Source organism: Panthera leo, chromosome B2 (assembly GCF_018350215.1).
Source record: "Panthera leo isolate Ple1 chromosome B2, P.leo_Ple1_pat1.1, whole genome shotgun sequence".
Classification (NCBI taxonomy): Eukaryota; Metazoa; Chordata; class Mammalia; order Carnivora; family Felidae; genus Panthera; species Panthera leo.
In genome coordinates, this window is record NC_056683.1 from 149,250,219 (window position 1) to 149,321,281 (window position 71,063).

Below are 71,063 nucleotides of genomic sequence, written 5' to 3' on the forward strand. Positions count from 1 at the left end.
GGGGCGTGAACTCGCGTGCTGGGTGACACTTTAAGAAGCATCGGGTGCTGCAGAGACGAAATGTGACACTCAAGCTCCTGTCTATATACACACGTAGTGACGTCTCCTCCCAGCCTTCTCTGTGCTCCCTTCTCTTGCCAGCCACCTCTGCACGTGCACGGTAGGCACAGTTGCGGGGGAACAGGCGCTGTTGTTAAAAAAGGGAAAGAAAAAGAAAGGAAGGAAGCAAGGAGAAAAGGAAGAAGTGAGGGAGGAAGACGGAGGGACAAAAGGAAGAAAGAGCTCCCTGCCTCTTAAAACTTATCATTGCAAAGGCATCATGAAGTATTTGGCATTTTTCATTATTTGGAAACAAACAAGTTGGCCAAGGTGTGAAGGCTCCTCACTACAGCAGGTGACTGTCAACACTTCTCAGGGAGAGAAAATGTGTCTGTAAGGCACGTGAGCGCACAGCCAGGAAGGCGGAGAAGATGTTCTTCTGGCCTGAGAAATCAGCACAAGCAACCAAGCGTGCAGTAAAATCCCCGTGTCAGGAGAGAAAACCAGTTCCTGGGGGAGGACGCAGTCTGAGCAAAGCCGTGGAGACGTGGGGGAGCACGTGCGTGCACGCACGCACGCACGTGTGTAGGCGGGGCTGCGAGTGATGGGTGTTGCCCACGTGCGTAACGCTAGATGGAAAGGAGTAGAAAGCGAGGTGGAGAAGAGGGCGAAGGTCAAGCCGCAGGGACGTCGCCCGTCACCCTGGTGGACCGCCACGCTACCGTCAAGGTCAGTGTGAAAACACGGGGTGAGGTCAGGCCCTCTCCGAACTGGGTAAGAGCTACCCACCCCTCCCCTGGAAAGTGCACGTACGCGTGCCCGAGGAATGCCAGGATACGAATGCCGGTGTTCAGACGTCCACAAGTTAACCAGCAGCTCACGAGTTTCACCGGGTGGAGGGCAGTGGGGAGAAGGGCTCATCGAACCTCTCCCTCGAGGGGGAGAGCGGAAGTTGAGCTGGGATGGGAAAATTGGGGGAAGGACCTCACGATGGCCACCCCCCCCCCACGCACAAGCACCGCCGGGACAATGGAGGACGCCTGCCACCCCCCGCCCACCACGCACTCCATGACTTCAGACTACATGAAAGAGGAAAAACAGGAAACAGCCAGCGTTTGAGCTGCAGCTCAGAGGAAACACGAACCGTCCTAAGAAGAATGAGCAGTGTCACCTACACTGTGTCGGAACAGCCAGAAGGGCTGCCCAGAGCAGATAGGAAATAACGTGGAGACTGGGAAAACCAGGCCCACAAACGGGAGAGAAGAAAGCACGGCACAGAAAGCTAGGTTAGCCCCAGGCCTGGAAGACGCAAATCTCAAGGAACAGAAGCAAAATCCCCCCACCCCCGCGTGGGCTTCCTAATTTAAGAGGCTTGGCGGCCATGATGGGGAGAGAGCAGCGAGGCGGAGCCAAGACCGACGGCGGGAAGGAAAGGGATAATGGCAACAGCCCACAGGTCTGGGCCCAGAAGGCAACGGGGCCGCCCGCCGTGGCGGGAGGCTGAACAGCAGCGAAGGGGCCACGGCCACGCGGAAAGGCGGAACTGTCCAGACGGCGACTCTGAGCAGCGACGCACTTATGAAACACCGTGGGGACGTGTGCCGCACAGGGACAAGGACCTGGCGCCCCTCTTCACTCTGTCCCTTTGACCTCAGAGACCTCTCTGGCCACCCACTGCTCGCTTCCTTCCTGAGTCACCTCCCTTTGCCTGTCTATTAAATGTTGGAATTCCTAAAGCTCGTTCCCACTAATCCTTCTGTTCACACCCTGTACCCCCTCCGGGAGAAATCTCGCCTCCAGCCACGCCTCCTGGATGCGCTCAGGACCCGTTCCGGCGAGAGCTGCTCAGTATTTCCACTGGGACCTCACAACTCAAATTCAACCTGCTCAAGACCAAAGTAATACGCTCCACGCCCCCTTACAGTCACCTCCTGGGTTCTCCGTGCTGGTCCGTCATGAGTCAGTTCTACCAGCCACGCCAGGCGGACTCCGAAGCCGCATCACCGGTCCGTGCTCGGCATGTGCTTGGTATCCCCCGGGGGCCCCTGGATTCCCCCGTTTCTCTCCATCTGACTGCCGCCCCTCTTGTCCAAGCTCCTTGCCCATCGTGCCTCCGCCAGGACACTGACCCCCCTCCTGACTGCACATGGCGCTGCTGTCTTCCGAACCACGTGGGGTGCTCCAGCCAGAGTGACGACGGGGCGTCCCTTCCTAACTTTGACCCAGACGCCCAGCCGCGCTCTTGGGGCGGGACGGCCCCAGACACCAAGCTGCAACGGCCACAGGGATTCTTTCAAGGTAGGAACATATCCCAAGACAAACCAATCAAGATTATTTAAACCAAATTCTGAGACTTTTAAAAATCTCTCAAGGAAGCAGATTTTCTTTCCCACTGGCCAAGAAAACAGAGCTGTACCCAGATGGCCATTTTGGAACAAGCCTCCCGCCTCCTGCCTCCATCAGGAAGGGAGAGCCTGTCTGATAACAGAACCCACTCCAGGAACCAGAGCCCGGAGCTGGGGACACAAAGCAGGTCACGGTGTTTCAGCCCGGATCGAGCCTCCCTCAAGTTTATTTGGTGACACGGGCCAGTACTCTCACCCGCTTTGTCTTCCTACCAATTCAGGTTTTCTGTAAAATAAAGCAAAAATGTCCTCACTGTTAGTTACCGTTCCGCTCTTGGCAAGGATTGGCTAGGAGTGACCCGTTAGTTTTTGTTCTTAGGATAAAACACAATTTTAACAGGGTCTCCACGGCCTTGACTGATCTCACCCGTTTACCCTTCCGGTCACATCTCGAACGTCTCCGCACCTTGCTCTCTGCTCTCCGACCACACGGAACGTATTTCAGGTCCCTTATCACACTCCTTCGTGCGGTAACATCTGGTCACCTAATTCTTGGTCTGGGACACTCTCACTCAGCCATCACCCCCCAGGTGCCCCGTCCTTTCCTCCAAGGAGCGGGGCAAAGTCAGACCTCCTGTTACATATGGCACAGAGCTGTGTTCCTTCCCTTCCAAATGCCTTCCACAGCTGATAATTGAGTATTACTACGTGTGACTGTGGGATTGGCTGCCTCCTGCACCAGGTGGCACACCGTGTGGGTCATCGGGGACATCGGCTTCTGTCCACAGGTGCGCCCCAGTACCGACCACAGCTGCACGTAGTAGGTGCTGAAAAGTGCCTGCGGGTGGATAGGTGGGCAGACAGATAGATGAACGAACAGATAGATGGTCAGATGGATGGACGGATGGACAGACGGAGAGTTGAATGGGTGGGTGGATGGATGGATAAACTGTCAATTAACTCTGCAGGTAGGAATCAGAAACAAGAACAGTGAGGTGCCTGGCTTGAATTACTAAGCGGAGATGGAATCGTTAACCGAGAGGAGGAGAAACTGGGCCAGGACGTCGTGTTTACATTATTATTTTAATAGTGGGAGGGAAGGGGCCTCGGGAGGCTCGGTCGGTTAAGCCTGCAACTCTCGATCTTGGCTCAGCTCATGATCTCACAGTTTGTGAGTTCAAGCCCCACATCGGACTCTGTGCTGATGGTGTGGACCCTGCTTGGGATTCTGTCTCTCTTTCTCTCTGCCCCTCCCCCACTTGTGTGTGCCCACACGCGCGCTCGCTCTCTCTCTCGAAATAAATAAATAAATGCTTTGAAAAATAAATAAATAAACAGTGGGAGGGAGGAGCCAGTGACCTTGAAGTTTGCAGACACGGCCCGTGTTCCCCACAACCAGCAAGTAGAAAGTCTTGCATCAGACACAGCCAAGCAAGAAACGTTCAGATACTTTCAACCAGCCACTGTCTTTGTTCCAGAAAGTCCGTCGATACCCTCCTTAGGCATGTCTTCATCCCAAAGCTGCCTTTGCCCCGTGGGCACGGCCCGGCTCCTGTCCGCGTGTCTTCCTTTCTGAACACTCATCCTGCTTCAAAACGTTTGTTCAGTTCTGACCGTCATTGCCGCCACTTTCCTGTGCTCAGAGCAGAAATAATTCTATAAAATGAAGATGGTGTGAAAAGCTAGTAGGTCTGCCAACGAGTAGCTAAAAAGAGTGTTTTTGCTCGAGACTGAGAAGGACCAACTGCGACGCTCGGGCATTCTTAAAGCTGAGCGGGACCCCACGGACCTGGAGATGGACTATGTTGCAGAGTGAAGGCGCAATTCGAAAATAAAACACCAGGGCCTAATTACAGGCAGTGGTGTTTACACTGTAACCTTAATTCAGACGGTTTAATTTCCCTTAGCAATACCTTTGCAGCTGTTGTTTCTGATTATTTAGAAATAAGTGATTACAAGGGGCGCCCGGGTGACCCAGTCGGGGTGAGCGTCCGACTGCGGCTCAGGTCACGATCTCGCGGTCCGTGAGTTCGAGCCCCGCGTCGGGCTCTGGGCTGACGGCTTGGAGCCTGGAGTCTGCTTCGGATTCCGTGTCTCCCTCTCTCTCTGCCCCTCCCCCACTCATGCTCTGTCTCTCTCTCTCTCTCAAAAATAAATAAACAGTAAACAATTTGTAGTAAAAAAAAATATAAGTGATTCCAAGGACAGATTATTTCGAATCTTTCACACAATGAGAAAAATGTTTATTCTATGTGAACTTTTCCATTATTGAAACTTTTTTCTGGTTGGATTTTCATCTTGGTTATGGTTGTTTTTAAATAGGAAATGCAAAATATCATGTGATGCGCCATTATTTTTTCGAATGTTTATTTTGAGAGAGAAAGAGGGAGACACAGAGAATCCCAAGCAGGCTCCACACCGTCTGCCCAGAGCCCAGCATGGGCTTGAACCCACGAACCTTGAGGTCACGACCTGAGCCGAAACCCAGTGTCAGACGCTGAACTGACCGAGCCCCCCAGGGGCCCAGATGCACCACTGGTCTTCACTGCCGTTCGTGCTTATGTTAAACACAGACATAGAAAGTGGGAGTCTTTGACACGTTTTACACAATGGATAAAGGAAAATAGGAGAACAATTCTGCTAAACAATCCAGTCACCTGTAATTAACAGTAATCAGCATAGTTGCATCGGGGTCTCAGATACTGAACCTCCCATCCACCTCAGTAGGTTCCCTTTAGAAACCACACATTTAAACTGGGTTGGGGGGGGACCTCCAGCGAGTGGAAATACATACGGGAAAGTATTTGGGTTGGAGCACGGGGAATGGAAAGTGTGGCCACGGAAGGGCAGGGACATCAGGACCGTGCGCGGGGGCCTCGGGGGAGGGTTGGCCGAGGAACAGGGGAAGGACAGCAGTCAGCCAGGATTTCAGGTCCCCGCCGGGACCCCTTCCTTCCTCAGTAACAGGACCACCCGGTGACAGTGTTTGAGTGGAGCCTGCGGCTCCCTGGGGAGGAAGGCCACCGTCCCAGCTCCCTTGCAGCCGAGGACGGTGGTGTGGATTGTAAGCCGGTGGGAAACATCCTCGGGGCCTCCCTGCAGGGGGGACGCACAACCCCCCACCCTCTTCGTTTCTTCCCCCGGCACGCTGCAGCACTGGCTTCGGCTTGCGTGCTCCTTTAGACCAAGGGATGGAAACTGCTCGCGGGGCCGTCTGCGCCGACGAGAGGTCACCGCCAACACGGCAGCCCCGGGCCGCTTATCTGTCAGTGTGTGTGTGCGCACGTGCGTGCGTGAGCACCAACGGCAGCCACACCCGACCCCAACACACGACTGAGCCCTGGAACATACCCGATTCCTGACCAGCTCGGCCCCCCCGGCTTCCCGTGGGAAAGGGCCCGGGACTCCGAGCAGGGATCCTCTCCTCGCTCCTGGGCGCGAGATTTCCCGGACAGAGCAGCCTGGCAAATGGGCTGAGATGCACGTATGCGTGTGAACACACCCGCGAAGGCACCATACACACGTGCGAACACAAAGGCGCGCGTGTGAGCACATATGTGTGAAGGCGGGGCACACACGTGATCACACGCACGCGAAGCCACATAGATGCGCACGAACACACATACATGTGGACACGCACACACGTGTGTATGTACGTGTGTTGCTCTTTACCCCGAGTCGTCGTGGACCTTAAGCACGAGGGTGACGAGTGCCCACGCGTCGCAAGGGACCAGATTTCGTAACTAACGAATTCTCACTAAGCGTCAGAAGCAAACTGTGGTACCCTGAGACTTCCCAGTTTTAACCAGGACGAAGCGTCTACAGAGAAAGAGAAGGCAGAGGCTTAAAATAACCGTATGCGCTCAGGGCATATTCTAAACTCGTGAAACGGTCTGCTAGTCAGATGAATTTGGGTGGCGTGGAAAGAGAAATATTGAAATTCCTTTCTCATTCTGAGTGCTGTAGGATTTTCTTCGATACAGAAGGATTAGAGCAAATGGGAGACGAGCTGGTTCTGGTAGGAATATTCATTAAAACGGAGAGCAACGTGCTCCCAGGGAGCCCCGTCCCGACGAGATCTCTCTTCTCTGTAAACGGCAAGAACACGAATCTTCTCTTTCACTGAATCACCGAGAGGTAAACGAGACAGGGAACGACAAAGCAAATCTCTTCCTGGTTGTCCCAAGTTTGTCCCCGCATTTCGCGGCCCACCCACACGTGCCCCCCTCAGCTCCCCAAACCAGGGCCAGGGGTGAGCTCGACAGCCTTGATGCGGCGGCAGATTCCCATAAACCCCGAAAATTCTGACGTCGGTAATGTTAGAGCGGAGAGGGGTTTCGCCGTAACCAACGCAGTTTGTGCCACAGGCGAGCCCGAAAAACAATCTGAAAGTAGGCCACGTGTCACCTACGACAGCGACGCGTTTATTGGGCGACGCGAGCCCGGCGGGCAGCTCCGTCTGTCACGTCCTGGGGAAGCCGCACCCCCAGGCTGCCTGCAGACGCCGGAGCCGGGCGGGAGTCACAACGCATCCGGGGGAATCGGTGGCCACGCAGTAAAGGGTACTGGGTGTTTCATGGCTTGTACCTGCGCTTCACATCCCTTCGCCAGGAAGGTTTATCTTACACACGCACACACACACACACACACACAGACACAGGCACACACAGGTGCCCACACAGACACAGGAATGCATACAAAAACAGGCACGCACGCGCACACACAGGCACACACACGTGCACACACACAGGCACGTATCTGAGGGCCAGCTGTTCAACAGCCGCCAGCACGCCCGGCTCCCCCCTCCTCTCACACGCTCTTCCCCATATCTAAAAATACATTTCCTGGTATCAGAGCAGGGAGAAATCCTACCCCAGTTTCGAGGACCTCGGGTGAAGGAGCCATTGTCTGGCCTTGGAAATCTTCCAGAGACAGAAGCACACCTATTGACTTTTTTGCCCAGCGTGCCTGGGCCAGGGCTCCCCGGCTGCTGGCCGCGACGCTTTATTAAAATTTCAGAGAGGAGCGTATTTCTGCGGTCGTGGGTGTGGGGCTGTCCACGGGGACCGCGGCCGTGTTTGTCTAATCAGCTCTCGCACCTTCTACATCCAAGCAAATGCCTTCTTTTCAAATACTCGCCTCAGGGAGTGGCTCATGGGCGCCAGTCATGTTTCCGAAGCTCGAAACACTTTGGAGTCCCCTTTCTGGGCCTGCCTTCAGGGCGGCCGTGAGACACAAGTAACCCAAAAACTTCCGGATTTTCCCCCAAAATTACATAGTCCGGCGTCATCATTCACTTTACCCAAAATGTTCCAAATAACCTCTGCCCGTTTGTAGAAGGAAAATCCATTTTCGGAGTCACAGTGTGGCGGGAGGGTGGCAGGAAAGAAGGAGACTCGTGTCTAGGACACAGTGCCCTGGCCCCACGGCCGAAAGAAGACAAACGCTGGGGGAAATTTCAAAAGAATCTGCAAACGTTTTTGAGCTGAGTCCCGATCATCCCGACGAGTGTGTGGCCTCGCGAGGTGATGGGTGGTTTGGGGGCGGTTCTGAAGCTGCCGCCGCTCTGATCCTCACATGGTGCCTCCCAGCCTGGGGCCCGAGGAGGCCCGGGGGTCCGGCAGGGATGCGGGTCCATCAGGCCCCCTCCCGCAGCGCCCTGCAGGGGAAGGTGAGGGTTCCACAGCTTCCCACGCCCCTTCCCTACTCTCTCCACCTTGACGACCTCGTCTTGGTCACGGGACCTCCCAGGCAAAGGGCTGACTCTCTCCCGCGTCCTCTGCGTGGACCCCGGCGGGGAGCACCCAGGGTCAGGTGCTGACTATAGCAGGGAGCGAGCCCCAGGGGTTGGGGGGGCAACCCCTGGGCGGAGCGCCGGTGGGTGGTGCTGGGAGCAGCGAGGACCAGGAAACACGGACAGGACAGGGTGACCCTCGGCCTGGCCGTGCCACGTCCTCCTTCTCCGCGCGGGGCCCGCCCGCCAGGAGCATCCCAGCCGCCATCTGACAGAGGGCAAAACGCAGTCTTCCCTGGCCCCTTCGGCACCCACGGTGCCCTCTGACCCCGCAGCTGACCTACGATGTCGCTCCGGGCCTGGAGCCCCCACTGACGTCATGCGGGGTCGTAGGCTGAGGTTCTGCGGTTGCTACCCCCGGGGGGACTCGGTCTCAGTGCTGTGAGCTGCTTGTGAGCCCTGATCCCAGAGCCACCCGGCGTGGGGGAGGCTTCTGCCCTTCACCTCCACCTGCTTTTCGGTCTCCCCCCTGCACGGCCGGGGGCCTCCGCGTGCCCGCCTTCCCAGGGCCTGGCCGGAAAAGTGCCAGCTTCCTGATTAACAAAGGGCTTTTTCTAAAACGGTGGCTTGAACACTCCAAATTCCTACCACATTCCCGAAGCATGAGACAACACGGCCCCACTGACAGGCCGGAGCGGCTCAAGTGAAAACGGTTCACGGGGCACCTGCCGGAGCCCACGTCCTTCGGTTCATCTCAGGCCGCACGGGCGTGGCCACGGTGAGCACCCTGGGCCGTGGATGGGCCACCAGGCCCCACCGGGTCCTCAGCCGCGTCAAAGCCATACTGCTTCTTCCGGGAGCCTGATCAGAGACTCGGACCTCCCCTGTCCCACACCCTCCACCTTCTCGAGGCCCCGTCCACGTCATGGCTCCCGTGCCGTCTGCGGGCTGATTTCGTCCCAAACCACCCCTGCGGTCCACACCTCTCTCGTAGCCTCCACGCTGCCTCCCTGACGCGTCTGCAGAAGTTGGACTCCTAACCCCACCCGACAGGCGTGTTTCGCCAGCAGCCAACCCCCCCCCACCCCCCACCCCCCCCCAGTTGTCCTCTTGCTCCTTCTGACTTGGGTTAGAGCCCACGGGCACCCTGCAACCCTTCTGTGGCCCAAGCCTGACCTCCACTCCCGGGTGCCCAGCCCCTCCCCACACCGCGGCCACACCTGAACGTCATCGTCTCCATCGTCTCCTGCTGGACGACCACACTGCCCTGTCGCTGCTCTCCGCGCACAGAATACTCACCGTGCGGCGGCCAGAGACTGGAAATACGGATCGGATGCTGTCATTCCCCTGCTTGACAGCGAGGGTTTCCGATCCCCTCGGGGTAAGCCGCTGCCCTCGCCGGCCCGCTCCCCCGGCCCGGCACCCGGTCCCGCCCCACGCAGCACGTCCACACCACACGTCCTTGCTTGAGCACAACACAGTGTTCCTGCCTCATGCAGCTGTGCCTACGGGTCCCTCCTAAGAGTCTCGTCCCCCGGATTGTCACACCGGCCCCTCAGATCCCTCCTGAGGGTCTCATCCTCTGGACCGTCACACCAGTTCCTGGTCACCACACAGGTCTCGGCTCAAAGGGCTCCTCCTCTCCAGGGCCACTGTCCCCATCGTGCTCTGCTCTTAGATCTTGCCGGTCAGGGAGAAAGCAACGCCAGAGACTGGAGGACCCAGGCTGGTATCCAAATATCATCGCGGGGTGCCTGGGGAGCTCAGTCGGTTAAGCGTCCGACTTCCGCTCAGGTCACGATCTCACGGTCCGTGAGTTCAAGCCCCACGTCGTGCTTTGTGCTCACAGCTCAGAACCTGGAGTCGGCTTCGGATTCTGCGTTTTCCTCTCTCTCTGCCCCTCCCCCTGCTCACGCTCTGTCTCTCTCTCAAAAATAAACAAACATTAAAAAAATTAAAAATTATTTTTTTTTAAATCACCCCTAGGACCATCCACACACTGATATTCTGCAGCCTGAATCTTGAGGACATTGTTCCAGAACAAATAAGCCAGACACAAAGGGACAAATGCTGTCTGACTCCACTCAGATGAAGGACCCAGAGGAGTCAGGGCTGGAGACACAGAAAGAATAGTGTGGGTCAGGGCTGGGGAGGGGGAAGGGGAGTTAGTACTCACGGGTGACAGCGTTTCACTTCGGGAGGAAGGAAACGTTCTGTGGAGGGACAGCTGCACAGCAGCATGAATGGACTCAGGGTCGCCCAGGGGCACATGTGAGAACGTCACAGCGGGAACTCGGTGTCGTGTGCACCTTCCCACAGCAGAGTAACCACAGGCGCCCACGCACGCTGGGCAGGCCCTGGGCCCGCCTACTCCCTCTGTCCAGTCCTGCACGGTCCCTGCCGCCCGTGGAGTGATGGCATTGCTTCCTCCCGTCCACGCCCACCATCTGGGATAACCTCCATCTCTAAGTAAGTTCTGCCTCTCCTGAAGCAGGAGTCTTGCTCTGCTGTCCTGGAACAGGCTCTCGGGGCCCGTGTCTGGCCAGGAGCACGTGTGCATGTTCTAGAACAGGCTTTCAGGGCCTGTGTCTGGCCAGGATCACATGCACATGTCCTGGAACAGGCTCTCGGGGCCCGTGTCTGTCCAGGAGCATGTGTGCTTGTTCTAGAACAGGCTCTCAGAGCCTGTGTCTGGCCAGAATCACGTGCACATGTTCTGGAACAGGCTCTTGGGGCCCGTGTCTGGCCAGGAGCATGTGTGCGTGTTCTAGAACAGGCTCTCAGGGCCTGTGTCTGGCCAGGAGCACGTGTACATGTCCTAGAACAGCCATTGGGGCCCGTTTGTGGCCAGGAGCACGTGTTCATGTCCTGGAACAGCCATCAGGGTTCGTGTCTGTCCAGGAGCAGGTGCGCATATCCTAGAACAGCCATCAGGGACTGTGTCTGGCCAGGACCATGTGCACATGTCCTAGAACAACCATCGGGGCCCTTGTCTGGCCAGGAGCACATGCGCATGTCCTAGAACAGCCATCGGGGCCCATGTCTGGCCAGGATCACGTGAGCATGTTCTAGAACAGGCTCTTGGGGCCGTGTCTGGCCAGGAGCATGTGCGCATGTCCTAGAACAGCCATCGGGGTTCGTGTCTGGCCAGGACCATGTGCACATGTCCTGGAACAGGCTCTCGGGACCCGTGTCTGTCCAGGAGCACGTGTGCATGTTCTAGAACAGGCTCTCAGAGCCTGTGTCTGGCCAGAATCACGTGCACATGTTCTGGAACAGGCTCTTGGGGCCCGTGTCTGGCCAGGAGCACGTGTGCATGTCCTAGAACAGCCATCGGGGCCCGTGTCTGGCCAGGATCACATGCACACGTCCTGGAACAGGCTCTTGGGGCCCGTGTCTGGCCAGGATCACGGGCACATGTCCTGGAACAGGCTCTTGGGACCCGTGTCTGTCCAGGAGCACGTGTGCATGTTCTAGAACAGGCTCTCAGAGCCTGTGTCTGGCCAGAATCACGTGCACATGTCCTGGAACAGGCTCTTGGGGCCCGTGTCTGGCCAGGATCACGGGCACATGTCCTGGAACAGGCTCTCGGGACCCGTGTCTGTCCAGGAGCACGTGTGCATGTTCTAGAACAGGCTCTCAGAGCCTGTGTCTGGCCAGAATCACGTGCACATGTCCTGGAACAGGCTCTTGGGGCCCGTGTCTGGCCAGGATCACGGGCACATGTCCTGGAACAGGCTCTCGGGGCCCGTGTCTGGCAGGAGCATGTGTGCATGTTCTAGAACAGGCTCTCAGAGCCTGTGTCTGGCCAGAATCACGTGCACATGTTCTGGAACAGGCTCTCGGGACCCGTGTCTGTCCAGGAGCATGTGTGCATGTCCTAGAACAGCCATCAGGGTTCATGTCTGGCCAGGACCATGTGCACATGTCCTAGAACAGCCATCAGGGCCCATGTCTGGCCAGGATCACATGCACATGTCCTGGAACAGGCTCTCAGGGCCCGTGTCTGGCCAGGAGCACGTGTGCATGTCCTAGAATAGGGTGTCAGGGCCCATGTCTGGCCAGGAGCATGTGTGCATGTCCTAGAACAGCCATCGGGGCCTGTGTCTGGCCAGGATCACATGCACATGTCCTGGAACAGGCTCTTGGGGCCTGTGTCTGGCCAGGAGCACGTGTGCATGTCCTAGAACAGCCATCAGGGTTCATGTCTGGCCAGGACCATGTGCACATGTCCTAGAACAGCCATCAGGGCCCATGTCTGGCCAGGATCACATGCACATGTCCTGGAACAGGCTCTCAGGGCCCGTGTCTGGCCAGGAGCACGTGTGCATGTCCTAGAATAGGGTGTCAGGGCCCATGTCTGGCCAGGAGCATGTGTGCACGTCCTAGAACAGCCATCGGAGCCCGTGTCTGGCCAGGAGCACGTGTGCATGTTCTAGAACAGGCTCTCGGGGCCCGTGTCTGGCCAGGATCACGTGCGCACGCTGCTGTTTCCATGGCATCCTGGCCCTGGCATTTACTCACTCGCACTGGGCACAGCACCAGAGATACAGAAACTGCAGACGCCGTTGTCCCTCAGGCCTTCCCGACCCCTCCCCAGACCTCCTTGTTGTGACTGGGAGCGGGGGGCGGGGCTTGAGTTTTATGCTCAGTGACTTGATTAACATGCAAACATCTGCTCAGCGGCTGCAAAGGGCACTCCCCGCTGTCCCCGGGCTCGGCTGCCCCTGCCGCGTCCCCTCGCCGGGCCGGATGGAGGAGCCTGAAGCTTGGTCAGACGAGAAGTCGCTCTCCTGGGCACGTTTTTCAAAAATGGCATGTTTTCCAGAGACCGTTTTCAAGAGAATGTGTTGTCATGACAACTGTGAAGGAGGCAGAGTGAGGGCCACAGTCAGATCGTGGACCCCGCAGAGCTACCCTCCCTCTCGGCTGGACGGCACACAGCTTGCTCCCCTGCAGCGGGGTCATCCGGGGGAGGACCCTGGAGGCTCCAGAGAAAGGGCAGGCAGGGACGGGCAGAGCTGGGGACTCACCCTCACTGAGCACAGGCCTGACGGTACAATAGATCAGGAGGCCGGGAGGCCCCCACCCGCTCCGAAGGAGCCAGCACCCGGCCTCGCTAACTGCTGCAAAGGCGTGCTGAGCCCCCTTGCTGGTACCAGCGGGGAGTCCCGTCACTCGGGGTCCAGCGAGCTGTCTGGGTCCCCCCAGCCTGAGACACGTGTGCACCAGGGACTGACCCATGAGGGCTGCCTGGCTAGAAATCCCAGGCCATCTCCCCTTAATCTTGTCTGCCAATGGACATGACCCTCTCTCCCGTGGACGTGGCCCTCTCCCATGGATGTGGTCCTCTCTCCCATGGACGCAGTGACCACAGCCCCAGGTGCAGGAGGCTGATCTCGGCCCTCTCCCAAGGGATGGAGCGAAGACACCAGCCACAGATGCCTTAGGGGCTTAAGGTCCGCAGATCCTGGGGCTGCCTCTGGGATGCCTGAACACCCAGACGTGCTCCACGGGGCCGTGACCATGCACGACTCACTCCCACACCCCGGGATCAGCCGCGAGTCTCCCTGCACCCATGGCCTTCTAATCGTACTGTTAAAAGGCATAGACGAGGAGCCTGCTCTAGAGCCCGGGCTCCTTGGGGACCCCAGCCCTCACCCCACCTTGAGATGGAAGAAACCCTCAGAGTTGCAGCCTCACCTACTGCTGTGGCTCTTCCCCGGGGACAAACCGGGCAGCATGTAGATGGGCAATGGACTTCACCCCGCTGAAACACGTCTCCCCCGCTCTGGGCCCCCCAGCCCTGAGGAATGTCATATCGCCCCGCTCACTGTCCCCAGGGCAGAAACCCACAAGCACAGGTGGCCTGGAGCCATGACCTTTCACCCCAGCCCTGGCTTGGCTGCAGCCTGAAACGTGACCCCAAGCTCTGAAGAGGCCAGGAAGGATCCCCAGGAGGCCCTGGGGGTGAGCTGTTCTCATCCAGAAGAAATGGAGCCACGCAGCAGCCACCAAGGGCACTCCGCACACAAGGGGTGCCATCTGCGGGGCTGAACGCCAGAGACCCCACGCTCGGGATCCCTGTACTTTCTCTCATGTACCCAGATCAGCCAGAACACTGCATCTGGCGCGTCTGGGTCCCACTTCGGGGGCACAGACAGGCCACATCCCAAGAAAGGTTTGTTGTGAGGGACCCTCCCCTCCGATCCAGGCTGCAAGTGCTCATCCTAGAGCCCTCGGGCAAAGCCGGGGGCTGTGAACTGCGCCAGCTGCCTAGACCAGGGAAAAGGGGAAGGCCACCCTCCTGGTCAAGCATCGTCTAAAACTACAAGAACCTTCCAAGTTTTCCATGGAGGCCTGGAAGGATTGGAAACACGAGTCTAATCCAATGAGAGAACTATGCAGAGTTTCTAGTAAACATTTAAGGAGCCCCATGAACGCATCAGACATTCTCTACAGAAACTGTGTGCAACAAAGGGACGTGTGTCCTGTGGTCCCCGTGAGCACACGAACACACTCCATGTCTGAAGTCAGTGACAACGACCCAGAGCCACATGGAGGTGGCTGCAAAAGGACAGGCTGCTCGGCATTTACGATCCCAAGTTGATCAGCCCAGTCATCCACTGCTCTTCAGAGGTATAAAATCCAAGTTGCTGCTCAAAGTCGCAGAAAATCCAGATGTGGGGGATCACGGCAGTCACGGGCCTGCTCAGGTATCCCAGTGCAGGTCAGAACAACCTCACAGACACGTGGCCCGCTGGCCAGAGTTTTAGAGGCTTTCCATCTCCATTCCGTCACGAAACCTAACATAGAGTCCATCTCGCTCGCCATTTAGTGTGGAGTTGTGACGCGCTCTTCAAATTTCAGGCAACGTACTCTGCTGTTGTCATCACCGTCACCACCATCATCATCATCCCTTGAGAAGCGACGTAAGACTTTCCAATGCCCTCTCACTCACCATATCTCATGTTCCCTTCTATGCCATGCAGCCTTCGTACACGAATGAGGCTCTCACGCTGCATCCCTACTTTAAAAAAAAAAAAAAATAGAAGAAGAAGAAGAAAAACAAGCCTCAGCAGATGCAATGTACTGACTCTCACTTCCGAGAGCCTCGAAGCACTCAGTAACTGAAGGGAAGCCCATTCAACAGGCGATATTCAGCATTGACCATTCTTCTGGCAGCATTGACCATTCTTCTGGGGTTAGCGTCCAATGTAACACAGAGAAGCTAATTTACAACTGGCCAGTGAGGGACTAGCCCATTATTGGAAATCAACCATGACATTCATATCAGAGTCTGTTTATACAGCCCTCTGGAAGCCCCAGCATTACGGCGTGTTCTGGCATTACAGACCTAGATCCCAAGGGCAGAGTTACGTTACAGTGAGTGTTCCATCCTGCCTATACTGCAGGTAGTGGAATAAAATTAACAACGAAAATAAATGAATCTGCCCTGTCTCAGATTTTCATGGAGAAGAAAATGCAAGAATCCCGGACACGGAGGTTCCAACTGGACTGGAAAGGGGCCTGGAAAACGGCAAGGCGGTTTCTCTTCTTTTCATCCATCCATCCATCCATCCATCCAACCATTTTTTCCCGCATGTACTCAGAAGCCCTAACGAAACACCTTCCATACATCAGGACCATGGAAACAAGAGGGGCGAGGCAGAGGGCTTGCTCTCCCTACGGGGACAGTCTGAGGGCTCGGGAGGGACAGATGGGCACATAGACATTTGTGATTCTAAATAAAATAGTAGTAAAAGCTTATTGAGCTGTAGAGTTTGCTCCCGGCTCTAACCGAAGGACTTTATTTCGAATACCTCCTTTAATCCTCATAAGGTGGGAGGTATCGCTGAACACCCCACACAGTGCGGAACAAGTACAGCGAGATGCAGTGACTAGACCTCCGTTGCATTTCCAGGGCTCATGGGGCTGAAGTCAACCCCAGGTTGCCCGGATCCAGCACCTGACTTCTTCCCCCACAGCATCCTGTCTACACAGCAGGTACATTTCTCAATAGGATCATTCTTATGAACTTATTGAACTCTGCGTGGTGCAGGGACGCATGAAAGAGCCGTGGTCCCAAACTGGCCTCAGTTTGCTTACAACCGTGGTCTAAAGAACTTCCGGAGACGAGGGCGTGCGTCCTAGAAGAGGACCAAGGTTCCGCCTTCACCAGAACGCCCTCTAACACTGCCTGGGTCACATGCCAAGCCTCCACTTGACTCTGTTGACATTTAGAAGATTTGGGGTTTAGGATAGGCTCCTATCACTCACACTTAGACTTATCAGAGAAAAACAAATACTACATGATTTCCCTCATATGTGGAGTTTAAGAAACAAAACATATAAACACGGCAGAAGGGAAGGGAAAATAAAATAAGAAAAAAACAGCGAGAAAAACCCTAAGAGACTCTTAACGATAGAAAACAAACTGAGGGTTGATAGAGGGAGGTGAGTGGGGGATGGATGGCTGATGGGGCGCCTGGGTGGCTCAGTCGGTTGAGCATCTGACTTCGGCTCAGGTCATGATCTCACGGTTCGTGAGTTCGAGCCCCGAGCTGGGCTCTGTGCTGACAGCTCAGAGCCTGGAGCCTGCTTCATATTCTGGGTCTCCCTCTCTCTCTCTCTGCCCTCTCCCACTCATGCTGTCTCTGTCTCTCAAATATAAATAAACATTAAAAAAATTTTTTTAAATAATAAAAATAAAGTATGCACATTACTTTTAAAGGAGGGCACTTGTGGGATGAGCACTGGGTGTTATACGTGAGTGATGAACCACTAAATTCTACTCCTGAAGCCAAGACTACACTGTATGTTAACTAACTTGAATTTACATAAAACCTTGGAAGAAAGAGAGAGAGAGAAAGAAAACAATTAGAGTTATCCATTTGGGGGCAAATGCGATTGGGAAAAAAATTCATCCTTTCGGTGAAAGTGAAATTTCCGTCTTTCATATGACAACCGCGGAAACCTTTGGAAACGGTTCGGAGATTTCTTACGCACCCTCTCGTTTCTTCTCCATGATCTACATCAGACGTGCCCGCCCCCTTTCTTCTAAGAAGTGGCGTCAGGCTGTTTATCAGCCTGGCCAGCCCCTGAGGATGAACTTGAAGTCAGTGATGTTCCTGTAAAACACGGTTATGAACTTGGTCCATGGCTACTTTGGGGGAGGTGGTGAAGCACCCGTTAAATACCGTGTGCATTTGCCTACGGACCTTTTCTGGGAAAGCCTTACTTAACGAGGTCCGTGGCCTTTGAGAATCACTCCTCGAAAAGGAGGTGAGGATTCCATCTAACGCTCCAGATGTCGCCCGATTGCTGTACAAGGGTTGGCCTTGTACTGACCCTAAAGAAAGGCACGTTTGCGCTAGTGTTAAGCAGTGTTTTTAATGACCCCAGGGCGGGCGGTGGAGTCGTGTTGCCCGAGTTCAAAGCCCCGTGTGTCACCTGCAGCAAATTCCTTATTCTCTCCAAGCCTGAGCTTATTCCTTCAGAAGAATTAAATGAGTTGTGTGTGTCTGTGTGTGTTCGATATATATATATATATATATATGTGTGTGTGTGTGTGTGTGTTTATTGCACATACACACCCACACACACATTTCACGCTTGCGTAAGTGCTCTGTCAACAGTAAACGTTCCACAGACTCTTGCTGTCACTGTTCTCGCACAAGGTCCCTCTGAATCTCCATCAGTTCGGATCCCCAGGTCCTGCTGCTTCACTGTCAGTTGATGTTCTGAACCCCACTGCCCAAACCCGCATTTAATTTCATCTCGTTGGTATCAGCTCGTGGCTTAGTCTTGAACTTCATGTTCTGTCTGGATTGGCCGTTCAAGTATTGGCTCTGCCTGGAAGATACACCTAACCGAAAAGCATGGCTATCCACCTTTATTTAAATATTATATTTCCCTGACGCTTACACGTACTTTTCCACACTGTAATGTTTCAGGGAAAGGGTACAGCGGGCAGAGTGTTCCTCCCTCTGGAAAACGCGTATTAAGTGCTACGTTCTACGTCTCAGGGCATCTTACAGATGAGACAACACAGAGAGTGACAGCACTGAACAGGACGGCAGAAGGTTCTATCCGATGACACTTCTCCACGGCAATGTTCTCAAACGTGGCCGTCCACTGGAACCACCTGATGGTTACCAATAAAAAGCCACTGGTGCTCGGGGCCCACGAGGAGATTCTGATTCATGGGACCTGGACGTTCACAAAGCTGCCGGGTGATGCTGACATGCGGTCAGAGCTGAGACCCTCTGCCGACCGAGCCAGCGCCTCCCCCAGCCCTGCTCCCTTCCTCCGGGGCGCGTCGGGCCGCCCCAGGTACCTGCTCCCAGGATTCACCGACAGCCGGGTCCCTTGTCCGTCGAGGACACTATGTGTTTCCAACACAATCCCTTTTTTGTCCACAGAAAGCACTCGGCGTGCGCTGCCCGGACGGACCCGGGATGTCTTCTGCCCGCTAACCAGCATCCTTGGACTATGTCCTGCTCACCTAAGTCCGCGTCTCCAATGTTCCCGCCGTCCCGATGGCTGCAGGACTGCAGGCTTTGCTCAAGTTTTCACCGTATTTCAGCTAGAAATGGGCAGAGGAGGCGGCCGCGGGACACGGGGAGGAAATGGGGAGCCTGGGGTCTGGCAAGCCAGCTGCCACTGCTGAGTGGGTGACCCCTGCCCTGGGGACCTCACTTGCGAACCTTAAGCAGACAGTCAGGACCCTCTGGCTCCAAATGTGTTTATTACACAAGCTCGGTGCCACGGAGCTGCCGTCCCCCTACGGCTTCACAGTGTGTGCGAGTTTTGCACAAAGGAAGTCATTTAAGATGTGGCACTGTGTCCTAGACGGAGGCTGGGGCCTTGTCCCGAAATGCAGGCGGGGCCCCGGGAGAGCGCCGGGCCACGTCACCCCTTCAGGCCGGCACGCGGCCGAGCGAGGCCCGGCGTCCCGTGTCTTCCCGTTCCTGTCCCCTCCGGTGGCTGACACGCAGCGCCCGAACGCCCCCTGCTCCACGGCGGCAGCGAGGGACAAAGAGCGGCCTGCTCACCGAGGCGGAAACACAAAGGCTTGCCCCCACGTCATCACAGGAGGACCAGCTTTGCCCCAAACCGTCTGCGAATAATTCACGGCAGCGACGTGCGCCGCGAGGTCCCGCGGGACCACATCCAGACCCAGCGACCTGAAAGTCCTCGCCACCTGTGCGCAGGCACCCGCGGCCCTATTTAACCACATCCCTGCCAACTTCGTGGACCGGGGCTGCTCCAGCCCAGCCCTGATTGTTCTGAAACCGAACTTGCGGCTTGTCGCGTGTCGTGACCAGGAGTATAAGGGGCAGCGGGGCCTGGGGATGGCGTGGCCCTGCCCAAGTATGACGGGACCACACCCTCCGCTGACGGACCGACGTGATCACAATGCATCCACCTGTCATTCGTCACGCTGGTAGGAACGTGGCTCAATAAACAAAGAGAATTCTTCTGCGTATCAAAGCTGAGCAAACATGCAAACAATGGGTACAGCGAGGCCCGCGCGCTGGTGACCAGGCTGTGCACCTGCTCCGGGCCGCAATCCCGCCTGTGCGCCCCCACCCTCGCCTCCCAGAACTCTCTCAGTAATTCTCCTTCATGGGCACCTGCCAGAGGTGACTTTTTCGCTATAGTTATTCCCAGACTTTTCCTCGAAGCAAAGATTGCGGAGAAATTCTAATCCTGCTGAGGACATGTTTGATAAATCAGATTATGTTCCCCGTTTATGAACAAGATTCCTGTTACTTAGACTCTCGCACACACACACGCACACACACACACAGAGCACAGCAGTGTCTGTCGGGACTCCCCGCACGTCTCCCCTGCACCCACCGCCCATCACTTTCCACCTGTAAACAGACAGTAAGCTAATTTGACTTGGCCCCGCGCCCAAGCACGGCCTGAATTGGGAAGAGCAGGTAAAGGGCCCTCCTGTCCTGTCCCTCCTGTCCCGTCCTTCGGTGTCTCCAGGAGAAAAGTTGCGAGTTGAAGGCCTACGTCTTCCCTCTCCCCTGCAGGCCGACGCAGAGCCCCTGGTCTGGAGAGCCTGCTGGGGCCCCAGGCAGAGGGGAAGCAACGCCGAGCACCTTCCCGCGCCCCCCACCCCTCTCTGTTCCCACCGAGCCCCTTCCCCCTGGCAGGCGCCCACAGGGCAGCAACAGCAGGTGCCGGCCGGTAAGCGCCTTGCACCTAGTGCGTGTCCCACCTCACGCGTAGACCCACCCACCCTCGTCAACCACAGGGTGAGAGGCATCCTGGGCACAGAGGACACTGAGGCTCCCGCGCGTGGCAGGTTTGGGCGTCAGGACTCTGCCCGGGCCAGCGAACTCCCCGTGTCTGTGTCCACCCGCAGCCCCGCACTGCCCGCCACCGGTCCCTGCCGGGGTCCCTGGACTGAGTGTGGGCGCAGCCTTCTCCCTGCAGGGATGATTTTTAAACAGCTATTCATGCTTGGAGCAGGGCGGCTGAGGCAGCTGCATCGTCTCCTCTCACGCCAATTAAAGCCGGATTCTATGTCCTTAGCATATGAATCAAGGCCTCAGCAGAACAGGCTGGGCCCCACCAGCCGGTCTTGCGCACCCCGTGGTCCCCTGCCCCCAGAGCCCTGAGGCCCAGGCGGCGGGGACTGCTCCTTGCCCCCAGGCCTGGGGATCTCCAGCATCCAGGGTTCTAAGAGGCGGGCCGTGGCCAGGAGGCGACGCAGGATGACCTTCTGTTGGGTCAGGGTCACCGAGGACGGCAATCACACACGATCCACAGGGGGCCCGGGATCCACGCCAGCCAGGAGCAAGATGCTTTTGATGGAATATCCGAAAAATGCAGGGCCTTGCCCCATCCCTGGCACCTCAGTTTCAAAACTAGAGAGGATGCAGGAAAGGACTGGAGATTCATGAGGGTCGCGAGGCTGGAGGAACTTTCTTTTGAACGCAGTGCCCCTGGGGTGTCCCTTTCCTGCTGAAAACCCCATAGCTGGGGCTTCTTGGTGTCATAACTTTGGGAGATTAAGAAAACTCGTCCTTTGCTGTTGCTCTACGAGTACATACGCTGTGGATAATGTTGAATAAAATGACTGAGTGCGTCCTGAAATGAAACAAGAAGGCACCTGCGGGGTAGGAAAGCCTCACGCTACTTGGCAGGAAGCCTGGCCCTCAGGCGGCGTACCAGGATGTACATGAGGAGCAGCGACAGACAAGGCACAGGTGGCTTGTGTGTGCCACCAGATTATTCTCCTGTAAGCTAACCCTTTACCACAGTCTCTAATGGCCTCCTTTGGAAGAAGCACCGAGCAGACAGGACAGAGGCTTTCTGTGGTCGAGTCTGCGGACTGGCAGAGGGTGTCCCAACCACGAATTAGCACCACGGCCCCACCCCGTGGCCTGGTACGTGTACCTCGGACACGAGCAGTGCCCGCCTGCCAGGGACCGATGAAGCGAGCCTCGGCTTCTACGGGCAAGTCGTCACTCCACCGGTAAGTGGGGATCAGAAAGCCCTCTGTGGGAATCTTGAGGTGCCCGGAGTCTAAGCCGAGCCCTCTGTCAGCCTCACACACCGTTCGCTTGGCGGATAACCAGCTTTGCTCTGAGCGGCCCCACAGTGCACCCCGAGTAACCCAGAAATCCTCTCCGGTGACCTAAACGCCTCCTGTCTGTCCAAGGAGAGCCGACACCACAGGGATGCTGCTGCTGAGGTCTGGCACCTTCTTCTGCAGGAGGACAGGGGGTCGGCCAGTGTAGCCGGAGGCCGGGGCCCCTCCTCTCCTCTTTCTGAGGGCTACAGTCTCCGAATGGGGGGGACCGCTCCACTCGGGTGTCTCGCAGTCCCTGCCCCTGCTGTATCCTACGCTGACCCACAGCGCCCTTCGGACGCCGGAGCCGGTGTTTCCAGCTGTGTCCACGGAAGCCCAAGAGGCCCGGGTAGATCAGCGAGGCCACCGCGGTGAGCCCCGCACCAGCTCTGGAGACGGTGTCCACGACCGGGGCAGAAAGTCCCCAGGCAGAAGCAGAGGAATCAGAAGTACCGGGCCGGGGACCCCGTCTGAACGACTTGGGCGAAGCTAACGCAGACTGAGAGGCGAAGTCTCGGTGACGACTCGGCCAGCGTCCTAGGGGACACCGCCTTCCACACGGCGGGGAAGAGAGACGCATCGGGACGTCAGCTTTCCTTTCCCCTGGCCCTGAGGCGCTGATGCGTGACCTCGTAAGGAGCGGGTGGTCTTCTTGGCCCCCGCCGGGAAAGTCCTAGTGAACTGGAGCAGGTTAGAAATGGGACCACCAAGCCTGGCGGCCAGGCCAGGTGCCAGGGGTCCACGGAGCAACCTGTGCTGGGTGAGGTCAGGGTCAGGGTCACGGTCTCCGGGAGGAGGGAGGGCCCCGGGGGGCTGCCTGTTGGTTTGACGTCACAGCGACCGAAGCCCGCACGGCGGGAACGTCAGGAGAGCAAGGTCGTCGCTCGGTCAGGGCCGCTGACCAGAGAGACTCAGGATGTGAGAAAGTCCTGAAGGGAAGCCGTGACCTCGGCATTCAGCTGTCTGCGTGCTTCTGCGGCGAACTCGAGGAACGCGGCACCTTCAGTCGGGACGCAGCTGTGGGTCATGCACACGAGCGGGCAGGCCGGCCCAGGAGGAGCGTCCCTTCAGAGACCAGCCCCGTGTGCTCCGTGCGAGAACGCCGGACCCCGTCCCCCAGCGGCTTCCGGGGAGACTGAGTCAGCAGCCCCCAACGGGGACCGGGCAGAGGCGTGGAGAGGGGGTGACCCCAGGGGCAGGAGTGCGGGAGCGGGGGAGGGGCCGGGAAGAAAAGAGGAGGCAGCAAATGGAAGCGGGTCCGGCTCCTCACAGAGCACCTGCTGCAGGTGTAGCCCCGCCCTGGGGGTGCCCTGGGGGTGCCCTGGGGGGACAAGGAAACAGATGTCGCCTGTGGAGCCCACGGGCCCAGGTTCCCAGGACCGAGAAGCCAAGAGGCTGGAGGTCGCTCAGGAAGCATCTACAACACAAGCCTATTGCCTCCCCCACCCCCACCCCAGCCCCCTTTAAACACACAAATCCTCAGAAATACTTGCAAGGGCACTAGGGTCCCCACGCAGAGAAGACGGGGCTCAGGCCCAGCTACGGGTTCCCAGGGACAGGGTGAGCCACGGGCTCGGAGGCGTGCGTGCGCGGATTCGGCAGAGCCGTCAGTCGGGGCTGCTCCCTCACCCGTGTCTTTGCGGTGCAGGTGAGTTCTTTCCAGGGGCTTCAGGGGAGCTCGGGAGGGACCCCGGTGGTCGCGAGGGGCCGCGGTGCCCGTCCGCAGCTCGAGCTGGGTGGGAGCAAACTGCTCAGCCCGCGCCCAGAGCGAAGGTAAAGCGCGACGATTTCCTGGCCGTGCTGTGTCAGACTACAGGTGTTCCCGGTGACAAGTTTGCTCGAAATCTGCCAAGGCCCTCCAAAGTTGTCCGGGAAAAGCAAATTCTTAACGATTTTGTTTTATTAGAAACCTGGGTGGATTAACAAGATACTCAGTGATCATCCAGAGCAGTACCTTGGACGGGTACGGAGTCCAGCACCCTCGGCAGCAGCCCCGGGTGGGGAGGCACTCGGGGGTGCAGCCCAGCATTCCGGCTGACCACAGCCAGACGGAAGGTCCTCTCTCCGGGGCCCAGCAGCGGTTTGCACTGGGCAGCAGCAAACTTACAATGGTGTCCACGAGGCCGCCTGGCGGGACTGAGGACAAGAGAGCCTTGTGTCTTGTTTGCCCAGGAGGTCAAGGTCCACCGCGGGGGTTCCCTTCTGGCACAACTCTCCCACGCAAGCTCGTCCAGCGCCCGGCGCGGACCCTCCCTCCAGGCATCGCCGTGGGTGGGGACGTGTGTCCTGCCGTCACCGTGGACGAGCCGCCCTCGGGAGGAGGGGCCTCTGGGCCTCTCCCAGCCCCAGAGACAACCCCCGCGCGGGCCCCGTCTGCAGCCCCCTCGGCGTGTGTCCCCTGCTGGCAGGACGCTTCTGAACGCGGAAAACCAGGCGTGCTTGTCACTGTGCTAAGGGGACACCACCGGCCGCTCTTGCCCGACAAGATACACGCGGAGCACGCACCGTCCCCCCGTCCTGAGAGGGCGTCCACGCACGCTGGCCGCCTGGTCCGTGGCACGTGATACAGTTGGAAACGTTCATGGCTGGCGAGAGCGAGCCCGCGGGGGAAGAGGGGACGGTCACCTCTCTGCTGTGCACGCGGAAAACCCCGGAGTCAGAGACAGCCAGGAGCTGCCAGCCTAACGCCCACACCGCAGGCCACTGCCCTCCTGAGCGAAGATCAGTTCTCACGGCAGGTGGAGAGCAGCCCTGGGTTATAAAGCGCGTGTTGAAGCAAATCCGGGCTAAAACCCAAACCCGAATAACTGCTCTTCCTGTTTGGACTAAACCACGCTGTCACTGCCACCGAGCAATCAGCAGAAGTCACATCTGCGTCTTTGCAGTAAGTGAGTCTTGTCTGGGAACTCGAGAACGCACCTGCCCGTGGGCAGGCGGCTTCTGGGGGACATTAGCCCCACACCCGGAAAAAGTGGAAACACCCGAGAAAATGGGAACTTGAGGTCCTTACGGAGGAAACACAAACCCTTTACCCCACCCTGCAGCGGTGGGCGGGGGCCGGAGGCAGGGGCCGCGCTGGCTCTCACCGAGGGCTCACGCTCGCCAGATAAAAGGGGCGGATGTGATGACCGTGAACGGGGGACCTCGAGGGGCCACGCGGAAACCACTGTGACAGGGCCCCCAGGTGGGGGTGTCCCCCCGGCCTGCTCCTCCCTCCCAACCTGCTTCTGATGCTCAGCACGGCGCCGTCTCCAGGAGGTGGGGAGGGCGTGAGCTCGGGGTGGGCGCCTGGGCCCCCAGAGCCATCCCCGCCCCTGCCCGCCGCCTGCCAGCCCGTCCCGCACAGCCAGCGACCGACCGTGCTCACGCCATGCCTCTGAGAACCTGTCTGCTTCATTACTGGACTTCTCAGTGCTTTACCTCTGGTCCGAGCCTGGACGTCCGGCTTCCTCGGGAGGCCTGGCTTCAAGCCCCTCTCCGCCCTCCCCCTACCGGGCTGGCGTGACAACTTTACGTGTGAATTCCCTGGCTTTCTCCATCCCCACCACCGTTCCCGAAGGTCACCCCTTGCCGCCGATCCACACGGCGCGATTCCCGCTGGCGTTTCTGCCCGGCCACGGCGCTTCCTTGCTTCCCCTTCGCCAGGACGAGGTGGCAAAGAAGGGGTGGGCTTTGTGGCCGGGCCGGGAGCTTCAGAAACAACTTGGTGTTGAGGTCTCGTTCAGCAGAAGCTCTCCGCCATCCAGTCTGGTTGGCGAGAGAGGCTCGCCCCAGTCCCGGCTCTGGAACGTCGCCTTACTGAGGGCAGAAGCCGGATCTTTCAGACGACGGCCAACACCGGGGGAGGGAGGAGTATGTGTGACACCCACCCCTTACCCGGAGCCGGGTGCCGCTGCGGGAGGAGGGAGGCTCACAGGCAGCTCCGTCCCACCCCCGGGCCCGCAAGGACCCACGGCGTTGCACGGGGGCTTCCCGCCTCCCCCCTGCGTCCGTCCCTCGTCACCCCAGTTGCAGGACAGTCAGACCCGAGGGGGAAGGAGGCCTCCAGGCAGCTCCACAGGGTAAGTACTTCCAAGGGCAGGGAAAGTGCAGTCGCTGATCTGGGAAATAACGTGGAGCCGTGAGTGGTGTGTGTGTGTGTGTGTGTGTGTGTGTGCGTGCATTCAGGTGTGTGGGCATGACTGTATATGTGTGAGTGTGCCTGCGTCCACACTTGTCGACATGTGAGTGTGTTCACGTGTGTGCACGTGTGTATGAATGTGAGTGTGCATGCATTCACGCGTGTGGGCATGTGTGCGCGCGTTTGGTTGTGAGGACATGTGAGTGTGGACACGTGCGACTGCACGTGCGTTCAAGTGCGTACGTGAGTGTGTGTCTATAGGTGAGTTTCGTGTGTACACATGGGCGTGTGTATACATGGTGTGCATGTGCGTGTGGACACGTGGATGTGTGTGCGTGGCGTGTGTGTGCGCGCACGAGTGTGTACACGTGAGCGTGCGATCTGGTGGCACAGCTGTCCTTCCTCCGCAGGACGGGAGCAGAGAGCGGCCGCGGGCTTGCTGACCGCCAGAGGAAAAGAGATTAAACCACAGCGGACGTGGAGAGAGTCCGCGTGCCTCTACAGCACGTCCACGCCGCTCACCCACGTAAGCCCCGTGCTAACAGGGCAGTTGGCTCCTCGCGTGGTGACGCCGGCGGATGGGGTCTTTGATGTCAGAGGAGGGGGCGTCTCCGCAGCCCCTGGGATCCACGCCTGGAGTCTGGCTCCCGGGAGACGCTCCTCTCGTGTCGAGGATGAAGATCTCACCCCGGCCAGAGCTCCCTGGCGCCCCTGGCCCATCCGTGAACGACATTCCGTTCCCTCTCTTCCGGGCACCGTGCACTGCGGTGGCTGAGCTTGGAAATGCTCATCTGTTTCACAGGGTCGAGTGTGGACGCTCCGACCCAAGGCCGCCGCTGTTGGGACAGAACCCTGCGAAGAGGAACGTGGCCCCGGGTCGGCACTTGCTGTGATCGAGAGGCACTGAGGCCCCCGGGTGAGCCGGTGGCGGGTCCCGGCAGGTCGAGCAGGACCGCGGGGGCTCCGCCGGGGCAAGGAGCGGGTCGGGGCCATCCACGCCTCCTCCGGCCCACATTCCTGCACCTCGCGTGGAAGACACCGGCCACGTGGCTGCCCACCGAGTGACGGGAGACAAACGGGATGTAGAAGAGAAACGCTAGACTCTTTTCCACTTTCCCGTGGGGCACGGCTTTCTAGCGGACGTGGCTCGGGCCAGTTCCTGGGCACCGAGCCGCCTCTGCAGGCCTTCGTCCCACATCTAACCTCCCTACCATCTGCTTGAGTTCCCTCCCAGCGTGCTTTGCCCTTCCTTCCGGCTCTGATCCCCACCTCCTCCGCATCACGAGTCCTCGTTACAGAGACATGTCCTGTTGGGGAAGAACCTTTCCCCATGAGCCCGGCAGCCCCGAGGAGCCCCTCCGTGTGTCTGAGGCCTCCGCCCCCCGGGGCCCTGATGACCTCCAGCAGGGGCGGGCGGTTCTCACCGGGGCGGCTGGCGTCTCCACAGCATCGGTGGCGGTGCAGGCGCTTCCAGAAGGACAGCAGGCAGTGCCCCGGGCTCTCGAGCGTGTGAAGATTTTATAGGTAACGGGGCCAGGCCTCTACGTCCTGCTTCCACCGGGCTCCAGGGAGACAGCGACGTGACCGAGCCCGAGCTGACCCGACACTCCGCAGAAGGGCAAGACGGCCAGTCTGGGCAAAACCCCACGGGCTCAGGCCAACAGCCCGGGAGCAGGGAGCCGCGTGGAGGGCCCCATGGGGCACAGAAGGCAGGGAGCGTCGCCTTCGGAGTCTCTGGGCAACGTGCACAAGTCTGCTTTCCCGGCCTCCCTCTCTGTGGAAGGGGCACCGGTCTGCAGAGGCCCCGAAGGCGGAGGCGGAGCCCTCTGCCCGACAGCCCCTCGGCCACGTGTCCTCACACGCAGCCCCAACTCCTGACCCCACCGGTCAGAAAACGGGAAAAGCCTTGACCGGGCACCGGAGTGTCCGCCCCATTAGTGGGATCACTTTGCACAAGGACCGCAAGGACGTAGCTACAGACGGGGGGGGGGGGGGGGGGGGGGTCTGCGGACCTCACTCACGGCTGCTGTCACCAGACGCGGGCGGTTTTGCAGACCTGACCTTCATTGATCGCTAAACCACCCACCGGATTTCCTGGGTCAAGGGCGAATGAGGGTCTTTAAACGGAAATCACGTGCTGTGACTTGAAGATCTTTTGTTCAGCGGTGGGGAGGCAGGGGTGGCTGCCTGGAGGGCTCCGTCTCGTGGCTCGCACCCTGACATTTTTTCGTGTCTTGTTAGAGGGTAAATGGCTCGTCTGCTCTGATTCAGGCCTGCTTCCCAGCCTCTGCCGGTGCCTCCTCTCATCCGAACGCACCCTCGGGGGCCCTCCCACTGCGCGCGGCAGTCTGCAACGGTGGAGACCGTCCGCACAACCCAGGAATATATTTCAAGGCCCGAAACAGATTGCCTGCAGTTTGCAGTGTCGTGGCTGAGCCTCCGTCTAGACCAAGCGTCAGATTGGAGCGTCTGTACGTTCTGACGCTGAGTTCACGACCCACATCTCTGAAGGACAAAGGTCAAGTTTAAGCTACCACACTGTCCACGTGGTCTGAGATCGTCTTAACAAAATTAATCCATATTCTTATCCCGGGGCACCTGGGTGGCTCAGTCAGTTAACTGTCCGACTTTGGCTCAGGTCATGATCTCACGGTTTGTGGGTTCAAGCCCTGCGTCGGGCTGGAGCCTGTTTCAGATTCTGTGTCTCCCTCTCTCTCTGTTCCTCCCCTGCTCCCTCTCTCTCTCTCTCACACACAAATAAACACTACAAGGAAGAGAGAAAGAAAGAAAGAAAGAAAGAAAGAAAGAAATAAAGAAAGAAAGAGGACAGAAGAAAAGACATACTACCACCAAAACAAAACAAAACCACACACAATAACATAACTGACAGTTGGACTGACCCCAAACTCTCAGGAAACTGCTGAGCTGAACTCTCGTTCAAGAGCGAGAGGGAAAGACATTTCCAGACCAAGACTGGGAGCTTACCACTCGTAACTGTGGAGAACTTCATCCGGTGCGCAGGAAGTTAGGACCAGAAGGAAAAGTAGGATTTGGTAGGATGATGCACACTGAAACGCGTAAAAATAGCGATAAATGTAAACCAACATTGACGGTAAAGATCGATAATCCTAGTGACGGCACGAACCGCAGTGACAATACGGAGCTAGGCCAGCAACAAGGAGGACGAGTCTCGAAGACACACAGTCAAGTGCTCCCACGTTCTCCGGCTCTCTGAGCTGGGATGGGGATCGGTTACCTCAGGGCCCGCCAGGGCACACAGTGGCCGAGATGTCCTATGTAAGCGCTATGAGAACAGACAGAGAATTGTAACTTGTAGCCTCTGGAGGGAAAGGGGGACAAAGGAAACTCAACCGTTTGAATAAAAGACAGAAAACGAAATCTTAAAAAGGTGAGGAAAACCACGGCAAGCGGAAGTACCGAAACAAGATGGCCGCAGGAAGTCCGGACAGACGAGGCGCACAGGAAATCCACAGAGTGTGCTCGCCTGGGAGATGTCACAGCCACGTCGGAACCCACATGCCCAACGTGGTGCACGGAGGAATCGTCTGGACACAGACATCCAGGCCCTGGCCACAGATCCACTCACGGCACATCAGATTTGCAACCTGGGGAATCCGTGCCTCGGGTTCTAATTCAGACGGTCCAAGTACGGAGCCTTGAGAGACGGGCCAAGACAGGGAAGAAAAGGGGGCACCTTGGGTCTTGCCTTTGCAGGGTCGTCTCGTGCAGGGAAGCTCGCGCTTCACGTAGGGGTGAAGAAGAGCGCTCTTTTCACGGGTCACTTCTCCCCTGCCCTCAGAGTGTGGGCCTGAGAGGGGGCAGGAGCCTCCGCAACGGGGACTGCCGGGACCAAGCAAAGCCGTTGCTCCCTAGGAGACCCCTGAACACTGCTGGCCCCGGCCACCCTCCCCCCGAGGGACAGGGGGCTTGACAAGGACATAATCACTCCTAGAAATGTGCCCAAAGAAAGATTCACCAAAGTCCACAAGGATTTATGTACGAGGATATTCACCGTAGCATTTTTTATAAGGAAAGTTGGGGAAAACCCAAATGTCCATCAACAAGGGTTTGGTGAGTCAATCATGGCTGAACTGTCCAACACAACCAGCAGAAAGAATGATGTAAGGCAAGAGCCAGTGACGTGGAAAGTGTCTAAGACATATTATTAAGTAAAAAGGAGGTAATAGTCACACGTATAACGTGACCCAATTTTCACGAGAATTCATGGAATACAGAGGGCTATCTCTGTATCCACGGGAGCGCAAAACTAGAAGGATGTTGGCCAGGCGCTGATCGTGGTTCTTGGAATGGACGTGGGCAGGACCATGGGTATTATGGAAAATTTTATTTTCCCATTTTCCCCCACTTCTCTATTTTTCAGTTTTTTGACTGGCCTGTATTTATTGTTCAGAGAGAAAAAAGCAAAGAAGTGAGGCTGCTTTTTTCATGTGAAGCTCTCTTTATATGTGAGTTTTAAAATTGCTCATTCTTTTTAATAAGAAAGGATTTGCCCTGGCACCTTGGGCATCGGCGGGTGGTTTATCCACCCAGAAGCTTCGGGATTACCGCCGCCGGCACTCCGTGAAATCGCCAAGCGCTCACTTCCTTTTTTATTTCTCGGTCTTTCTCTGGGGGGAGAGGGGCGTGGGCTGCAAGAGACACGCTGGGCAAAGATTTCTCTTTGTGTTGGGGAAGAATTAGTTCTGAATATTCATATAATAGCACTCGGAAATCCAAAACTGATGGGATTTTTCACGGTATTATGTACAGTTATTGTTACTATGATAGAGAAAACTACTGAGACATTTACCTTCTCCATGCCCGTCGTGACCCTACGGGGCAGACACCTTGGCCTCTAGGGATGTCTGTTTAATGAGCGAACCAGAGGATACCCACTTGGTCGCAAGCAATCCGTAAAAGGGTCCGTGCCATTGGGGGGCCATCCTGCCGTCCCAGGCCACTGTCTGCCGTTTTGCAATGCCACCTGGGTAACTGAGCTGGGTGACGAGCCTCTGTTGTGAGCTGTTACCCCAAGTGTGAACGGACTCACTCCTGCTATAGAGATGTTCTGTTTTCTTTTTTCTTTTTCTTCTTTTAGGATTTAGGCTTAATAGCCATTAATTTCCAGCAAACTCCGGCAACGGGCACCTGGGGGCCTGCTGAGCCCACAGCCCTCTCTACGTGGCCCCTTCCCGTGACCCTGCCCTCCACCTCGAGGGGGAAGAGTACTGCCATGTGCGTCGGGCCCGGAAACGTCTCAGCCACGTCGCAGTCCCTGTCGAGACCGATGCCTTCTGTGCTACCTTAAGATAATGACCATTTTCCCCTCTTTTCCAGGTCACAGAATTGAGGCTACAGAGCTTCCCGAGGTCACGGGGCCAGTCCGCGCAGGGCAGAGGTGTGCACTGAGGCCGTCTGTCTCTGGACCTGGGGTGCGTCCAGAACAGGGTTCTGAGTGGTGAGCAGCCTGGAGGGGACTGGTTAAAACGCGGGCCCTGTGGGACAGTCACCAACTTCCTGGCCTCCCGAGAGTTCGGTGCAAGACCTGCCAGGACATGCCCGGCAGCGGCCGAGAAGGAAGCGAGTGGCAGGAGAGACAGGGAGCCAGTCCAAGGCAGCCAGCGAGGCCAGGCAGGAAGTTGGGGTGCGCTGACAAAGGACACAGACTCCAGGGACCCGCCCAGAACGTCCTCAGGAAATGCCTGAGGTCCAGCGGTGTGGACGCAAACGAGCCCATCCTGTCTCTGCCCCCAGAAGCATTCCCCGTGTAGGTGCTCTGTGCCCTTGTGATGGCCACCAGCAGGTGGAGAGGGTCTCCTGGTGGCTGACACCTGCCGTCACCTGGCCCCCTTCAGTGCCCGGTGCCACTTCCCCTACCTCTCCCAGGTGCAGGAAGGAGCAGGGTGTGGCCAGCATGAGTCTGCCTCCTGCTGCCCCCACCCTGCCTGCCCCACTTCCTCTGTGCCCCCCACCCACCCTTGTTCCCGCTGCACCCCCCACCTGCCCCTGCTACCCCTCCGCCCCCCTCCTTCCCCTCCCCCTTCCCCCCGCACCCCCCCACCTGCCCCTGCTCCCCCTGCACCCCCTCTCCTTCCCCTCCCCCTTCACCCCGCACCCCCTGCCCGTTCCCCCCGCACCCCCCAGCTGCCCCTGCTCCCCCTGTGCCCCCCACCTGCCCGTTCCCCCTGCGCCCCCCCTCCTTCCCCTCCCCCTTCACCCCGCACCCCTGCCCCTTCCCCCCGCACCCCCTCACCTGCCCCTGCTCCCCCTGCGCCCCCCCACCTGCCCCTGCTCCCCCTGTGCCCCCACTGCCTGCCCCTGCTACCCCTGCAGTCATAGGTCTGCGTCAGGGGAGGGCGGCCTGGGCAGCGGGCAGACCCACCTGGACCCTGTTTCCAGGAGTCACAATTTCACAAGCAGCCCTGCAGCCCGTGGGGGGACACTGCGCGACACCCCCGCCCGGGTGCCGTCTGGACTCCCAAATCCTGCTCTCCGTGGTGCCTGCTCTTAGGCTGTGAGGCCCCGACCTGCACGGAACCCACTCTTTGGTCTCCGCTGCTGAGAACATAGAGGGGCTGAGCGAGCCGTCAGCCCCCCCTTCTTCATCCCGGGGCCCCCTTCTTCTGCTGACGGACCTGAGGTTTTGTCCCCATTCTGTCCCCTGCCTCCATAATGTCCCCCTCCCAGATTTCCTTCCCCAGGCCAGGAGGCAGGCCAGGCGGCCCGGGCGGGGGTCTCCGCCTTGGTGGGCACCAAACACGCGGGGACTTTGTGGGCGGGGACTCCGGGCCCGGCCCGGGGTTTGGGGTTCAGGACCGCCCCCCGGCCACCGGGCACTGGCAGGTGCCTCCTCCGGGGACAGCTTGGGCGCTGTGGCAGGACAGCCCTGCACACCTCAGAGGGACCCCCCCCCTCCCCGCGGAGGGTGTGAGGAGACCCAGGCGGCCGCCCTCAGCGTGGGACAGCAGGGGGGACCAGCTGGGAGCGAGCGCGGACCCCAGTTGAGCCACTGATTCATGGCCTCTACGGCCACGCCCACCCTGCCCTTCCCGTTTCCTGTGTGAGGTAATACGTTTCCTTTCTTCTTTTGAAGCCACTTTGAGTCAGAGTTTCTGTTTCCTACTTCTGTTTCCACCACCTATTTCCTTTCATGGCCCAAAGCCACTCAACCGCCGTCCTGGAACCATAAAGTCAAGTCCACAACAGCCAGATTAGCTCTGGGGATGCACGGCCCGACCTTGCCCTGACCTTCAGTGCAGCGGGAACCCAGACGGGGGCTCTTCTCGGCTCTGCGTGACCCACGGACAGAAAACCAGCGGACATCTGCGTAAACCCCAGGGCCTCTGTTTTAAAATCTTTCTGAAGGACCATCGGCCCATTGAAATGTTACTTCTTAGGCCGTTGAAATACTACGCCCATGGTTTTTGTCTCCATGGGTATTGAGATTTCGAGCTCTAAATAAGGAGTTGTGCATAGGAGCACAAATGCATCCTGCTTAACCTTACAAATAACCCCACGCTGGGGTAACAGGAGAGTCAAAACACTGTAAGTCCTCAGAGGAGAAAACAGCTACGTGCAAAGAAGGATTTCTGCAGCACCGCACGCCCGGGTGTAACAAAGCCGCATACGAAGTTTCGTCTGAAGAAGGAAAAACGTGAAGGTCAAACCTCAAAGCCAGGCAAATTTTGATTCCCGTGTAAAGACAGGCTTGTATCTTTGAATCTGATTCTTGTACTTAGAATTCTTTAAAAAGAAGAAGAAGAATTGAGTTAAAAGCAACAGGAATCCTGTCAAATCCACAAGAACTCACAAAGTATATACCTTTCTGGAAAAATTCACTTGAAAATATGTGTCAGTCAATCGAGATTAGAAGAAAAAATCCGCTCAAGAATGTGAAGGTCATACAATGAAGTCACTGGCCAGGATCACTGAGATCAGTTGAAATAAAATTTAAAACTTATTTATTAAAAAAATTATTTAATGTTTGTTTATTTTTGAGAGAGAGAGAGAGAGAGAGAGCGCGCGCGAGTGGGGGAGGGGAAGAGAGAGAGGGAGACACAATGCGGAGCAGGCTCCAGGCTCTGAGCTGTCAGCACAGAGCCTGGCCCGGGGCTCGAACTCACGGACCACGAGATCATGACCTGAGCCAAAGTTGGACACTTAACTGACTGAGCCACCCAGGTGCCCCCAGAATTTAAAACTTTTAAATAGACCAAGTTCTACAAAAAATCTACTAAATAAAAATGTGACAAAAAAGTCAATCAGGAACAGAAATACCAATTAAATGAACAAAGTCAAGGGATTGATTATAAAGGGATGTAGGGTAGGGAGGAGAATAAATGGGTCCCCATAATCTTTCTCCTAAACACACACACACACACACACACACACACACACACCCCAATATCTCACTTTGTGTGTTTTTTCAAAACTGTAAGTTAAGTAATTAGTTTGAAAAACTTAGATATAGTCACCATAATTTAAAATAGGATATGTGTTCTTCCAAAGTGCTGAAAACAATAAAAGCAAAGAAAATCTGGTCCATTTATGCCGGTTATATTGATGCGACAGAACACCAGGGTAAAACACAGTACCGCGGAGGAAACATAAAAGCTATGTGCCTTGAGAAATAGCTCTCCAGTTAGGAAATATGTCGTATCCCTGCTTTACAAGTCTCGAACGTTATTTTTTCCCCATAATTTTGCCATATGTTTTTTTTTTTTACCACATGCAGCATCATTGTCTTATATTTTTCCTTGAAACTGACTTTTTTACTTAAAAACACACTATAGCTTTCTCTTAAGCAAAAATAACTACCAAGTCACGCTTCTACAGTGTTTTCCTTTTCCTACTACACATTAAAATAAATGAGCATCCAAAGTATGAATACACGTGCTCCCTTAAGTTTTTTCCTAAAATGTCAACAATACACACTCCGCGGGGGAAACGCTCATCATCACTAAATACAGAATATTTGATAAATTCATCTTCTTTGTACTCATCACGGGATCAAACAGAACACAGATGTTTTCAGCAATCAGTGGCCTCTGAAATACAGCGTTTTAAAAGCAGAGCCCACGATCCTTCTGAGGGATTCCACGGTACAAATGCACACAACAAACCAGCACGCTCGACCCGCACCGAGACGCCAAGAGCAAGAGCCTCACCAAGACTCTTCCTGTTCCTGGCAGAGCCCATGGCGTGTCCGCGATCAGGCACCCTCCCCACGGCACGCGTGTGGTCCCGGGGTCCCCCCGCGGGGTGCCCGTGGCCCCGGGACACCCCACAGCACGCGTGTGGTCCCAGGGTTCCCCCCACAGGTGCCTGTGGCCGGGCCGCGGCCTCGGGCCCTGGGCGCCCACCCGCCAGCCGCCTCTGTCCTCGGTGAGTGTGCCGGGTGCCCGGTCCCCGCGCGCCCATGCGCTGAGGGTCCGTGCAGCCCCTCAGCCACTGCGAGGCCCTCCCGCACCCGGTCCCACGCGGGGCCTGCTCCGGCCGTGGAAACGCCGGGCTGATCGCGGGTGGAGCGGGGCTCTCCCCTGGTGTCCGGGAAGCATGGGCAGGTGTCCGGCCAGTCGCCTCTGCACGGGGCCGGGAGCCAGGACAAGGCCCGGAGCGCCCAGGTCACCCCGGGGCAGCCCGCGCTTGACGGTGCCCTGGTGGCTCCGAGCCTCCCCGCCAGGTCCCACCGCTGCCCGCCCTCCCTGGACGGGACCCACCGCGGTCAGAATTCCCGGTAGGGCTGCTGACGCTCCGGACCGAGACAGGCACGAACACTCTCTTCCGGCTCTCCAAGCGGACCCCAGGAAACTTCCAGAAGCTCCTCCAAGAGCAAGAAATGTCCTTCTCATCCTTCACTTCGTGGATCAAAAGCACCCCCTTGGCGCCGTCTCTCAGCCCTCCTCCTCATCGTACGTGTAGGACGACTTCCCCGTGTGAGGACCCTACGTTCCCCTGAGCTGGAGGCCTCTGCTCCTGCGGCCTCGCCCCGCCCCCACATGTCCACTCCCCTCCCCGCACCCCCAGCCCCGCCCCCACATACCCACTCCCCCCCCCCCGCACGCACCCCCCCAGCCCCGCCCCCACATGCCCACTCCCCCCCAGCACGCACCCCCCCAGCCCCGCCCCCACATGCCCACTCCCCCCCCCCCGCACGCACCCCCCCAGCCCCGCCCCCACATGCCCGCACCCCCCCAGCACGCACCCCCCCAGCCCCGCCCCCACATGCCCACTCCCCCCCCCCCCGCACGCACCCCCAGCCCCGCCCCCACATGCCCACTCCCCCCCAGCACTCACCCCCCCAGCCCCGCCCCCACATGCCCACTCCCCCCCAGCACGCATCCCCCCAGCCCCGCCCCCACATGCCCACTCCCCCCCCCACGCACCCCCCAGCCCCGCCCCCACATGCCCACTCCCCCCCCAGCACGCACCCCCAGCCCCGCCCCCACATGCCCACTCCCCCCCAGCACGCACCCCCCCAGCCCCGCCCCCACATGCCCACTCCCTCCCCAGCGCGCACCTCCAGCCCCGCCCCCACATGCCCACTTCCCCCCCAGCACGCGCCCCCAGCCCCGCCCCCACATACCCACTCCCCCCCAGCACTCACCCCCCCAGCCCCGCCCCCACATGCCCACTCCCCCCCAGCACGCATCCCCCCAGCCCCGCCCCCACATGCCCACTCCCCCCCCACGCACCCCCCAGCCCCGCCCCCACATGCCCACTCCCCCCCCAGCACGCACCCCCAGCCCCGCCCCCACATGCCCACTCCCCCCCAGCACGCACCCCCCCAGCCCCGCCCCCACATGCCCACTCCCTCCCCAGCGCGCACCTCCAGCCCCGCCCCCACATGCCCACTTCCCCCCCAGCACGCGCCCCCAGCCCCGCCCCCACATACCCACTCCCCCCCAGCACGCACCCCCCCAGCCCCGCCCCCACATGCCCACTCCCCCCCCCCCGCACGCACCCCCCAGCCCCGCCCCCACATGCCCACTCCCCCCCCAGCGCGCACCTCCAGCCCCGCCCCCACATGCCCACTCCCCCCCAGTACGCACCCCCCAGCCCCGCCCCCACATGCCCGCCCACTCCCACTCCCTCCTCCAGGAGGCCCTCTGCTCTCAGCCCCTACTCGCTGGCTGCACCACTGGGCAGCGCCCACCTGAGTCCCAGTGCGTGGCTGACGTGCGACAAGTCCTCGTGACACACGGGGAAATAAAAATGAACCTCGGGGCATGAAAATAAGTCTCTGCGCGGCACCTCCACCGTCCTGGCGCTCACTCAACCTCTTTCAGCAGCTGTGTTTTCTGTATGTGATGAACTTTACATAAAATGCATGTTATAAACTGAAAACATAAAGAAATCAAAGGGACAGAAACGCACGGTCTGCTAAGGGCAGGGCATGAAGAGCAGAAAACTGAAGAAGCTTCCATCCCCTTTCTCACGTGGGGCCAAATATTTACTTAGGAGCTCCCCGGCAGCCAAAGCGAAAAGGACCACAGAACTGCCCAGGGGAATAATTATTAGTTGTGAGAGTTTTGCTTTCACGTTTGCTCTAAATACACTTAGAAAACCTCCCAGCGCCTAGCGGTGCTCATACCAGTGTTCTCTGCGCAACGGGCTTGGGGTGATTTTTTTTCCCACTTTGCACAGGTTGGTTCTTCCAGATACTCTAACGACGAGTGGATCTGTGGGACAGTATTGCCTTCAGGTCGGTTATCTGTTGTCACAGTGACAATTGCAAGAGACGAGACCCCCGAGGTAAATGTGGGTGGTGGCTGGCAAGTTCCAGGACAGGGACCTGGGGGACGCTTACGTGTCTGTCAGCCAGGTCTGCAGGGTGGCCTCTCAGGGCCTCACCCTCGGCTGGAACAAGTGGCCAGCGGGGCTCTGAGGGGAGCACGAGCACACCACAGTCCACGGCCACACAGTCCACGGCCCCCACGGTCCACGGCCACAGCAAGTCAGAGGCCACCTCGACCCGAGGGCTGGGGAAGGAGGTCCCCTCGGTGAGCGGGACCGCGGGACGTGGACACGGCCGGGGTGAGGGCAAGGCCACACTGGCATCCGCGAGCCCCTCGGCACACCAGCGGGAACTCCGCAGGGCTCAGCGTCACGGCCTCCCAACTCAAAAGTGACCGAAAGCTTAAAGCGTCTGCGCAGTCAGCAGTGACGTACGTGGGGGAGCAGCCGCGGAGAATCCCCTGGAAACCTTCCCATCCTCCAGAGGTGATACCTGAATGGCTGCAGCAACTTCCCAGGGCCCCCCCCCCCCCCCCCCCCCGGCTTCTGCCCCGCTGCACCCCAACCCCCGCCCGGGCTCGCACCCCCAGCCCCTGGCTGGCTTTCACCCCGGAAGCACACGGTGCAGCCAGCCACGCCCCAGAGCACCCGCATTTCCTGCAGGTAGCACCTGTCCCCGCTAACACCTTGGCGAGCACACGGCCGAGCTTCCCGTTGAGCTTTCTTGCCTTCCAGCTTGACGACGTCTGCACCTTCTCCGGGCATTCCTTGTGCGGCCCAGCTCGGGGACAGACCAGGCAAGAGAGCACTTTGCACCTGCACGGTGGCTGTGGACAGTCTCTCCTCTCTCTACCAACCCGCAGGGACAGGACGTGCGGGGCGGGGCCTCGACCTCATGTCCAAACCGTCCCAGTCAGTCTGGACTTTGGTGTTAAGGCTTGGGAAGAAAAAGACAAGAGGAAGAAGGGGTTGGGGAGAAAAGCGGTTCTCAGAGAAGTCGAGAAATGCGGCCTAAGTGCTACTGCCTTACGGGATGGGGGCTGGGACTTACGCCAGCGCGTTCTGACCCCAAAGCCAGCGCTCCCCACCTCAGAGGCAGAAATGTGAGTGAGAGAATGGGGCTATTCACGTCACTAGCTCCGATTTTCTGAACTCCCACCTGGAGAAAGTTGTGCAAATGCCCTAAGGCCCAGGAGCGCCCCGTAACTCATTGTCTCACTCACATTCAAGGCCATCGCCGTGCATTCAGTGCCAAAGGGGTGTGACCGGTGCACGATGTCACGCAGCCCCTGGTTTTAAAAGCTCGGGAGCTCACTGAGAGCCTAACGCAGGCATCTATAAAAAGCCCAGGGACAGAAAGCAGGTGCCAAGCAAATGGTACAGATGTGGTGACGATGTTGGCTCATTAAAAACTGGGACACAGGGCCTTTTTCTGATGTGAGAGTTTATTAACATGAAACCTCTTTCAAAGACATACAAATGGCTCATTTGTTTTATGCACGAGAGGACGGAACTTCCTCCAGCACGACGAGGTATGAGAGCAGTGGCCCTGGCGGGAGGGTGTGGGGAGGGGACCTAGAAACCCCAGGAGCAGAGCGGAACATGGCATGGAGGCTGCGGTCAGGGCAGGGGTTTCTGGGAGGGAGTCCCAGTACCATTCTGTCCCCACTCTCCCGGCGGCCAGCATGGCCTCGGGCTCCTGCGTATCTTGGGGAAACGCATTAGCCGTGCGAGGGTGAGCGTGAGTGTGGCACCCTGCCCGGGGAAGAAATGCAAGGACGTGTGCAGTAGACTTAACCCCCCAGCTGGGCCTGTGCAGCATCATCTTCCTTTGCACGTGTGTGCTAACTAAGGCTTCCTCTGGGAACAGTCCTGAAATAGCCTAATAGCGTGGCTCGGAACTCGTAATCACTACGTTTTTACACAAAACACGCTTTATTTTCCAAAAGGGTGTGTCCTTTGGATTAAAGGGAAAGAAACTCTGAACCAGCCTCGAGTTATGCTACAACGTGGCTGGGAGGCCATCAGAACTGAGCTGGGTGGCCAGTTCCCCAGCATGTGGGAAGGCCATTCCTGGGAAACCAGTGGGTCAGGAGGCCATTCCCAGGGAACAGGTGAGTGGGAAGGACATTCCTGGGAACAGATGGGTCGGGAGGCCATTCCCAGGGAAAAGGAGGGTGGGAAGGCCGTTCAAGGAGGAACGGGTAGGTGGGAAGACTACTCCTGGGGGAACAGGTGGGTCAGGAGGCCATTCCTGGGGGCGCAGGTAACCCACAGCAAGCCTGACAGCTGAGACTGTTGAGTGGCTCTGTTGGCCCTCCCGCCGGCAAGGTTTTTGTGCAAGAACAGCTGCCTCCTTGCAGTGTTCCAGAACCTCCTCGGAGGTTCTGTCTGTCCAGCTGGAACAATGGAAATATTTCCTGAAGCTTCCTCCCCGCATAGGCGTTTCACGCCCGCCCAGCTAGGCGCCCCGAAAAGGACAGCATCCCCCAGCCGGCACACCGACACCCACCTGCTTCCCTGCAGGGGCCCTGCCCCAGGGCCTTTGCACCCAAGTGCTTCTAAGGCTGGGCTTTCCTCACAGACTGTGTCACCGTTTGGCACCACCCGTAAGGCAGGCAGCCAGCTGGCAGGGACGATGAGGGGGCTCTTTCCCCGCAGTTCAGTTCGAGGAAAAGCTGTTAAAGGGACATGTCGAGCGCATACAATCCTCACCATTTGGCACTTGCGTAAAACCGAGGAAGAAAAGCAGAATTCTAGAAAGTTGGTTGTGAATTTCAGCATGGCGACAGGTTTCAGGGCCGGGGGTGTTGCTCTGGACTTCCACAATCGTCGGCACGGCGGCCTGACCGGACGCTGGGAAGACCCGTGAGACACAAGTCGCGGAGGACAAGGTGCACGCTGTGCACGAAGTCGTGGTCCCCGACGTGTAGTCGACACTTTCAACGTTACGTCTTTGCGTGCAGCCTAGCCTGCGGCAGTGGGGCGCCCCTGGGGGCTCCCCGGCACGGTCTGCTGGGCGACCCCAGAGGAAGGCGGGAAAGTGAGGCGCGGCCAGCGTCGTCCCCAGTCAGGTAGCTGAGCGCTTGGCTGGAGTTGAGGGTGGCCGTGGCACAGAGCAGACGGGCGCGGGCGGTGGTGCCCCTCCCCCGGGCGGGCTGGGGTGCGGGCACCGCCGTAACTCGCTATGTATGAACCCCCTACGTCCCCCCTACTTGTCCTTATCTCCCCAGCTGGGGTCGCCCCGTCCCGCCTGCAGGGCAGAGGCCGAGAGCACATTTGAAGTTCGGCACGAGGATCGTCCCCATGCCAAGGCCGGTGGACGTGGCTCCCCCCCGGCCTGAGGGGCCAGAGGCTCGGGCCGCAGAGCTGGCACGTGAACGGCAGACGGGGTGGGAACCCAAGCCCCAGTGGAACCGAGCGTATTTCCAGCACAACTCACTACCTGCATTCGTGCGCATGTGTGTTCACGGGAACTCACTACTGTTCACTACGTGCCGTGTCCCCCTGAACAACACGGATCAAACTCCTCCCAGCACAGGGCCTACACTCCAGCGAGAGACACAGACAAGGATTGTCACTCACGCAGAAGGAGACACGGGGGTGGGGGGGAACGTGGGGGGATGGGAGGGTGCAGGGGGATGCTGCGGGGGGGGGCAGGGGACGTGGGGGGATGCGGGGGGACCCTGTGGGGTGACGGGGGGACGTGGCGGGACACGGGGACGCCTCTTCCAGGCAGAGGAAGTAGCAGGTCAGTATGCTGGGGAGGATGAGCAGGGAGGTGAGCGAGGTCAAGGTCATAGCGGTGAGGCCCTGAGGGCAGGCAGAGGGCATTCCCAAAGCACAGGGGGAGGGGGAGGGATCCCGGCCGCTTGGCTGAGAGTGAACTCTGGGGAGGAAAGGCACGAGGCGGAAAGACTGAGGACAGAAGCTCTGTGATGGTTCAGGCCAAGAAACCTCGGTGGCGGGAATTGTGCAGAGAAGGTGGGCAAGTGTCAGGTCCGGGTCTGAACTCTGAAAGCGGAACCAGCAGAATTTGCCCACAGAGCGGACGTGGGTGGAGGGGAAGAGAGACACCGGACACAGGCAGAAGGGACGGCCAGGTGGGGTGGGGGGCGGCGGGGGGGGGGGGCAGAAGACCATGGGCTGGGGCTGCGAGCAGGCCAGGGAGCCGTCCAGGGGAGACGCAGAGGGGTGGGAGGCCACCCCCCCAGGATAGAGGTGGAGGGGGCAAAGTCACACCAGGGAGGGAGGAGTGCCCAGGTCACCTGGGGAGGGGCTCAGGGAGGGAACGACCCAGTGAGCCAGATGCCCCACAGAGGAGGCCTAGGAGGTGATCATTACAGAAATTACCTCTAATTTTACATTATTGAAGAACATTAAGGGGCCTCCCTTAAAGAAACCCAGGCCACAGAACCATCAGCCTGCAAAACCTCAGCGATAAGCAATAAGCAAAAACCTGTTCAAAAACACAATAGTAACATGGAAAAAAGATAAGGCTATCATTTCAGGCCGTTATCTTTTAAAAGCAAAGTGCCAGGGGCGGGAGAGAAAGTATAGAGGCGGACAAACAGCTCCTATCCCCTTAGAAACAAAGTCTCGGAGAAGAAAGTACACGGACAAAAGTCTGAAATGTTTTACGAACAAATCTAAATTAGAAAAGAAACAACCAAAGAACAATTTAGGGAAAATAAATGAAACGCTGTCCCAAAAGTTGCAACCCTCCATCCACGGTACAGAGAGCAGCCTGAGAAAGAGTGGGGGGGGGGGGGGGGTGGATTGGTGGGAGTCCCAGGTGGGGTGTTCCCGAAGCACGCAGGTGTACGGGGCGGGGGCGGTCAGAACACCTGCAGGAACGCAGGGGAGGAGGGGAGGCGGGGAGGCTCTGACGGAGGGGGAGGGAGCCCCCAGGGGTCAGGCTGCGCTAGGAACTTGCAGGCATCTGCCCTGACCCCCAACTCTTGCAAAATGGCACCAAGACAAGAGCAGATTTCAGCTCCACACTCCACCTTTGCCCCCAGGTATACCTTCCAGCAGCCTCCCCTCCCCCCTGCCCAGCGAGTAGGGTACAGAGCCCAACCCCCCAGGTGAACTTCATGTTATGTTCAGGCACAGAGATGATTCTGAGAGAGCTGCTCACAGGAAGGAAGGAGGGAAGGAAGGAAGGAAGGAAGGAAAGAAGGAAGGAAGGAGGAAGGAAGGAAGGAAGAAGAGAGGGAGGAAGTGAGGGAGGCAGAAGGGAGGAGGAAGGAGGGAGGGAAGGACAGAGGGAGGGAAAGAAGGAGGGAGGGAGGGAGGGAGAAGGGAGTCATGTGGACAACTCAGCACACCCCAGCCATAAAGAAAAAGAAGAAGAAGCAGGGAGAGGGAGATCACACACAAAATACAGGTGTCAACGCTACCCCGAAAACATATTCCAAGAAATAGGAAAAAAGGTTTTAATAATAAGTTATTTGCAGCTTAGCCAAAAATAAAGGGAATAAGAAATCACACAGAACAGGATTCAAGGATGAAATGAGATGAGATAAAATGAAACATTGCAGAGGCGGGGAAACAGATTGAGGCCGAGAAGCGATCTCGAGAGAAGGGACGGCCGTGTCCCAAACACGGGGACCGGACGAACGCAGGGGACGCCTGGCTGTGCGGCAGAGAGGCTGAGGCCGAGCTGAGCTAGTCCCGCAGTGAGAACGAACACGAGAGCAACATGGTGAACGCGTGTTCGGCTGGACGTGAGAAAGGGCCACATTTGCGGGTTTAAAAATGCTCAAAAATGGCAGTTGCATGAGGCTCAACGTCATTAGACACAGACGGGAGCCGGACAATTGATGTGTCAGACGCAGGAATGAATACACGAGAAACACGTACACGTAATTGAAAAGATTTTCCTGAAGTAAAGAGAAAGCCAAGTCTGCAGATCAAAAGGACGCTTTCTCTCGTTCCAGGCAACGTTGGTCACAACCGTTGGTCACTGAGTCTGGTCCTGGTGACTTTACCGATTTCAGGGACCAGAGACGCCTGGTCCGAGCGTCCAGGCAGGAGGTAGCGTCCGTGTCGGCTACCCAGGGGGGAAGCAGGTGGGCCTCAGACTCTCCCAGCAGCACTGCTGACAAAAGACGTTCTGGAACCAGCCCCTCGGGACGGGCTCCCCAAGAATCACGCCCACCCACGGGGCTGCTCACCCACGGAACGGAGCGAACGGAGCCTGGTTGAAAGCAATACGGGACGTCAGGAATGGAGCCAGACAGCAGCTGAATCGAAATGTCTTTAAAACCGACGGGTGAAAAGGTTGGGGTAGAAAGCCGCTAGCCTCCCTGAATGCAGAAAGGACCAGAAGGGAATACTGGGGCCCTGACGGGTGCAGAACGAAGTGTAGGCGGCAAGAAATCAGGTCTGCGAACATGGTGTAGACGCTGGCCGTGGCGGCTGGGGCAGAGGCTGGGGGACAGGCCAGCGCGCAAAGGGGAATCCACAGGGTTCTCAAGTTATGACGTTCAAGTTTTTTAATCTAAAAAAGAATGTTGGGTTTTTAAGAAGGAATAATATCACTAATTAGAAAAACACACACGCATCTTAACTTATATTTCCTTTCTTTTCATTTCCTTTGGTTAATTGCAAGTAATACGCAATCTGTTAAGTGACTTATCGTAAAAATCACCGATCTTAATTTTGTAAGATGATTTCCAGCCGTGAGAAAAGCCGTCTGGAGGACGCTCTGAAGCGTTTACCAGACATGCGCAGTACTGAGTTTGAGGTGGTGAAACCCAAGGTGAATTTTTGCTTTTTGGTGCCGACCAACATTCTCCGAAACATAATCGCTCTTCTCGAAAGAGGAGATGGGGGCGGACGTGTGCCCTGGCCCCGGCCTCTCCACCCTGCCGACCAGGGCTTCTGCTTCTGCAAGTATCATTTTACTCATCACCCTGTTGACCGGGGCCATTCCCTGCTTTTAAACATACAGCCTCCTCCTCTCTGTCCACTTAAAATAATCTGAGAAGATAACTCGTAGTCAAAAATACCCTCCGTGAAAGCAAAGCCGGTCATTACCCCGGTGGGACAGCGATCAGCAAAGAGGCGGACAAGCGACATTATAGTGTTTCGAACAAAGCCAAGCCAAGGCAAAAACAGACTGTGGCAAAGTAATTGTTCGCCCACAGCAGCGTGTCCCCGGAGCTTCCTGCGCCCCGTTCCCCCTCTGCCTGCACCCAGGTGATGGGCCTGGCAAGCCTCGCCACGGTGCTTGCGCGGGAGGCCGTGCTGCGCTCTGGTGATGCGGCTGTCCTGTCCACACGGCGCACACGCGCCCCCTCCCCCCCTCCCCCGGGACCTGTGGAGCCCCGGCTCGTGCAAGCGCTGCCTTCAGCACGGGCCACGGTGGAGCCCATGAGACAGCCTGGCTGGGCAGAGGGCCAGACCGTGCAGGTGAACAGGCCCCAGAGTGGAAGCATGGGACACACCCAAGGGCCCTAGCTTCTCCTGTGGGGCCAGTCCAAGAGGGGTCTAGAAGCACAGTGGAAATGGGGTGGGTGCAGAGGAAGGGGACGCCCGGCAGAGGGAGCAAACAAGGAGGGCGGGGGCTTCGTATCTCGCACCAGTCAGGAGCTCACTCCAGGCGCGCACAACCCCGAATCCGACAGCCATCCTTCTCTTCCTGGGAGTCGCAAAACTTCTGATTTATGAGGCCAGCAAAATCGTTATACGAAAAATCTGGTGAGGATACTACAAAAGAGAAAATACAGGCCAATCTCTCCAAAAAGATAGAAGGGAAAAAAGGCAGATCGAATCCCAGGACATAAGAAAAGAAAAATACAGAGCAACCAAACTTCGTTTACACCAGAAACTCCAGATCGTCCTAACGTTTGAAAACCCATCAATGTTTCAGCCTATTAAGAGAATGAAGGAGGGGCCCCTGGGTGGCTCAGTCGGGTGAGCGTCCGACTTCGGCTCGGGTCATGATCTCGCAGTTCACGGGTTCGAGCCCCGCATCTGTCTCTGTGCTGCCGGCTCAGAGCCCGGAGCCTGCTTCAGATTCTGTGTCTCCCTCTCTCTCTGCCCCTCCCCTGCGCTCTCTCCCTCTCTCTCTCTCTGTCTCTCTCAAAAATAAATAAACACTAAAAAAATTAAAGAAGAGGGAATGATGGAAAAAAGACATAGGGTCATCTCAAAAATGCAAGGAAAGAGATTGAATAGAATCCAAACATTTATGGTGTAAAAAGCCTTGGCAACGTAGCAATGAAAGGGGATGCCCATCATCTGATAAAGGCTATGTACCCCAAAGGAAAGAAAAGAAAAATATCAACCCAAATATCACACATCATGGTGAAACACTGAAAACTTTCCCTTGGAGGTTGGAAACGTGACGAACATACTTGCTGTTGTCACGTCCATTCAACGCGGTCCCGGAGAGCCTGGCCTGCTTATTTATAGATGAGATACTTTTGTATTCAGGAAACACAGAAGGAATAGACTAATAAGTGGAAGAACCCTACGCAGAACACTTGGAGATGGTGTGAAGGCCAAGGGACCTCCCTCATTCTGCGGCGTTGGTGGGCGTCTGGCTACAAGGACCACGGAGCAGGGTCCCAGAAAAGAGCCACACGCTCGGGCTCCGCACGGCCGTGAGGAAAGGGGTGTTTCCGTTATGTGTTGCTGTGCAAGACAACTTGGGGCTTGAAACAAAGGAGCGTCAGTCTCACTTCCTGCAGAGGACCGCCCTGGGCGCAGGGCCGCAGTGGCCGGGCCGGGCCACGCAGGGAAAGGGAAGATGATGGCACACCCACACGCTGACATTGACTCCGGCCACCTGCTGCTCGGGACCTCCGCTCTCCTTCAGGCGACTGGGGTCTCTCCCAGCCAGCACGCCACGTGGGGGACAGCGGACACAGCGGGTGGCTCGAGGCACAGCACCACTTTGCTGCTCGAAGCCAGTCGCGACCCTGTGACCTCATCTGCTTGTGTTGTTAGTCCTTCAGGGAGAGCCTAGTGGAAAAGATTGAAGTGCCCAGAATGTTTGGTGGCCATTCATCAGTCTTTCGTTTCTCTGTCTTCTTGGCTCTTGCTCAAGAAGGAGTTTCTACCCGGGGGCCTGGGTGGCTTCGTCGGTCATGACCTCACGGTTTGTGAGTTCGCGCCCCGCATCAGGCTCCGGGCTGGCAGCTCGGGGCCTGGAGCCTGCTTATTCTGTGTCTCCCTCTCTCTCTCTGTCCCTCCCCTGCTTGTGATAAATAAACGTTAACAAACATTTTTTTAATAAAAAAAAAAAGGAGTTTCTACTAATATAACACTGTATGTTAGCTGTCCCAGAATTAAAACAAAATAAAGTAAAATAAAATAATTTTTCTCCCCCCAGAAAACAGAAATAGCATGTCATTTGTTTTCAGGCATGAGTTTTAGAATTTTTTTAATAACATTCAGTTCCTTACCTGAAAATTATTTTTGCAAATACGACGAATTGAGATCTTTCCCCCCAAATAAATCAATGATTGTCCCAATACACTTATTAAATAATCTACAATTTCCCTTACTAATTGATATGAACCTGGGGTCTCCATTCTGTACCGCTAAATTCTGACTTCTGATTCGCCTAACGTCACACTGTGTTTTGACACCTGGTGGGGTGAGTTTCCCCGCCCAGTTTTCCTCCTTGGCAGCTCTTGCAATTACGTGCACCTGGTGACACTCTGGTTCCACTGACCTTAAACTTGTATTCGGCGATCACACGAGCACATTCAGCACATTCAGCACAGAGCCCGACGCGGGGCTTGAACAACCTTGCACCATGGTGACTCGCCTATAATTTACGTGGTTACAAGGAGCAAATGCTGTCAAGCGTTCCAAAATCTGTGGTCTTACTTGACGGTCCTCGAGCAAAGCATCGTCATCATCCCCATTTTTACAAATGCAGGCAGGCCGCATAAAGCGTCTGCGGTCTGACAAATAACACTATCCCGTGGCAGAAGGAAACGACAGCTAGGGGCTCCGGGCGTTGGGCAGCCCGCGGGGGGCAGCCCCACCGGCCCCCACCATCGCCCACCCCCCGACGCCCCGGAAACACAGCTGAGCTCTGCTTCCGCAATCCATGATTTCAGTAACCTGTACTTTATTGAGGGTTCGGCTGTCCGCTGGGTAGGGGTGTCCTCGCACAGAATCGAGGCCCTGAGCGCTCGTCACCATCCGTGTTACCCCGCGAGGAATTGTCCAGGGCCGTGGATCCGGCGGGAGTCTGGCCGCTGGTCGGCCTTCCCCTAGAGCCCGCGAGGCAGAGATGCTCCTGGGCTTTGCCACCCATTCGACAGGGCTGATGAGCTTACGTGGCAGGTTACTGAGCCAAAAGCCGCTCAACCATTTCAAATCTGTCTGTCTCGATAGGAAACGCGGAGAGAAAATTCAGGGTGATTGGCAGAGGAACTTGGAGCCCCGCTTGCCAATTCTCTCCTCATTTGCAAATATATTAGTAAGAAGCGTGAGGCAGTCTGGGCCCGTTTTGTTAATCCACCCTCGTCATAGGACAGAAACGGCAGATTCCAGATTTCGCAGCTGTTTGTTTGGCCAGAATTTACCACGAGTTCAAAAATAAAAGTCAAAGCTGGCTCGGGAATGGCGATTTCACAGGACAACACCTTCCCAATTGTGACAAGACGACATTATTCACCTGATAATATCAAACGCTCAGATATTATTATTTGAGGCTAATACAGAGAGTTTGGCCTAGGGCAGGTCCTTGATAGGGTGGCTGGGAGTGGAAATCTTTTATAAGCCTTTTATAAAATCTTTTATAAGCCTTCTAAGTCTTTAGATCTTTCACATAATGGTAATAACTCCCCCAATACATTTTTTATTTTTTTATTATTTATTATTTCATTATTTTATTATTTATTTATTTATTATTTTTTATTATTTATTTATTTTTATTATTTATTTATTTTTTATTATTTTTTATTATATTATTATTATTATTATTATTATTATTAGTGACCCAGGACTCACTGACACCGTCTGTCAGCACCCACTTGGCCAAACACCGCCAGATGGCACATACACTCTACAGAAGGGGAAACTGAGGCCCGGAGACACGAGTATGTGCACTCGTGTATGTCTGTCACTTTCCGTCTGTCCGGCGTCACTCCCCGCCCGTGTTGACCTCGCGTTCCTGCGGCTTCCCCAGGCAAGACCCCAGTAGGACCCACCGGGAGGGTTTTCTTTTGTCTCTGGTGCCCTGGGTGACCGTCTCCCCCGGGAGGAGCAGGCCTGCCTGGATCAAAGCGAACACAGGGCAGGCGCAGGGGGGAGACACCTTGTCGCCTCGTCCCGAACCAGCGGCTTCTGCCAGGTGCTCAGTTCCAGGGGCCGTAACGTCCTTCCCTCTTGAGCTGCCGGGGTCGACATACGTGACTTGTGTCAGAGGCGCCCCCGCTGAGGCCCCGTGTACGGCCGACGGGGAGCAGAGCTGAGATCTGGGCCCCGGCTCCAAAGTCCACTCTGGGCTACAAGCCCCAGCCCGCCCCGCGGAGGCCGCCCAGCTGCCGGGGACGCTGCTTACGTGGCCCCCAGATCCCGGGCTCCACTACGCGCTTTCCTCCACCAGGCCTCCGGAGATAATTCCGCAGGCGGGTCACTGGCGGGTGCGCCCACAGGCCTCACCCCACGGGCACACTTCCAGCCCACCCGTCCGTACCGGCCCCGGCTCGCCTCAAATCCGACACGGCAGGGTCCCCCACTTCGCCCTCCCGGTCCCCACCCCGCCCCCTCCCACACCGCGACTGGAACCACACCCCCTCTCCCCTCTTCCTCGCACCGTCGGCCTGGATCCTCGTGCTCCCGATACGAAGCCCGGCCACGTCCTCCTCGTTCTCCCACACCCACCTGCCCGAGGACAGCCCTCCGTCTCCGCCGGGCCACCCGGGCCACCTGGCGCCTGTGAGGCCAGCCTCCCCGAAGCCCTCAGTGGGGAGCTGCAGGTGCCCACGGGGACTCGCTCCTGGGGGCAGCTTCAGGGGACACTCCGCCCGTGGCCGAGTCGAGGGCGGGGTGTATGCAGGAGTGTGTGCTTTCCAGTTTCCACGTGAGTCAAACACACCTCCTTCCCGTGATGTAGCGTTCCGCCCCTCGGTATTTACCCAAGAGAAGTGAAAATACGGGTCTATCGAAATCCTCAGTTCGATGTGCAAAACAGCTGAAACGGGAAGCACGCAGAGTTCGGGGGAGCGGAGAAGTGTATCGTGCCACGGCCACACAACGTCACGCTACTCAGTAGCGACAGACACCCCGCGGCAGCACGGATGCGCCACGGAAAAGGCGGCAGCACCAGAGGCCACGTGCCGAGGACCGCCCACCGCGTGACCCGCTTACACGGAGTCCAGGGACCGGCGACGTGAATCCGTAGGGGCGGAAACCGGGCGTTTGGTCGGAAAGGCAAGGAAGGGAACTGTCCAGGGTGACAGAGGGTGTGCTCCCCGTCTTGCGTGCGGTGTTCCGTGGGTGCGTGCAAGTGTGCAAACAGTGAACCGGGCACGGAGGGTCGGTGTTTTATTTGCAGGAAAACCGAGAGAGAAAACGCATTGTGCTTTAGCTCCTGCCAACTGCAGTGCCCCGCCCTCCTCCCGACGATCTTCCTGGGCTAGAGAGACCCCTGGGCCCGGCCTCTGTGACCTACTCGTTCTGGCCCTGCGACCTTGGGCAAGCGTTTGGGGACAGAGTTCCCTCCGTGTGAACTGGGGGAAGACCCACTTTGCGGATCTCGCAGATACAGTTAGACGTGCCGTGGCGGTACACGTGGGTTCAAAAGCGTGTATTGAGCTGGGCCCACGGTCACCAGGATAGGAAGATGTGGTTCCCCTTCTGAGGCAGAGTCTTGACGGAAGGCCAGACACAGTGAAGTCTCTCTCTCTCTCTCTCTCGTTCTACATACATTTTCCTAGTCTTTTTTTTTAAGTGTATTTATTTTGAGAGAGAGAGAGAGAGAGAGAGAGAGGGCTCCCGTGCGCGGGGGAGGGGCAGAGACAGACGGAGAGAGAGAGAATCCCCAGCAGGCTCCTCGCCATCAGCACAGAGCCTGACGTGGGGCTCGAACTCACGATCCGCGAGCCCACAACCTGAGCTAAAGTCGAGAGTCGGGCGCTTCACTGACTGAGCCACCCCGGGCCTCACATTTTCCTAGTGGCACAAAATCATCGTAGAAGAAAACGCACAAAGAAAAACAAACAATTCCGGGAGCTCCTGAACGTGGAGGCAGCACGTGCTGTCACTGCAGGATTTTCAAGCCCGTTTACTAGGCGTGTATTTTCCCCTAAAAATCCCAATTACATTGTCCACACCGTGTCAGAGCCCTTCCGTTTCACATGGCGCATAAATGTCCCACGCGATCGGACGCTATCCTGCAGCCCCAGTTTTGACTGCGGCGTGCAGCCCTTCACGTAAAGGTAGGTGGGAGGGGGCCCGGGGCGGCCGCGGGGAGTGCCCCGCAGGGGCCTCGGTGGACCAGGGAGGCGAGAGGTCCGTGTCGCGCTGAGGGAACAGGGTAGGTGGGAGGGCCACGCCGCGGTGGCTCAGAGCAGGCGCCGCTTGGACGTGAGGGTGCTGGGTGTGCTGCCTGCCGGGGCCAGGGAAACAGAGGCCGGCCCGCCTCTCCGCAATCCTGCTCTGAGGCCACGTGTGCCGGTGTCACCTTCTTCAGGGAGCGTCCGGTGCAGGGACGGGCGAGGGGCAGGTGGCGGGCCACAGGCCGCAGGGAGGAGAGGAGGTCCCGCTGAGTCCCTCCTGCTGCAGAGCTGGGCCCGCCCTGACCGGCCAGCGGCTCTGTCCCGCTGACCGTGTTTCCGCACGGCCAGGCTTGCTGTGCCGCGGGGAGCCGGGCGGGCCTCTCCCTGTTCGCATTGTGTGTGCGGCCCGGCGCCCCCGCCCAGGACGGGAAGCCGCGCTGCAGACCCGTGAGTGCTCTCTGAATAGAATTCCTGAGCCAGCAGTCCGCACGGAAGGCCCGGTGGCGGCGGGGGGGGTCAGGTCGGGGCTGCGGTCAGCCACAGGGCCCTGGGAGGACCGCCAGGCCGGCCACCGTTCCCTGTGGTCAGGAAGGAGCCCTCCGGCTCCACCAAGGCCTCTCCTGACCCTCTGAGCCTCCCTGTCTCCAGACGGTGCTCTGGTCCACCCCGGGCCGTGTGTGCGTGGAGTCGGGGAGGACAGCGGTCCTGAGCCGCCCCTCTGCCCGGGGAGCTCCTGGCCTGGCAGGGGCCCGATTGTACCTCTCTCCACGGCTGACCCGCCCGGGCGTTAGCTCCCCTCCCCTGCAGCTTCTTCGTCAGACTCACACTGGGCCTGGAGAATCCCAGGGAAGCCGGGGCAGGGACGAGGCACAGGAGCCCAGCTCCCCGGCAACCCCTGAGTTTCGCCCGGATCTCACGATCCGGTCAGCTGCATCCACCTTGGGCAGAGAGCTTCCGCCCTCGGAAGCTTCTCGCGAAAGGTCTCAGTAATATTTGCATCACTTGATTGCTGCAAAGAGGCAAAGGCATCATAACGAGCGTCTGGAACATAGTAGGTGCTCAGAAATACCGCTTTCTATTTTTCCCCTTTGCCGAGTGCGCAGTGGTTGGGCACGGAGGCCGTGGGTGTCGGGGTACGGTTTTTCCCTCGAGGCTGGCGGGATCCACAGGGTGGCATTTCCTTCTTTTCATGCCCGTGAAAGTTCTATAAGGTTGTTTGCCGAGAAGAGGTATCTTGGAGAGGGCTTTCTTGTCATTGTCATGAACAAGCTCTTGTAGAAATGCTTTCTCTTTTGCTGAGAAGTTTGGGATTCGGGTCTTTCTACGAAGCACTTTAAGGAGAACCGTGAACTAGGAATGTCTCTTAAAATGACAGGATTAGAGTTTCTGCTGAGGGCCGGGAGGACCAGACTTAAGAACAAATATCTGCTCACCCTCAAGCCCTGGCCGTCCCCCCAGCCCTGACCCCGCCGTATGAATGATCAGTGGTGCTCACTGACTGCGTGGCCTGGTCACCAGGCTTCAGGGTCCCCAGAGCCACATCAGGAGCCGCGTCCTTGCAGCCTGGTCCCTCCGTCGCGTGGCTTCATGATAGAGGAAACTTTCAGGCTCAAGGGAAATGTGTTTCCAAAGGTATGAGCAGACAGATACGGATTCAAGGAATGTGTGTGACGAGGAGAGGAAGAGGAGGAGGGTGTCCCCCAGCGGGCGGGATTGGGGGAGCCTGGGGGGCGCCTAGATCGGAGGGCCCCGGACGACAGGGGACGGCTGCGCTGCCTCGGCGAGGGTCCCATCCAGGCTTCCGGCCGTGTGTGTGAGATGATGACACGGAACGTCTGCCGGCTTCCCCAGGACATGTGTCCCGCAGAGGAGGTGCCTGGTGAACTTAGGGGTGTCACCGCCCCGGGGACCGGCCCTCCTGTGCCCTGGGGACGGCATCTCACCCCCTGCACCACCTGAAGCTCGCTCTCAGTCCCAGCTAGACCAGCGCCACCCCCCTCCCCCACCCGGGGGAACTTTCTCTTACCCACGGGTGTATGCTGGGTACTTAGCAGAGCCTGGTACACAGTAGGCACTTGCTAAAGTAGCCTCAGAAGCCAGACTTCGGGATTGTTAGCAGGCACACACAGCCGCTGCCCACGGGAGGGGTCTGGGCCGGGCGCCGGCTCCTGGGAGGCTGTGCACCCCACCCACCCACTCACGGCCTCTCTCGGGAGGAGGGTGGGATTCTCTGCCCGGGGCCCCTGACCTTGCCCCGGGCACGTGCAGGGCTCGCTGTAGCTCAGGCCCCGGGAGGGCTGCCTTCGTCGTCCTCCAGCCACCGCTGAGCGCTGGCCCCCCGGACTGTGGCCAGGGCACGCCCTTGGCATCCACTCGGTTTACTTCCCCCGGGACCCAGTGCGGCAGGGGGTAGGGCAGCCTCGCAGTCTCGGGCTGATGGGAAGCAGTCTCTGAAAAGGCTGTAATTACGCGCAAATTGCCCAGGGGCCTGGGGAGTTCAGGGGCCGGGCACCCAGAGGTCGGGTTTGTTGTGGCTAATGGTCCTGCCCGGCCCGGAACCTCTGCCTCCAGGACGACGGCACATTCTGGCAGGAAGTGTTTGTTGCACAAGGTCCAGCCCGGGTCCAACCACGCGGTCAAGTTCAGAAAGGCGGAAAACGGTAGGCCGAGCGTCGGTCTCCTAGGAATGAATGTAGGCCATTGTTTAAAATAAACTGTTTGTTCAGAAACCCCACACTTGTCCAAACGCCGAGACAGGGGCGGGGGTCCACAGTGGGAATCAGCACGAGGCGGGTCAGAAACTCCAGGCCGGCGGGCCCCTCCAGCGAGCGGGTCAGGCAGGCTGCGCTGGCGTTCCGTATCTCTAAGATCCTATGGGTTCTCTCTTTTCTTTGGTTAGTGTATTTTCTTTATTGCCAATAAAAATGTATCGTTCTTGTTCTCAAGGTGCCAAGATAAGTTTGGGGAAACTTCTCAAACCTAAAGTGCTTGCCGTATTCTTTAAGGAGAACGGCTAACGCACATCTCCACTGGAGTGGATCATCACCGTGCTGTGGCTTACCCTCTAGCGCTGACTGCATCGTCTTCCAAAGAAAAGCAAATCGAGGCACTGCTAAGGGAAGCTGAAGATCACAGTTTCTCTTCCTTTCACCGTGAGATCTAGGGGTCGGGATATTAGCAGCCGCTCCCTTAAAATGCACTTGACTGTAAGGTCTATGAGGGTAGAAATGGTTGTATTTTCTTCACCGAGGCATCCCCCGCACCTGGGGCCAAGCTAGGCACCTGGTTTTATTCAATAAACGCTTGTTGAGCAAATGAATGAGTGTATGGGTGAATGAGTCAGTGAATAAGTGAATGAAATATTAAGTGAGTGAGATGCAAATCACCCAGTCGGGACACGGGCACATAACTGAGTACATGCGAGTCCCTTATGCACGTGCGGCTGGAAGTAGGAAGACAGCGCTCTTCGTATTGAATCCAGAAGGAGGAAAGCAGACGTCCAAAGGACGCTGGTTACTTTTTTTGCTTTTGGAATGCCCACGTATTTATTATTTTTAGTTAATCCCATCTGTTTCTTGCGTCCAAAAGAGAAGTCCCGACGTGTTTATCTTCATCAACAGCAAGAAAGAGGAAGCTGTCCCGTTTGACGCCCTCGTGACCCGCTGCAAAATGGTTGCTTCCCACCCCACCGTCCTAGGGTCTACCAGTCTAGAGGTCTTAGTTCCAGAGGGCGAAATGCTCCCACCAGGAGACACAACAATGGTTTCATCGATCGGAGGTTTAAACTGCCTCCCGGCCACTTTGAGCCCCTCATGCGTTGACTGGACAGGCACAGAGGGACTTCCAGGCTGGCTTGGGCGAATGGCCCTGGCCACCAAGGGCACACTGAACCACTGCTCCACGGGGGAGGGCTGGGTCTGGAATACAGGATGTGTCTCTGTGCGACCATGTCCTGAAAATCATACGGTGGAAAAACCGCAACTCCATTCAAGGAGGACGCTCGTAGCGGCCGAGATCCTTCAGGACCGAGCCAGGGAAAGAAGCACGGGCAGCTGAGGTGTTTGCTGAGACCAAAGGGTGTACAGAACAGGTGGGCAGAGAAGGCAGCAACAAACACCAGCCACGACTTAGTGACCAGCTACAGAAAGGCCTGTGATCGTCGTGAGTAGTCATTCCTTCTTTTGTTCTGAAAACATCCGTGTATGTACTATCAAGATATTTTTGTTTCTTCCTTTCTTCTTCTGTCATCATCTGACGTAGCTGAACTGAGAGAGAGTAACTTTATGTCACGGTATAAATACAGAATATCCAGACAAGGGTAACCATCACACAAGGACTTCGCCTCGACTTCTGGAGAAGGGGTTTAGTGCATTTTGGGTTGCATCGCGTTAGGCAAAAGTGTTACTTCGTTATTGTCTTTACTTGGAGATCGGCTGCCGGCTAAGGAGACCGGACGGGTCCAAGCTGGCAAAGGATGCACTCGACCAGGCAAGGCTACGGTTGTCAGTGACCCCAGCATTCACGTAAGTGTGGCGGCAAATGTAAATGTGACCGAAGCCCATAAGCTTGTGCGACGTTGTGTACGGGTGTGACCTGAAGTGAGGAAGATCGTCCCGGATAATCTGGGTGGGCCTGACCCAACCCGCTGAAAAGCCGGAAGACAAATGCTGAGGCCTCCCAGAGGAAGAAGAGACCCTCACCCCATAGACGAGGCTTCAGCCGTGCCGCGGCACCAGCTCCCGGGCACCGATGGCCCGCCCTAGACTCACACTTGCCTCCGCCCCACAATGTGGCAGGCCATCTCCTCGCACCAAGTCCCATCGTATGTGTTGCCTACTGATCTGTTTCTCTGGCTGAACCCTGACTGCCGCAGATTTTCTCCACCAGAAGCGTGGAGAAAAGCACGGCTGGTGCAGCTTTTCTCAAATCCTCTAACGAGTCTGTCAAGCCGCTCCCGCCCCCAGAGGAAAAACAAAAAAGTTAAGAACCACTGTTGTTGTTTGTTCTGACGGGGAACATGATTCACACAGTTGAGTCCCCCAGACTTGAAGCTCTCCCGACCGAAATACGGTTACCACTTCAGAACGCCGGAGCTTTCCAGGCACGTTCGGTCGGAACGTCGTGGCCATCGTGCAATCCCGAATTCTGGGCACCCTGACTGTTGTGTTAGAGGGTAGACTTGTTCTGCAAGAAGTCCCCATTCGGGGCAAGACCGTGTTCAACATGGCACCCTTGGGAAGGTGGGGAGTCCACGGGCGCCGCGGCCACGTCATCTCGATGAATCATAACAGACGTGGCTCACGGATAAGAAAATCGAAGGCCACGGAAGTCACATCATCTACATAAGGTCACATGGCAGGCGACGGGTCTGGGATCCGAAAATGGGTCTCTCAGATCCCAGAGACTAGAGAGAGAAGAGTCCAGCCTCCTTGTTTTAGAAATGAGAAAAAGCTGAGGGCCAGAACCGCCTTGCCCAGAGAGACTCACTGATGACCACGGTGGGGCTAACATGACAACCCCCAGGCCAGTGCTTCCTGGACCAGGCCGATGCTCCCCTGCCCCCAGGCTGGTGCTTCCCCACCCAGATCAGTGCTCCTGGCACAGGGCGGTGCTCCCCTGCCCCCAACATAGTGCTCCCCCACCCAGGTCGGCGCTCCCCCCGCCAGGCTGGTGCTCCCTCACCCAGATCAGTGCTCCTGGCACAGGCTAGTGCTCCCCTGCCCCCAACATAGTGCTCCCCCGCCCAGGTCGGTGCTCCCCCAGCCAGGCTGGTGCTCCCCCACCCAGGCCGCCCCCCCCCCACCAACCAAGCAAGGCTGAGCCCTGTGTTAAGACAGGCCACCCTGAGTGAATTCCAGGCATTCTGAGGAATTCTACTGACCCTTCTTATCAGGAGGCTCGTTGAGGTTACCTTATCTCTTTGTTAAGTATCAGTGATAGAAGCCTTCCATCAGCCCTGTTCTTATACCATTTGGACAGAATCCCATGAGCGTCTGGCGATGTCTCCAATGAGAGGGTGAAGGGACCAGAATCTCTGGGGGTCCTGCCTCTCGCACAGGGCCAGCTGTAACGCAATGTAATACAAAGATATTTATACACATGCAAATACATAACGTATATGTACGTGAATATATATCTTTTCATATATTTAAAAATGTACATTTAAATGCCCCTCATATTTGAGTCTTAAAGGCAATGAGCCTTCAGGGCAGTGCTGTGGCTCAGCCGGGGATCGTCAGTTAGCACCCCTCCCCCCCACCAGGGAACGAGTGTCCCCACATGTAGAGAAAATTCAGGGGTGTCCTGGCCCCAGCCTCACCGCTACACGCCCGCGGGCCCCTCGGGATGGTATCTGTTAAATGACGGCTGGGCTCCCGGGGCAAGCTAGGAATCCTATCCCACAGGCCTACTGGCTCGACCATATTTTAAAATTATGATATTTCATTTTAAAGCTTAAATATCTGGCTTCTCTGAAAGAAAGAAAGAAAGAAAGAAAGAAAGAAAGAAAGAAAGGGAGAAAGGAAGGAAGGAAGGAAGGAAGGAAGGAAGGAAGGAAGGAAGGAAGAAAAACGAGCTTTGGCACACAAGTGTTCCCTTCGTGTTCTGTGGCCGGTGGGACCCACTCCCCTACCCCCTCCCCAGCCTCACATTCATACTCCCTGGGCTCCCACAGGCAGCACAGGCCCGGGTCCTCGCCCTGGGTCTCCACGTCCCTGGCCAGAGCGGCTATCTGGAGACCCTGATTCTGAGCCGGACTGCCACCCGCCCCACACAACGTCCCTCCTCGGCCAAAGGAAATGCTCCCTCGGCTTTGGGAGTTAAGAGTCGCTCAGACGCAGCTCAGAGGAGCAACTCCACTTTCGGAGAAAATATGTATCCTATCTTTTCCACAAGGAATTCAGTCATGACAACGTCTGGACGTGCTTAAACCATGGGAACGAAACCAGGAATTTCTCGCACGACACAAGCCAGGAGGCCGTCGAGTAGGGGCTTCGCACTCCTCCGCGCCTCTTTGCTGCGAAACGCTCGTCCCGGTGTCTCCTCGCGGGCTTGTGACGGAGGCAAGAATGTCGGGTGTGCCCCTGCTGGACCAGGCCGCTCCGGCGTCCCGGACGGAGGAGAGTCCTTCAGGGAGGGGGGGTCCTGCCTTGGCCTGCTCTGTGCCAAGGCCCCCTTCACGCGAGGGCCCGTCGGACGGGGTCGGAAAGCTGGCAGAGCGGTTTGCCCCGATGTTGGAAGTGACTCCTGGTTGTTTAGAATATTCTAATGATTGGATTTTACAGGACATGTGCTCAGGGACTTCTTTAGTGAAGAATGATTTTAAGACGACCTTAAAAACGTCTGTATGGAAAGGAAAGAAACAGCTATGTGTCTCCATTTCATTTCCATCTGCTCACGACCCAGTTTGGCTGGTAGACTTTCTCCGATAGCAGAATTCCTGAGAGCACATGATAACAGATTCCCCAGAAAAGATCTTAATCCCTCTTGAGATTGCTCTGCAAGCCTCAAATCCTCAGAGCGGAGTCTTTGGCATTTAGCGGTTACCGCAAACGGGGGGGACACGTGGAGACCCGGGGGGCCACGGACACTGGGGGAGGGGTGCAGGGAGGTGTTGCATGGGTTCCATCCTGCGCTGACCTGCCCTCACTTCTCCGGGCGGGTTCCGGGAGCATATTGATTGCTCCCTGAGAGTAGTGAAAGTGAGTCTGAGTTGGGTTTGGGTGCTTGGCCGAAAGCGAAATAGCGTTCTCCAGCCGCGTGCATTATTGATGGGCATGTTGTAAATTTTTAAACAAAATAAATAATGTATTTTGAACAGTGTCATTTTGTGACTGTTTACCAACGGGGTGGTTTAAAGGTACCAAAAGAAATGAGAAAACATTTTTTTTTGTATGCATTAACACAGCAAAGAGCCCACAAATTTTGACTTTTAAACGCATCTTATTGTGTCGTGTGGCATTGTGTGTCTGGCTAGTGTCCACACTGTGGAAGGAGGAGAGGGGTGGGGGGCAGGGAGGAGCCGTGATCTCGGGTACTGACCTCCTGCGCTCCCACCTGGTGGCGATGTGCGTGCGTGTGCGTGCACGCGCGGGCGTGGGAGGAAGGGGATTGTGGGTGTGAAAGAGACAGCACGTGCTCATGTCCCCCAGGAAAGTACCCCTCTCCATCGGAGGAGGATAGCCCCGCACACGTGCCTGGCTCGGGAAAGACCCAGGTGACCGTCTGCACCCAGGCACCAGAATGGCCCACAGGAGAGCCCTTCCCCCACCTGGAGAGACGGGTCACTTCTGGCTGGGGCAGCAGAGAGGAAGCACTGGGGGAGGCGGGGCTTCGGTCCCGGGGAGGGCGGCCACACGGAAGGCTGAGACAGAGCGGACACGGCCCCACGTTAAGAGAAGGTGACCGTGCGGTCTCGGACAGCTTTCAAGGGGGATTGTCAGCCCCCCGAAATTTTATGCAAAAGTATATGCTTGTGTGTTTGTGTGTGTGTCTCTGGGAAAGAGGTCTGTGGCTTTTCATATTTTCAAAGGGCTTTGCTATCCCACAGTTACAGAGTCTTACATTCTATGCAGCAGAGACCGTTTTAAAAACGTAGAAGATTTATACTCTTCATTCCGAAACCACTTTAGTGGGCGCTTCTCACACCTGTCGGGAGGAAGAATGAGCCCAGCAGACAGCGTCCGGGAAGCAGAGGGTTATTTTTAAAAATTCGTCCCGTCTTCTAAGACTTGGGAGGAAAGAACTCACGTTGAATTTTCTTAAACAGAAGAATCGGCAGCATTAAGGGCCAGGTGGTTTAATTTTTACCCCCTGGGGATACCGAAATCATTGAAAGTTTCTATTTAGACGCAATCCCGTCTTCTAAATCACGGCAGAGCCCCGGTTTCCAGAATCCCACATATGCTTGTAGATAACTCGTGCGTTTCACTGCATTTCAGTGAAACGGCTGTTTGGTGACCTGTAAAGTCCGTCCTAGTACCATTTTTATTAGAGACGCAACGTGACCCACGATATACGGGTCACACGAGCCTGGGCCCCCTCCCTGAGGCCCTGGATGCGTCTGCTCCTGCCCCATGCCACCTGACACAGGGCGCAGGATTGCGGGGTTTTCTCGAGTCTGCTACGTTTGCAACTGTCCCCCGAGTTTCGAGACAGTCCAAGCCGCCAGACAGCCCAACGCTTCCGTCGTGTGCAGGATGGAGTCACAGACTCCCGTGTGTGAGTCGCCCCGGACGAAGAACCAGGCCCCCATGGGCTCCCAGTGTCCCAGCTGGGGAGCCGCTCAGGGCAGGGGAACCGGTCCCGCCCCGCCCCGCCCCGCCAGGGGGAGTGGCGTCTGGGGTGTCCCAACCGACCAGTTCTTCAGGTCACGCCTCCTTGAGTGCATATCGAGCTCACCTGAAGCCTGGAAGGTCGCCTAACCTGTGTGTCCACCTCTGGGGTGTGCCGTGGGGAGGCGGTGACGGAGCTAGTTACATAAGCCCAGGCTGGAGGGAGCTCTGAGGCCTCTCCAAACCCAGATCCCTGCTGGGACCTTGGCCCCCAGCTTCAGGACGGATTTGTGAGTCTTCACGGGAAGGCATGACACAGGCGGTCCTTCCAAAGTGTGTAGACACAGTGCGCGCGAGCGAGGTCCTCCCCACGGGGCAGAACGCCCAGCGGTCACCTGCGCCCTCGATGGCCGCGTCCCCTCCACACCCGAGGTCTTCGCGCACCCCGGGCTGACCGCTCCTGTGGCCAGATCCCCCCTCCCCTCCCGGGCTTCTCCACCAAGAGCCCAGAACAGGTTCGCGCCTCGGTGACCTGAGTCAGCTAGATGGTGCCAGGCTCCGTGTCCATCACGGACACTCCGATTTCAGATCTGAACCGACCCCACTCCGCTCCTTGGTCACTGCTCTGGTGAGAACAGCCCTTCCTCCCGGGAAGGCAGTTCGGAGAGTCGGTTCGGAATCGGAAAGACAGGACGTTCGAAATCGTGTGTTATTTTGACAGTTACTACAGAACTTTGCAAACTTTACAGTTGACGCGAGGACATAGCAAACACAACGAACACAACCATCAAATAACCAGGTCTGGTGGCATCGGTTATTTCTGAAGTAAAAGGTAAAAAAACCAACGTGGATTCAAACACCCAACAGGGCCTCCCGTGAACCCAAAGGTCTGGTGTCCCAGGGAGAATCTGACACACGCTCTTGACTGCAAGACGCGGCCCTTCCCTGCCCCCAGCCTGGGGACAGGCGCTGTGAAGGTCAGGGGTCAGATGGACCACGGGCAACTTGCCTCTGTCCGTCTCAGCCACCCCTTCCTGGAGCCAAAGGGAAGAGAGAAGAGAGAAGACATCCCTTCCTGGTGGGGTTGGTGGCTTCAGCCAGACCGGCGAGCCCTCTCCCAACACTGTACCTGAAGAGGTGAAAGAATGTGGGTGAAGATCTGATTTCTTTCCCTGTGAATTGTTGGATTGAGTCTGGAGGCACCGCTGTGGGATGGTGGGATTTAGAGCTTTCCCGGGGTTGGGTAGACCCCCGGCTCTGGCCTAGAGCCGAGAGCCTTCTCGGCAGGACGCCGGGCAGGTCTGTGGGCCGGGAGAGCCGGCGGTCAGCCCAGCGCCACCAAGGGTCTCCGAGGCCTTGCCACTGGCCCCCGCCTGGTCTTGGAGTCCCAAAGAGTCTGCAGGATCTTCAGGGGACCCTCCTTCCAAGGGCAGAAGCTCCCAGACCCAGGGAGACCTAGTTGCCCCTTCGGTGGCTGAGAAACTTCCGACGGGTGACGCCGGGTTCCCGTGCCTCACCAGTCAGCGTGGGACCACCCTGCCCACGTCCTATTCTCTCCCAAACTGGTGGCCACCAGATGACCGGCCCCGCTGGACGTTATGCTGACCCAACATCCCTCCAGCAGGCCGTCAAATGCCGAGCCCCAGGTCCACCCCAGGATTCACAGCAAACACAGCCCGCCCTTGGCCGGGCCCAGGCACGTGGGGGCAGCCCTGGTCTTTAGCTCTCCTTCCCCAAACGTCTTGTTGCTGAATTAATAATCGAGCTCTCTGACAGTGATTGAGGAAAAGTACGAATAAGATCCAAACCCATCTCAACAAAAGGAGAAAACCAAGTGACCACGGTCCCTTCTCCGGGTGGGGCGTCGGCCACGGTCAGGGCGGAACCACTATGCCCACAGATTAACCGCCCAGCCTGGATCGACCGGCCCCGGCATGTCAAAGGCAGCAGGAACCATAAAGCTGTAAGGCTCAGGAAGAGACCCCAGAACCAGAGACTGTATCGCAGAGCAGCCCCTCTCAGACGTCCCCGGGTCCAGGACCGCCGCGGGGCAGATTCCGAGACCGCGCATTCCCAACCAGCTCCCGGTGATGCCGGCCAGAACAGCAACACCCTGGGGAACAGCGTGGCCTGAGCGTGGGCTGGCGGTTCGCACCCCAGAACGGGAAGGTGTGGGAACTCTGGGAGCTGGGAGCTGTGTCTTCAGACCAGGGGGCCCGGGGACCAGGACGGGCTGTGACGCGTGAGTTGTCACAGACGGACTCCGTCCCGGCACCAGGCACGAACCCTGCCCGCTTTCTGATTCGTGGTCAAAAATGTTGAATGTTTAAAAACGACTTTAAGGGTTTTTATTTATGATGATTTTATTTGCACAACTTGAAAGCAAACCTCAGGTATGCGATCAGGAGTGGTTTTTTCTCCCTTTGGAACACGTTAACCAAAGGCTTCAGATAAATAAAACGTTTCCTTGGGCTCAGCCCGTGAAACGGCGGAAGGGACGTGTGGTATGCGCCACTTACGTGCCGGTGGCCTTGGGCCAAGCGGTGTCCTTGCTGTGGCCCTGCGCTCACCTGTGAGCCGCGGGTGCACCGGGGCCCTTCTCCTGGAAGAAGGAGTCCGGGAGCCGTAGCCTCTGTCACACGTTAGCAGCGCAGGACACGTAGAAAGCCCTCATCGAACATCAGGCGCTAACATTCCTGTCGCTATGTCCTCCTCGTCCACTGGTGCCTGGGCGGGGAGGCATTTGGACACGGACGATACGTGTGTGACTACAGACGCTGGGCTCTTCCCCGTCCCACAACGGTGGCAAGCTCGAGGCAGACGAGAAGAAATGGAGCTCATGACACATAAGTGACAAGGAAAATGCTGACCCGCTCAAGCCAGCCCCCAGGACCCAGCGTGCCTCTCGGCTCAGCAGAGGTCCGGGGGGGCCACCGCGGGCCCCAGGCACGAAGGGCACCACGCTATGACGTACAAAACCCCTTCCTGCTTCGGAAGAGCAGCGTTTCATGAATCACCGGGAGCAAAGCTGCCTTCAGCCTCACCTAGCTCCGGTTTTATGGGGCCACGCCCCACCCCGTAATGGGCCCCGGGACAGGAAGGTGACGTGTGACCCTTTCCCTCAAGCTTGGGATCTCGGGATGAAAAGCACTGTCAGAACGCTGAGTCGTGCAGCGGGGTGGGCACAGCACCTTCTAGAAACAGCACTCAGCACAAACCACTCCTCAAATTCCTCCATCCACTTCCCGGCAGGCCTGGGCCGCCTCCGAGGAAGGTGGAGGCCACTCAGCGACTGTCGCAGGAAGGCCTCAGTGCTCCCGAGCGCCAGACACATTCATCACGTTGAGTAAGTGCCAGTCGAGTCCGATATGCCATTAATTATTACCATTGGTTGTTTTCATTAGTGGAACATCGCATTTCTTTCATTGGTGAAGTTCTCCGACTATTTGGCGTGGTGTAGACCCTCGGAGCGGCCCGACAAAGTGGGATGCGGGAGAGGTCTCTGCCCCCACGTTGCACGACGGAACCGCCACCCCGAGGCGGGACTCACCTGGTACTTTCCACGAGGTCGGACGGCGCGCGGCTGGGTCCACGGTCAACCCCGGGCCTGGCCCTCGCTCACACAGGCCCCAGCACCCCATTTCATCTAGGGGGAGCCTCCTCGCCCACCACGTTCCAGAGCCACCTGACGGAGGTGTGAGGCTTCCTGGGGATCCCCTGAATCACCCACTCTGTGCAAAGTGCTCTGATGACTAACACACAGCTCCTCCCCTCGAGAAATACACCACGCAGGGGAGACGGGCAGGTCAACCACTGTTACGCAAGGCCGAGCAAAATAAATGCTTTAATAAACGCGTAGACGGCGCGCTCCGGGGATGCCGGGCGCAGCACCCAGACCTGAGTGGTAGCGTCCGGGCTGAGCTGGCGTCCTAGCGGCTTCAAAGGCACCCCGGGCACAGACGAGCAAGAGGGGCTGACCCAGGTCGGGAGCCACTGGCTGAGCTTCCACTTTCTGTGTGGCTGGGTGACACTACATTGCCCAAATACCCCAGTGATGTTTAAAGATATGCGCATGATGGTGTCTGCCATCCCCGCCCCCGGATCCGATGCCCCCTCCCCTCCGTCCGACGCCCCTCACCCCTTAGAACAAGGCTTTGCATCAGGTGTGCACCTCACTCTCCTGTGTTCGTGTAAATGAAACAGATGCTTCACTCTTCCCCTCCCCCCTTGATAGACAGTTCAGCTTTTTTCTTAGCATCGTGTTCTTTTTTTTTTTTTTTAATTTTTAAAAAATGTTTATTTGGGGAGGGGGGTGCAGAGAGAGAGAGGGAGACACAGAATCCAAAGCAGGCTCCGAGCTGTCAGCACAGAGCCCGACGCGGGGCTCGAGCCCACAAGTAGTGAGATCGTGACCTGAGCCGAAGTCGGACGCTTAACCGACTGAGCCACCCGGGTGCCCCTGTCACTGTCATCCTCTGAAGATCTTTCTGTCCGGGACCTGGAGATCTTCCCCACCCTTTTCTGACAGCTGCGTGCTTTCCAAGCAGCCCCGGATGGATCTACATCTGGGTCATTTCCAACCTTCCGCTCTCACAGCCTGGGCCACAGTGAGCGACATCATCCGTGAGTCGGCCTGCAGGCGTGTCGACCGGGCCGACGGGGCTGGGTTCTGGCCAAGACCCCTGCATCTGCGGTCCTGGCAGACGGTACGGGTTCCTGCCCGCGGGCGCTGTGCCACTCTGTGTCCACACCAGCAGCGCGTGACGGCCCCTCTTCCACACCTCCGAGGCAAGGGTGCCCTCAGACCTCTGTGCCATCTGCCTACCTAACAGGTGACACACGGAGTCTCGGCTGCCCGCGACACTTCTCTTACTGGGAATGACGGACAGCCACGTAGATGCGCGTTCTTGGAGAGAGATCCTTAGGCCTCTCGCCCCACCTGAGCATCTGACTTCAGCAAGTCGGAGGTGAGACCACACAGCACACGTCCCACTCTGCGACCGCAGGGCGTCTCCTCCCTGATGCAGATCAAGCGGGAGAGTATCCAAAGACCCACTGAGAGCACGAGGCCGTCTCTACGTACGTGAGATCTGGGACAGGGAGGCCCCGAGAACGTGGCAACCTGCTGCGGCCGGGGGCTCGGAATGACCGTCTCTGGGGGACGCCCAGAGACATGGCACGGGGAAGGGGTGGGAACCGGGGCTCGGGACGGCCCTCCTCTGGGGCTGGGGTCCTCACCGCCCCCAGTCGTGCCTGTGGAGGGACACCCGCCCACCCCATGTGCCGCCACGAAGCCTCAGCCCTCCGTGCTCGGGACCTGCCGTTACTGCCTCCAGAGGCGCCGTAGTCAGGCCTCCTCCGGGACACCTGCCTCGAGGGAAGGAGGGGCCCAAGGCTGTCTCCGAGGGCGGAAGCCGGGTGCTGGGTCGAAGTACACCGATTATTTTTAATTAGATCAAAATGGGGCAAATGGGGCCAGGCCGTGGCAGAACTCTTGACAGGCTGTGGTGGCTGCTCCGTGGCTATCTGCTGCCTCCCACGCGGCCGAGAGAGCCCGGTGAGGACCCGAGGTCACGGCTGTGTCTCCTCGCGGGCTGCTGGCCTCCTTGGTCCGAAGACTACAGCCTGCCCGGGGACCGAGCGCCCGCTTGCCCACGGGGACACCCCAGACGGAGCGCATGACACGTTCCACAAAGACTTCAACTGATGACTTAATTACCCACCCAGTGAGTGAGCAGGGGAGGGCCCGAGGAATCCCTCCCTCCTGCTTGCCCTTCCTGCAGTCCCTCGTAGCCCGGGAAGAAATCCTCCCCAGTGTCCCTCCGAGTTGCGGCCCGCGCCCCAGAACCCAGCAGCCGACGCAGGGGAGGGGGTCCCCGAGGTGAATCCCCACGGCCTCCGCGCCCACCCATGCACAGACACTGGGCTTGGGACGTGTCACCTTGAAACAGCCCGTGTCCCTGTCTGAACGACCAGAAAGCCGGACTCCCCCCGACCCCGTTCCGGCACAAGTTGCCACTTACTAGCCCCTGACCTGGGCCACAATAGGCCTTCCCAGCCTCTGGCCTCATCTGTAAAGTTGGGAGAAAGCCTACAGGATGTTGCAAAGGATTTTACATACGATCATCGCTACAGCGGCCTCGGATGGTCTGCGAAGTGAGCGGATAAGAATAATGCGTTGGGTGCGTGTGTGGGAGGAGGGTGGTCCCGGCTGAGCCCAGGGGAGGCGCTGTGCCTCTGGTGCCCCTTACCTCGGGGGCCCGGGGTCCGCAGGTTTGAGGGAGGGGTTCTCAGCTGGGATCTGGAGAGCCGAGATGTCCATTGGGCATCTAAGCGGAGAGGCCCAGGAGGCAGCCGCCGGTGAGAGCCTGGGGTTCGGCCCAGGGGACCGCACAGAGCTGCCCTAGGAATCACTGGTGACAGCTGAGAGGTTAGTGCAGGGAGGGGCCCGGACTGAGCTCTGGCCCAAGACAGTAAGAGGTCAGGGAAGGAGCCCCAAGGGGAGGCCGAGAGAGCCCCCCCGGGAGGTGGCAGGGAAGAAGCAAGAGAGGGCTCCGGATGGAGGGAGATGAGCTGGGCCGGGGGCCGGTGGTTCGAGGACACACAGAGACAGAAGCAGGAGTGGAGGCCCCGACCGAGCACTCAGGGGCAGCGGGCCGGGGCTAAGGGGAGTCAGACGGAGGTGACTCGTCCAGCTTGCCTTGTGAAACGGGGTGGAGGGAAACAGGTCCCCGGGGGGCCAGCTGGGTAATTTGTTCAAGATGGAGACATTTGCAGTTCAGGTACACCCATGAGTTTGGAAAAGCTCTCCAGAGACGTTGAAGAGCCACCCCCAGCCCGGCCCCGCCCTGCGCCAAGAGCCACGATAGTTGGGACACGTGGGGCTGCCAGGAGAGGCCTGGGCCTTTGGGGTCCTCGGGGGACAGTGTGCAGAAGCGGTTCCAGCACCAGAGCGTGGGGCCACCGGGCACCCAGACGGTGGAGAACAGTTGTCACCATTCATTACCAATATGGCTCCGCTCGGGGCCTTCGGTGCAATTTTATAGGTCAGTTTCCATTTTAATGTTCAAATTATCTTTCCTATTCCCAAGCCCATGGAAATATTTCGCTGTTGCCCCCATGGGCCCCTCCCCGCCTTTACTGCAGCTCCTCTGCTTGGGAGCAGAGGTCACAGTCAGCACAGCCTGAGAAACAGACCCCCAGGTCGAGAAGTCCCCCCGAAGGCCCGCCCGCTGCTCTGTACCCACACAGCAAAGGGGTCCAAACAGGCCGATCCGGTCCACTCCCGTACCCCACGCCCGCTCCGTCACCGGCCCCCACACACCAGTGAAATAGCAGGAGGACCGGGCCCCCCAGCCTCACCCCTGCTCGGTGGGGTCCCCGCAGGATGTCAGGGTTCCCTTCTGGAACTTATCTGTCCCATGTCCCTCCTTATATCCTCCTGAGGAAAGTTTGCACAGGTCTGGGGTTAAGGTGCCCAAGTGAAGGGAAAGAAACAGACTCAGTGTGAGGAAGAGAGGAGGAGGAGGGGGAGGAGGAGGGGGAGAAGGAGGGAGTAAGACCCACGTTGTAATCCCGGCCCCCGCCCCCTCCCGGTTCTGGCGGGAGAAGCGCCCAGACTCACACCCGCCAGACCCACCTGAGCCCCTGGCAGGTGTCAGAACCACACAGCAGGAAGAACAAGGCTTTATTGGAAAGTGCTGATGCCAGGGTAGGGGGTTGGGGGGACAGGTGAAGGCGCCTGAGCCCAGAACCGCACACTTGCACACAGTGGGCACTTAACAAATCCCCGTGAAGCCTGAATGCGCAAACAAGGAGCCACAGCAGCCAAGTGAGCGGGAGCAGGCCCGAGCTGATGTGCTGAGCCGCGGGCGTCCGCGGTGGGCAGGCCGCTGGGGCATCTCCCGAGACCCACTCGCGCTCGGCCGGAGAGCAGGGTGCCGCGGCCTTCCTGGCAGCCTTGGAGTGCCGAGGTCAGAGGTGAGGGGTATTTTTTGAAACCGTGAAAGGTTTTGGCCCCGTCCCTGGTCTCCCGGGCCTCTGTCCGGAGGCCACGCGGTTTGTCCCCGAGTGGATCTTGCCCCGTCTGCCTCGGGCCCAGCCCTCGCGGGGAAGCCATGTGGCTGGGAAGGTCCGCCCCAGCTCGTCATGCTGAACACGAGAACCATCAGCATGAAGCAGACCCCGTTCCAAGCACTTGTCACGTATTAACTCACTGAACCCTCACGACGGCTGTGTTCTCAACCGCATCTTACAGTCGAGAAGTCGGCTTCATTTATAGATGGAAACCAGTTGGGTTTTCTGTGATAAGTTACCCGGACCAGACTGGCAGGAGGCTTGATCGTATTGATCAGTGATACTGGGACCAACCACATCCCGTCTTCCGCGGCCTTGGCAATGCAGCCTGTGACAGGTGACGCTCGCTCCCGGCTCCCGTGTGACCAGAATGATGAACAGCGAGCCGTCTCTCACTTGTGTTGCACGAGCGTAAACTCACGTGCCAGCGCACAAGCCACTGCCAGGAGGCGGCGTGGGCACCGGCACGTGACGGGGCCGTTGTGTCTCCATCTGGAACAAAGAAAGGAAACTGGCTTTGATCCAGAGATGAGAGGCACGGTTTCCCAATGCCGCCATTAAACACAAACCTTACGCTGGGTTCCAGAAAGCCGCACTCCCCGTTCCCTTCTTTTTATGGGACTCTGCTCTGAGCCTCCGTAGAGTCGCTACGACAGAACCTAGCTGCAGACCAAACACTAGGCTGAAAGGAACGAAGAGGCCTCTTGGTTTCCATGCGGATTTTAAAATTAAGACGCCATTTAGAGCACCCTGCCGGTTACACTGCACAGAGGATCGTCTGCACTCGTCTCGGTGAATGCTGGGTCAGCCGCGCGCCTGGCCGAAGAGCGGCAGCCAACGTTTATTACGTGCTGCGGTAGCGATCCGTGCTCCTCACCGATATCCGTGGTCTTCTCTCCTCTCCCCCCTCTAGCAGCTGCAACACTGGCCGTCCTGACCCCTCGAGGTGGCCACAGGGCAGGACGTGGGCCGTGGGTATGTGTATGGAGCATTGGATGGCCTGTGTGGGGCCCCCGTGACTCGCACCCCGCTCCGCGGGCCGCTGGGTTTGCCGGTTCTCCGGATGAGGACAACACGAACCCGGAGGACCCGCTGTTGATGCCCCGTGGGCGTGCAGACGGGGTGAGAACCGAGATGTCGGGCTGGGATTCTGCAGCACCAGGCACTCTACCCCAATAAAAGTGCCCACTATGTGCCAGGCACTGTTCAAAAACCTTTAGCTGAAGCAATTCATTTTTTTTTTTAACGTTTATTTGTTTATTTTGAGAGAGACAGTGCGAGCAGGGGAGGGGTGGAGGGAGGGAGACACAGAACCCGAAGCGGGCTCCGGGCTCTGAGCTGCCAGCACGGAGCCCGACGCGGGGCTCGAACTCACAAACCGCGAGATCGTGACCTGAGCTGAAGTCAAGAGTCTTGACTGAGTTGGTGCCCAACCAACCGAGCCACCCCGGTGCCCCTGAAGCGACCAACTCATCGTGTACCCAGAGCCACCCTTCGCTGCTGCTCCCCGCGTGACAGACGCAGAAACGGAAGCACAAGCAGAAGGTAACGCTAAACGGAGCTGAAGTTTTGACGCCCTGCGCCACAACGCTTCTAATGAAATAAGCCGTTTTATACGAATCAGATTCCATTCGTGTGGCCTCGAATATGCTGTTTTGTATTCACAGTCGCGGTAACAACCGCTTCCTGGTAGGGAAGGATGTGGCCGAAACAGGACGCAGACCACGCCGGCTCACCAGGAGGCGTGGCATGCTTGTGTGTACCAGAGTCGTCCAAGAGGCCACTGGGGTCCACGGGTCACTAGATGCCACGGGCTTACAGCCGCGTCGGCCTCACTGGGCCACCTTCGTCAGCCGCATTTCCCCCCGGCCACCCACAGCCGCCAGCTTGCAGCGGCAGCAGGGGCCAGGCTGGGCTTCTAGAAACCCACCGGGTGCCCCGGGGAACCGCAGAGGAAGGAAGGTGGGCGTGCTCCCAGCCCGCCCCCCAGCCCCCCAGGGCACCCCCGCTTCCTGGACTCATAGACTGGATTTCTGTTTTCTGTCTCATACGAAGAAACACGGGCGTGGCCTTAGTAAGGCTGGAACCCGCTGGCGTGAAATAGGCCTGAGCCTCGGAATCACCCAGAGCAGGGCCGTGTCCCCAGCTCGCCCTCCCGAGCTGTGTGGCCTCGGGCGCGGGGGTGATCTTCTCCGCTACCTTCAGTTCCCCGGGAGCGACGTGAGCCACAGGAGGCTAGCCACGCCTGCCCGGCACGTGGGAGGTCACCCCCTCCGCACGTGGGCTGCGGGGGCCAGGACGGACGCCCGGCCGCCGTAGGATGGGAAACGCGGCGAGTGGCCGACGTGCTGGAAGGTGGTTAGCAGAGAACCCCCGTCACCTCCCCACGTGAAAAGGAGGCAAACGAGATGATGTCTGTGTCACATCACCGAGGCGCTTGTCCTGAGAGAATCTGGCTGCGTCCCCTCTGCTAACTTCTCGCTCGGCGTCCGGCGGAGGAGGGAGGAGTGGATCGCTGACAGGTATCCAACGCGACCCGCTTGTAAGCCGGCACAATCCTGGTTGGTTCTGATTTCTGACTCTGCGTTAGTTGCCTCGAAGCCAGGCGTCTTCAAAGAAAGTCCCTGGCCCGGGACCTGTGAGTTAAT